Source organism: Lynx rufus, unplaced genomic scaffold, assembly GCF_022079265.1.
Source record: "Lynx rufus isolate CCGP_SWC_20201006 ecotype Redwood Valley unplaced genomic scaffold, mLynRuf1.p SCAF_25, whole genome shotgun sequence".
In the NCBI taxonomy this organism is placed as follows: domain Eukaryota; kingdom Metazoa; phylum Chordata; class Mammalia; order Carnivora; family Felidae; genus Lynx; species Lynx rufus.
The window spans coordinates 17,510,486-17,578,981 of NW_025814840.1; the positions used below are offsets into that span (position 1 = coordinate 17,510,486).

General features: G+C 49.3%; 2 protein-coding genes and 1 pseudogene across 6 annotated transcripts in view; 2 read left to right on the forward strand and 1 right to left on the reverse strand.

The window, feature by feature from the left end:
• AGT (angiotensinogen) overlaps nucleotides 1-3,792 on the forward strand; it is a 7,375-nt gene extending 3,583 nt beyond the window's left edge. The window contains exons 2-4 of the mRNA XM_047088593.1: nucleotides 846-1,113; nucleotides 2,702-2,846; nucleotides 3,601-3,792. Coding sequence (XP_046944549.1) covers nucleotides 846-1,113; nucleotides 2,702-2,846; nucleotides 3,601-3,792 — 605 coding nt within the window. The remainder of the gene's footprint in view (nucleotides 1-845; nucleotides 1,114-2,701; nucleotides 2,847-3,600) is intronic.
• An 8,886-nt stretch (nucleotides 3,793-12,678) lies between these two features.
• COG2 (component of oligomeric golgi complex 2) lies at nucleotides 12,679-59,042 on the reverse strand. Of its 5 annotated transcripts, none has more exons than XM_047088645.1 (18): nucleotides 58,882-59,042; nucleotides 45,977-46,138; nucleotides 44,777-44,842; nucleotides 42,530-42,610; nucleotides 40,742-40,845; nucleotides 38,101-38,209; nucleotides 37,369-37,548; nucleotides 35,579-35,703; nucleotides 30,687-30,813; nucleotides 28,633-28,772; nucleotides 24,161-24,222; nucleotides 22,559-22,710; nucleotides 19,524-19,721; nucleotides 18,635-18,707; nucleotides 18,193-18,332; nucleotides 16,308-16,447; nucleotides 14,845-15,025; nucleotides 12,679-13,390 (listed from the first exon to the last, which is right to left on the reverse strand). In XM_047088645.1, exons 1-18 carry the CDS (start codon nucleotides 58,951-58,953, stop codon nucleotides 13,289-13,291), a joined length of 2,214 nt encoding a protein of 737 aa, XP_046944601.1. In that variant the 5' UTR covers nucleotides 58,954-59,042; the 3' UTR covers nucleotides 12,679-13,288. The 5 variants fall into 5 exon arrangements, with proteins under 5 accessions (XP_046944601.1, XP_046944599.1, XP_046944602.1 ...); XM_047088643.1 differs by having other exon boundaries at nucleotides 18,193-18,335; XM_047088646.1 differs by lacking the exon at nucleotides 42,530-42,610 and having other exon boundaries at nucleotides 18,193-18,335.
• On the forward strand, nucleotides 52,879-53,543 carry LOC124518583 (rRNA-processing protein FCF1 homolog; annotated as a pseudogene).
• Nucleotides 59,043-68,496: the final 9,454 nt, after the last annotated feature.

The window sequence follows — 68,496 nt, forward strand, 5'->3', positions numbered from 1 at the left end:
CCCGAGACGGGTAGCCTTCGTGACAGGAGGTGTGTGCTCAGCTCCGCGTCCTAGGACTTGAGAAAGGGAGTCTCTGTCACCGCCGGCCCTGCTCGCGGGCTGGAGAGCGAGCGTGCACTGGGGGCGTGTCGGGCCGTGACCCTATTCTGGATGACGCGGTGATGGTGGATACAGGTCACTGCACGTCTGTCCAGACCCGGAGAATGTACGGCCCTGCTGTCAACCACGGGTGCTGGGTCATGACGATGTGTCCGTGTCGCTTCATCAGCGTCAATGGATGTCCCGCCCTGGTGGGGGTGTCGGTGGGGCGGGAGGCTGTGCCTGTCGGGGGAGTGGGGGGGGTGAAGAACACGGGAAATCTCTATACCTTCCTCTAGCTTTTGCTGTGAACCCAACAATTGAATTTGTCTTAAAAAAAAAGAAAAAGAAAAAGAAAGTGAGCACGGCAGCCCACAGGCTTTGGGCCAGGGTAGATCTGGGGTGAGTGAGTCACTCAGTCGTGGTGGAAGGTGCCTCCATTCTCCGCCTTCCTTTGTGGGCCTTAAGGCGACAGGTCTAAAGTCCCAGGGTGGCACCTGGCAGGTGCAACGTCTTCACCGCTGGCGGCTGGCGTCACCGCAGTGATCTTGCAGGAGGAGGACTTGAACGGGCCCCTGGGGCCGTGGGGCTGGTGATGCGCTGGGCGGGGAGAATGCCCCCCTGCCCGGGCCGCGCCTTGCCTCCGGGATCTGCCCTCCAGGCCTCGCCCCCCCCCACCCCTGCTCAGCGGCGCCCCGCCCCGAGCCCACCCACCTGCCCCTGCCCCAGCTGACCCTTCCCCTCTTGTCTCCCATCCGGGTCCGCAGGAAAGCTGAAGGGGTTCTCCCTGCTGGAGGGGCTCCAGGAGTTCTGGGTGGACAACACCACGGCAGTGCCCGTCCCCATGCTCTCGGGCACGGGCACCTTCCAGCACTGGAGCGACGCCCAGAACAACATCTCCGTGACCCGCGTGCCCCTGGGCAGGAGCGCCTGCCTGCTGTTGGTGCAGCCGCAATGCATGTCGGGCCTGCAGCAGGTGGAAACCCTCAGCTTCCAGCACAACTTCTTGACGTGGCTGAAGAATCTCTCTCCCCGGTACGGCTCCCGGGAAACCGCCGGCACCTCTGGGGCTGCTCCCCCTGGAAGCGGGGGGGGGGGTGTGGAGGCGGGAGGGGGTGTGGGGTGAGCAGGGGTGGGCCGGGCGGCCCCTGCTGTTGTGGGCTGGAGGGCCTGGGCATCCCCCCATCACCCCTCCAGCCATCCACTGACGTGGCTCTCGGTTTACCGGCTTCTTCCGGGAGCACGAGCGGGGAGCACGCCTTCCTCGGCTTGTGCTCACCCGCTGGTTTTGGATGCCCGCGTTTCAATCTGCCCCTTTTGACGCCACCCCCCGCCAGCCCCGTCCCCCCCCAACACACACAATCTGCTGCAGACCAAGAGCTTTTGGGGGGCCGACTTCCCAGAAGGGTTCGTACCCTTCCGAGAGACCCGGGGGAGGGGCTTTCTCGCGAAGCTGACCTTGACCCCACAGGCCCCCTGGTTTGCTCCACTCCTGCGGTGGGGAAGAAAGCAATTCTCCGCTGGGGGCGCTACACTTGACCTACCACCCAGGCGCAGGGCAGTGGGGTTCGGAAATCTGCCCGGAGACAGGCACTCGGGGAGGGGGGAGGCAGTGGCCTCCTGAGGTCAGCTCTCCTTTCTAGATCATTTTTGGTTGTGGTGGTTGGTAAACGCCTAACATTTACCACGTGACCCATCTTTTAGGTACACGGCTCAGGGGCACGGAGCACATCCACGCTGTTGCGTGGCCCTTACCGCCACCCATCCCCAGGATCTTTCCCTCTTCCCAGACTGGAACTCTGACCCCATTAAACACTAACTCTCCATTCCCCCTCCCCCCGCCCCTGGCCGCCACCTTTCTACTTCCGGTCTCTGAATGTGTCTATCCTAGGACCTCAGAGGAGTGAAGGCATACGGTATTTGTCCTTTTGTGACTGGCTTATTTCCCTTAGCATCTTGTCCCCAGGGTTCACCCACGTTGCGGCCTGCGTCAGAATTTCCTTCCTCCTTGAGGCTAACATTCCATTATACGGATGGACCGTGCTTTGTGTATCTTTTCATCCATCAGTGGACACTTGGGCCGCTTCCACCTTTTGGCTATCGTGAATAATGCTACTAGGGACATGGGTCCACTGTCACCTCTTGTGAGGGTTTGGTACGTCACTGGAAACATCCATGGGCTCTCAGGGATGCCAAAGGAAGGTCAACTGAGCTGATGTTAAGGAACGTGCCCACCACTGAGAGTGACAGGACATCCCTCCTATCTCTCTCTCCCCACCCCCCCCCCCACGGTGGGGGGTTTCTATGTCAAGAACACCACTGAAAGGTAGCTAGTAAGACAGGATGCATCATTTCAGAGAATAGCATTTTAAAGTTCTCCAGGTGATACACCTTCAGTGCAGCCAACCTAAACCCAGAATGGAAGCATAGACTGTCCACAAACACCCAGAGAGCACCGCTGTTAAATGTATGCCCTTCTCACCGTACTCCCAAGGACACGGAAGTTTCTTGTTACGTTTGCTGCTGACAAACTTTCCCCAAGATGGCCTAGCCGGGTGAGGGGGGCCCAGGGCCTCACGGTGGGGGCCACCGGGACCTCCCTAAGTGTGTGTCACCCTCCCAGGGCCATCCGCCTGACCATGCCCCAGCTGACACTGCAAGGCTCCTATGACCTTCAGGACCTGCTGGCCCAGGCCAGGCTGCCCACCCTGCTGGGCGCGGAGGCGAACCTGGGCAAAATCAGCGACGACCAGCTCAGAGTCGGAAAGGTACCGTGCGGGAGGTGTCTGTCTGTGTCGGAGCGGATTCCGTGGGTTCGCAGGGTGGGAGGCGTGGACAGGAGGGACACAGGGGGAGCTCCCGGGAGGCGGGCGGGGTAGGAGAGGAGAGCACGGCCAGGTAAGTGTGCACCCAGGGTGGGAGAGAAGTGACCAGAGCCTTCTAGGGCTTTCTGGGGACAGGTGGAGAGCAGCGAACCCTTCCCCACCCTGTGTTCTATGGCTCTGCCCAGCCTGGCCTAGCCTCAGGGTCCCTCCCAGATCCTACAGCAGGGCCAGGACTTGGGCCACGACAGTGAGTGCCCCTAGGCCCAGTGCCAGCCCTGCCAGAGGGCCGCCTGCTTCAGGGAAACGCTCAGCGGTAGGCAGACTGTGGCTCTGCTGTCTGGAATGACGCACCTCTGCAGCGGGGCCGCCTGGACGCTCTGCTGGGGAGAAGAAGGGCTGCAGTTCTGGCCTTGGAGACCACTGTTTGGGGGGCACGAGCCCCTGTGCTACGTGAGTGGGATGAACCGAGCACAGGGGCCCGCAGCCGAGGGTCCGGGGTTTTGCCCTGGATGGCAACAGCAAGGTGGGAAGTGGAGGGACTCTGGGGAGGAGCTGTCAGGTGGGTTGGGCCGAGTGGGGGTCGTCTACACCGAGGGGCGGGGCGTGCACGGTCTGGAGAAACGCCCTCCAGCGACAGCACTACACAGCTGGGCCCCGAGGGCCTTCGGGAGCCGTCCCAACACCTGCTGCCTTGCAGGTGCTGAACAGCGTTCTTTTCGAACTAAAAGCAGACGAGGGAGAACAGCCCACGGAGTCCGCCCAGCAGCCTGACGGGCCCGAGGCCTTGGAGGTGACCCTCAACAGCCCGTTCCTATTCGCCATTTATGAGCAAGACTCCACCGCCCTCCACTTCCTGGGCCGCGTGGCCAACCCGCTGAGCGCGGCGTGAGGCCTGGGCCGCCACGGAGCCGCGGCTGTCACCGTGAGCAACAGGCACACAGTAACGCCGATTTGTCACCCGTCTTCCACTTTTCCTTCCAGTGAGTCAGTGCGGAACGGGAAGGAAGCTGTTTCTCCCTGGTAAACGTGGCACTGTGTATCATGAGCAGCGGAACCTTTGGGAAGAAGGCCTCCCGGGTTCTTAGGTTTATCTTGGGCCACGTGAAGGGGGGGGGGGCGGTGCCAAGAACCAGAGTTTATTAGCACAGGACGACTGTTCAGGAAAAAGTGCAAACAGACTTAAAACCGGTTCGTGAAACCAAAAACTGCTTTCCTTTTTATCAGAGAACAGAAATCGGGCTTTAAAATTATAGTTTTCACGGCCCTGGGTTTATACTCGGTTACGGAATACGAACGCACGACCTGCATACGGTCTCCACGATGCCTTAGTTTTTTGTTGGTTTCTTGGTTGTCTTCCCCAGGATGCTGTGATCTTGGAAAAACACAAGCGTCTGAATTTGTACTAGAATGTTAATACCACGGCTGGTCATCCCTTGTGTTCTTAATAAACGTCTTGTAACAATACGCAAAAGAGGAAAATTCTTTTCACTCTGCAGCAAAACAAATACATGCCATTTAGCTTAACAGACCGTACAAATGCTAAGTGAGTTCAAGGGCTTTGAGCCATATTTTGGATGGAACTTCCCTGGAAGGTGCGGGCCGGTACTTGGCCGTCATTTGGAGAGGTTTTAGATGATGCTTTATTCTGGACGCTTCCATCCCTAAATGGCAGATGGGCATGGGGGTGGGGGGGGTAGGCCCCATGCCGCGACACGCAGCTGCGAAGGAACGGGGCAGGTGGGCACCTCTTCCCTTCTGGGGACACAGGGTCGGATCGCTGCTCCCATCGCCCAGGGACTGGAAGACAGAGAAACGAATCCTTCCGTCTGCTGAGTGTCTCTGAGCGGGTTAGACGCCCGCGTTCCTAAGCTCGGGCGGGGACTGGGGAGGAGGTGGGCACCCGGAGGCCCACGCTGTTGCTGGTAACAGTGAAGACGCTTCCTGATGTGCACAAAGCCCCGTCTCCTCCTCCCTCCCACAGCTGCTGAAGTAACCAGGCAGGCTCCGTAATACGGTAACCACCGACGACGGCTGCTGGACAGTCACCGGGGGGGGGGGTAAGAGTGGGCATGACGATTTCAAAGGCGACCCAGTTCTTGCCGGTATGCGCGTTCAGAGGCGTAAGCAGAAGCATCCCGTGTTCTGCTTGAGCGGTGACTGCGCTGCCCACTGGTGCCCAGGCCCCGCCCACCCCCCTTCCTGGGCTTCGTAGCCACAGCCCAGGGCACCGTAGCCACAGTCCAGGGCGCTGGGGCCAACTGAGCACGTGCTATGAGAGGCAGGCCTGCTCCTCTGAGGCTCGGACCGCCACAGAACAGGAACGACGCCCTCCACGCCCCAGTGTCCCCCTCACGTTCCCAAGCGCCCTGCCAGACTGGAACGCAGCTCCCTGCTCTGATGTCAAGGTCAAGGGGACAGCTGGTCCCCCCCACCCCCCCTGCCCTTCTGCGGCGGTGGCAGGCACATGAGAGGCAGCATTGGTGGGTGCTCGGGAACGTGGGTGCCAGAGATGGGCGGGCTGAGCAGGAAGCCCAGATCCAACACGTGCTGGGACCCGGAGCAGGGGACATCGCCCCTCTGGGCCGCGCTGCCCTTCTGTGTAAAGTGGGAAATACCCGAACGAATAAAAGAGTAACAGCAACCATGTCAACGGCAGTCAGTCCACAGTGAAGTCAGGACCTCTACCCTGTCTGAAGTCCTGTTCCATAAACGTACAGCAGGCAAAGCGTCCTCCCCTGGAGCCTCCGGAGGGAGCACTGCCTGGCCAACACCTTGATTTTGGCCAGTGACAACCATCGTTGACTTCTGGCCTTAGAGCGGTCAGGGAATAAACTTGTGGCAATGTGCTATGGCGGCCAAAGGCAACACTCAGGCACGTCTCCTATCCGGCACCGCTGGGGGACCCTCAAGGCTCTCTCCCCACATTCCAACCTCTTCAAGAGCTGATGGTCCCCCCATCCATTAAAGAGGATCACTGGCCATACAGGGACCAGCTGGCACCTGGGGGGCGGAGGAGGTGAAATGTCCCAGGGGAAGCTTCTGGGGGGGGCCTCGAGTTCGCAAACCCCTCCCTGCCTTTGAAGCTGCGGGTGAAGATCTCAGTGCCTGGAGACCCGCCTCCCCTTCCCCAGATCAGCCTCTGCTCCCTGACCGCACAGGGACCCCCGCCGCATGGCACACAGCTATGGACGGCTGCTTTGAGGCTCTAATGCGCAGCGAATGAGCCCGGGCAAGAGTTTCCCCGCAAACATCAGTACCTCACCCGGTGTCAGGCTGAGCGACAAGGGCCCCGGCGGGACAGACACAGCAACAGCACCGTGCTTTGTTTGGTCGCTTTGAATAGGCAGCAGTCCAGGAGTCCTGTCGAACTGTGGGTGTCGATGGGGGTCCCCCTGTTCACTGCTGGCAGGGACTCTGTCCCCCCAGCCCCCCGGCCCAGCCCCGCTTTCACCTGGGTTTACCTCCCATCACGCTCTGCCCTCCCTGGGTCTCTCTTCTCAGAGGTCCAGCGGGGGGGGGGGGGGGCAGCAGCTGGCATCCGATTCCTCGCTGGTTTGGGCTTTTGGAAACGGCCACTGGATGCCAGGTCTCTGGGGGGGGAACTGGAAGTTGAGGAAGCAGGAGCGCGTCAGAGAGTCACGACCCAGGGCGCCGGGATGGCTCAGTGGGTTGAGCGTCCCACTCTTGATTTTGACTTGGGCCATGATCCCAGGGTCGTGGGATCGAGCTCCACATTGAGCATGGAGCCTGCTTGGGATTCTCTCCCTCTGCTCCTCTTGCCCACACGCTCTCTCTCTCTCTCTCTAAAGAAGTAATAAGCACAATCAGAGTCTCATGACTCCATGTGGCCCTTGGCGCCACCCAGCCCCATCCAGACCCCATCCTCAGCATCTGCATTGTCACCGGGAGCCCAGGAACGCACACTAGACTTTCGGGTCAGGGTTGAGGCCAGCCCGGAATCTGCGCTCCCAGCCACAGGCTTCGAGAAGAGCCGGGGCCACAACCGGCAGCGCCCCCTCTTGGATTCCCGCTCTCAGGGGGATGCCACGTCATCGATCTGAACCGGAGCCGTGGCGGTTCCTCCCGTGAGTACCTAACAAGACCACAAACGAGAAACGGTCCATCTGTGCGCGCGCTATGGGTTCAGAGCCGTTCCTCCCACCCCATCCCAGCACCTCCCTCTCCGCGCGGACACACACTTGTGAGGTGCCCAGGGCCAGCACGGAGCCCCAGGCGCCACCACCGACGTCCTCCTGATTCGTGCACCGTGGTTTTGAAGTCGTCCCCAGTGACCTGAGACAGCACCGTCCCGCTGCGGCTGGGGGAACAGAACACGGTGCGTCCTAACTTCGTTTCAGAAAGCGACTGGCCGGGGCGAGCGCATTTCTCCCATTTCTCCCACCGAGCCGGCTGCTGGGGCTGGAGCAGTTGCTAGGAGTACCCAGTACCCGGTTGCCAACGACCCCCTGCTGTTCTCTGTCCTCGGCTCTTTTATAAACTGGGAAGTGGGTCAGGATGTTACCAGGATACAAAACGCCACCGTTTGGCAGATTACTTAACACCACTGTGTTAATTCTGGGGGGCGGGGGTCTGTTTCTCCGAAATCTTTCCTCACTAAGTTCCAAGTCGTCCTGGGCTTGCAAAGCGCTTCCCTGGAGGGCCGGGGAATGATTCGGCAGCTCCCGTCCCCTCCGGCCTCAGGTTTCTGCTCAGGACCTAGAGCTTCCCACGGCCCACCCACCCAGGACGCTCACCAGATCCCGAGCCTGTACGGAGTTCAGGACCTGAACACGACTTTTGCCGGATCCGCGCGGCAACCCCCAACCTGAACAGACACGAGGCTGCCGAGGACAATCCTGCTTCAGAAGCTTCGAGTGTGAAGCGTCCTCTCCTTGCTGCAGAGACACCGGCGTGGGTGACCCCCAGGTGCTGTTCCGGAGCCCGCTGGGTCGCCACATGGCACGCAGGATGCAAACCACTTTGCCTTTCTAAAATCTGAAAAATTCTAGGCACCGAAACACGTACTGAAGGTTTGGGACAGGTTTTGGACTTGAGGACCATCCCGTGTGGGTTGGTTTGTCTGTTTGGTTCCTGATAGAATTCGCTTTTTTTAGCGCAGTTTTAGGCTCCCGGCAAAACCGAGCACACAGTAGTTCCCATATGCTAATGATAGGTTAGACGTCCAGTGTCCTAAAAATCCTGTGTGCCCCACCTGTTCATCCCCCACAACTCCTGCCACCACTCGTCTTTCTCGGTCTCCGTAACTTTGCCTCTTCCAGAAGGCCGTAGAGCTAGGATCTACGCGCAGCCTTTTCGGATTGGCCTCTCTCTCTCTTAGCAATATGCGTTTAAGATTCCCCCAGATGTTTTCATTTCTTTTCAGGACGGAACGACATCCCATTGTCCGGATGGACCGTTTATTTATCTGTCCATGAAAGAAAACTTGGTTGTTTCCAATTTGGGGCGGGGGGGTGGGGGGGTGGGCAGTGATCCGTGTGCAGGTTTTTGTGTGGACACAGGCTCGCCATGTGGTTTTTAAAGCTGCAGGACGAGCAGACGTTCTGGGTGCCTCTGAGAGGCTCTCACAAACACCGCGGGTGGTGAATGTCAGTGACTCGCAACACTTGGCGGGGGGGGGGGGGGGGGGCGGGTCCCACAGCCCACCTCCCTACATTCCATGTCACTCTACGCTTCCGTGGAGTTACCTGCAAAGTTACCCTCTGAGGCTCGCTGTGAAGCTTTGTTAAGCGGGTCCAGACCAGCCTTTGGTTTAGGCCAATCTGGTGCCGCTCCTGAGGCCGATCCTTCTGAGGGCGCCACTTGCGGCCACTGTCAGAGCCTTTCCATCCTGCCAGCGGGAACACGCCGGGGTCCCCTGAGCCTGGAGGATGATTCTAGCCGCTCCTTTCTAGGACTGCTTTCCTCACCTTGACAGCCTCCTGCCCCACCAGCGGCTAACCAGCACCCGGCTATACAAAGTGAGCCACCTTCCTCTCCATACTCTGCCCCCCAAGGTCTAGACTCCTTGCCCCACTCTCCCCCCACCCCCCCTCCCACCCCCGCCGCCTCCCCACTCCAGACTCTCTCACATCAGAGTCACCGGCTCCGGGTCCCCCTGTGCCCGGGCCTGGACACTGTCCACACACAGCCCACCTTGTTTCCCTTCTCTCTGGGATCCTACACTGCTCTTGTCCAGCGTCCGCACGGTGCCGTTTCAGACGCTTGCCTTGGTGTTCAGTTGTTTAAGGTGGGACAGAGATTCAGGTCCTCGTTACTGGGTTACTTCACAATCAAAACGCCACCCCAAAGATCAAGAACACATTTCAGTCCAACATTGACGAGAGCGAGGGAAAGAGGAGAATCTGGATTGTTCTGGGACTCCGTGTGACAGGGGCGACGGGGCGAGTGGCGCGTGGAGGCATTTCTCAAAGTCACGGGAAGGTGTGACTTCCCTTGGTCCAGACCGGCCTTTGCCGCCATCCGACAGGACGCCCGACAGCTCTTCAAGAGGGGTGGGCAGTGCCGGGAAGGCTCGCCCGGGCCAAAGACAGCGTCTCCTTCACAGCTGCCTAACCTGAGGTGGTGGGAGGAGGACCAGGAGAGGCCGGCGTCCTCTCAGATGGTGGAGGCTCCATCTGGGATGTCTGGTGGCTGACGAGGAGAGGTCTCTCTCACGGGTGAGGATGCCACGCGCTAATAACGTGAATGGTGCCTTCAGGTAAGAACCCCCAACAGGCCTTGCTTCAGAATCCACCGTTAGCTCGGGGCGCCTGGGTGGCTCCGTCGGTTGAGCGTCCGACTTCCGCTCAGGTCACGATCTCACGGTCTGCGGGCTCGAGCCCCGCGTCGGGCTCTGTGCTGACAGCTCGGAGCCCGGGGCCCGCTTCGGATCCCGTGTCTCCCTCTCTCTCTGTGCCTCCCCTGTTCCTGCTCTGTCTCTCCAAATAAATAAAAACATTAATTTAAAAAAAAAAAAAATAGACTCTACCGTTAGCTCGACATCTGAAGTTCGGCACCATTCTCCGGTTCTGAAACATGAACTTGAGCGGGAAGGTCAATGGGAGGGTCATGTGGACGCCCATTATCACACCGCCAGGGCGGCTGCTGTCCTTAAAGCTCGACGCTGGCCTCCTCCGTGCCGGAGGTCTGGGGCTGCCCTGCCTTAGCCCGCGAGGCATGCAGACCCAGGGGCCCCCTTTTCCACAGGCAGGTTCGTGGCTGAGTGGCTCTCACAGGGCAACTCCACAGAGTAGTTCCAGGGAGCTGCAAAGAAATACTGGCAAAGACCCCCAACAGGACACCGGGGTGTGTAACTGAAGAAGCTCTAAAATCTGCTTTTTTTCTCTTCTTCCTGGACACACAACTAGACCCATTTCCAGCCCCTGGAGCGTGCGGAGCTCTCCCCGGCGGGGCCGCGGCCCCCGGGTGGCCCTCATGTGCTTTTCCTTTCCTGGTTGGCTGCAGCAGAGGCCAAAATGGTGGGCCCCCAAAAAGGTCCGCACACATGCCGGCCCCTGGAATCTGTGCATGTGAGCTTACTGGGCAAAAGGACCTCTGCAAATGCGATTAAGTTGGGGATCTCACGACGAGAGCCTCCCGGATTACGCAGGTGGGTCCTAAATCCAACGGCAGTGCTCCTGTAGGAGACAGAGGAGGAGACACGGAGAAGAGCAGGAGGCCGCGCGAAGGCCGAGGCCGAGGCCGAGTTGTGCCATCATGAGCCGAGGGACACCTCGAGCCACGAGAAGTGGGACGGGCAACGGGGAGAGGAAGTGTGGCCCAGCCGACACCTGATTTGGACTCCGCCTCCAGAACCAGGAGGGAAGAGAATTCTGTCGTTTTCAGCCATCCCGTTTGCAGTAATTTGTTACAACAGCCACAGGGAACTAACAGGAAGTGACCCCCGGGGGGGGGGGGGACACGGAAGCCACAGGATGGAGGTGGCGCCTCGCAGGCAGCCTGGGTCCCTGAGGACTGTGTGGAGCACCCCCACCCACTCATCCCCTGCCTCCCTGGCACCACATGACCAGTTGGCCAGAAAGACTCCTCTGCTTGAGACTTTTAGATTCTGTAGGCTATAAAGTAAAACAATATTACAGTTTTACTGTAAAAATGTATTATTCGTCTTCATAAACTTTGTTCCATTATGACTCTTCAAGGCAAAGCTCAGAAAACACACGTTAAATGAAGGAAACGTTCTGGGGAGCCAGGGATAAGTGTTCTGGAACGTTCTGCTTTTTACTAAAGGTTCTTGTTTCTTCAGCCTGGAAACAGGAGTGGGACACCACGGGCGTCGCCCAGAACAAGCCCAGAAATGTGGGATTACTGAACCCAGGCCGAGCCTGGGGCTTGACAGGTGTCCGGGAAATGGATGCCCTGGGCCCCAACCCTGCCTGATCAGCCCCTCTGTTCCGATGCTCGTATCAAGGAGGGAGCATTACCTGCTGCTGAGCAACCTGGACTCTGGAACCATCTTCCCTGGATTTAAATTCCATTTCTTAACTATTTTAACTCCTGAATTTCCGTTTCCTCGTCTCCATAATGGGGATAAGCCGGCTGGAGTTGGAGGGGCTAATACACTGTATCTTTGTCAACCACGTTTTGAAACAAACGAGGAAGAGCAGTCAAGGAGAAAGGAAACACTGGGGCTACCGTTGACCAGCGTCGGGCTGGAGGGAGGCGCTCAGCCATGTGGCTAAACCGGGGGACCACCGGCAGGTAGTCAGGTCTCGTCACCCTGGCAGGGCTGGGTCTCCACTCCCAGAGCTCCCAGAGCTCCCTGCTGGGCAAGGTGGGAGGTCTGCCTTGCCCACAAGGGCATGTCTGCACTCAGAAGCTCCCGCAGGCCCAGCCACCGAGTGGCTCACACGGCTCCCGGCACGACGCGCCGGCCCTGCTGGACCTCCCTCAAATCCTGGGCCAGGCGCGCGAGCTCAACTTCTGCAGGCCCATCGCCGAACTTGGGGGACGCGGGTGGGGGCGGCAAGAGATAAACGTGGGTGCCAATCTATCCCCGCTGGCTCCAGGTCGGCCTTGCCCTCTCTCACTTCACATCCAGCTTCCTTCCTGACTGCCCCCTGCCCCCTGCCGCCTACGAGCCCAGCACCGCGAGGTCCAAGCCTGATGCCAAATCCCTTCTGCTCTCGCGCCCACGGGCCGGGGTCTGACTGGACTCCCAGTACCGACCCGTCAGTCCCGCTCCAGCCGGGGCAGGGCTCGGTGCTGAGGCTGGGGCACCGGCTCTCCAGGGGAGCACAGGCAGGCCCAGCGTGCAAGCCCCGAACGCTCGCGGGGCCGCACGGCCGCAGGGGCGGGGAGGACACGCGCCCGAAGTCGCTGCTCTCACCGCTTTTACGGGGGTTCCTCTCACGCTCCCTATTTCCCCGCGCTGCCTCATCACTGCGCTCACACACATACAGACAAAATCTCTGCTAGCGCCCGGATCTGCTTTCTTGATTGCCGATCGCTTACCCTTTTCCTTGCTCTCCCTGGAGCTGACCTCCGGGCCAGGAGACGGAGATGCAATGAAACGCAGGCTCGAGGGAGAAGCGCCCCTGCCTCGGCGGCCCGTCTCGGGAGCCTACCTCTTCCCAACCTCCCCGCAGCCTGTCCCTCCCGACACGAGGGCCGCGGCCTTGTCGCTTCCCACACCTGCAGGAGGAGGACCCGCTGAGGAGAGCGAGAGGCAGGTGCCCTCGAGGAAACGTGCCCGACACGCCACCCCCCGGCCAGAGCACTCAACCCGCACCGGATTCACAAACACGAGCCCACGTGCTTCTGGCAGACACTTCTTTTATTCAGGAAATGCATCTTCCTACAGGTTCCAGCTCCTGCCGGGACAGCGTGACCAGGAGGACTCTCGCTGAGCACCCGGGGGAGAACGGAGGGGGCGCCCCTTGCCGCCTCTCTCAGGGCGTCACGAGGCGTCACCGCGCGCACCGGCTTTCCCGGCGGAGGAGGGGGAGCCATCCGACACGGTCGCCCCCCACCCCCGACGGGCGGGCGCTTCCGACAGCGGGGTCGGGGCCCGGGCCCAGCTTTCCAGAGTCCTACGTATATATTCACCTTAGTCGTATTTTAGAAATCAGCTCTTCCGCGCTAAGATTTACAATAAAAATAAAATAATTTGCTCTGTAAACTAGAGTAGAAAGTTTCAAGTGTCTTAAAAACTATCTTCCATACAACGGAAAAAGGCTTCTGTGTTCTGTCCTGGGCGAAAGGAGACCCCAGTGTGCGGAGAGAAGCTGCCCTGGCGTGTTGCTCGAGACGCCGGGCGCCGTGGAAGCACTTCTTGGCCGCGGAGACTGGGCCCGAGGACAGAGCCACTTTCTTCCCCTCGGGCTCCACGTCCAGCTTTCCCCCCGCCGCGGGCTCTTCCAAGATGCTCACGGCTGCTCTGCCGTTGCCTGGTCCTTGGTGGCGGCAACCAGCTCGGCGAGGGCCGGGAAGCTCTTTATGTCCTTTGTCGCCAGGCCCATCTTTTGTATCTGCAAAGGCCACGAGAGCGGATAAAGGCACCGCGGTGTGAGCTGAGCGCGAAAAAAAAAAGAGCCTCATAAAGAACACACGGGATGTCACCCCCATCCTCCCTGGAATCTGAAAAGGGCAGCTCCCCAAAGGCTGGCAGAGCCTTCTCCCTTCACAGGAAGGATCTGCTTATTGCAGAGCTTCGCTTTTGGGGGTTAAACCCTGCGCATTCAAAGACGCCAGTATGTTCATTTATCTCAGTCCATCAGATCAGGCTCTTGCCAGGGGAAGAGCCCCTTTTGTGGCCTGCAAAGGAGGCGCACGAAAAGAAATCACCAAGCGAACTATTTTTTAAGTGGAGAGTTTTCACAAAAGCGCTGGCCTGAGCACTTAATGTCTTCACGGGTCATCGACAGATTTTCTTAGAATCTGATGGACTGTGGTTGCTGTGGCAGAGCAACTACCGTGGATTGCCGTGGTAACTGAGTCGTGACAAACCACGTGCCCGCTTTTGTTAACGGCAACACACACGCGCACACACGCACAGGAAAATCTGGAAAAACCCACACCAAGCATTTAGCATCTGTCGACGTGCTGCCGTTCGTCCTGGGGGCTGGCGACCAAGGAGTGCCGTCTCTTTTCCTGCACCCCCCCCCCCTTTCTCTGGCTTCTTTGTTCTTCATATTTCTTTACCAGATTGTCTGGTTTGTAAAAGGACTGCAAGTTTCTCTTATGAGAGAGAGAAATAGGGCAATGGACTTCCGCCGGGATAGATCTCTAAATTCACATCAAAGCAGCAGAATTTAGATCTCCAGGGAGGACCCTGACGTGCAAGAGTCCTCAGTCAGCTAGAAAAGCAAGCACTTCCGGATGGAAATTCTCCTCCAGCTGCAAGATCTTCCTGGAGGGTGTGTGCTATACGGGGACCCTAAACAGTTTAGAAAGCCAGCTTCTCAAGAACGAGAGAAGTTTCCTGATCCTTGAATGAGTCACCTGTGTGAAGAGAGGCCTGGCACGCAACCCACGTCTGCCTCCTAAGTGACACCATGTCCAGCAATGCTCCTGCGCCTGCTGGGACTCCAAAACCTGTGTTTTATGGGAACAGAGGAGACTCGGCCAGGGAAGCAAAGAGGTCAGGCTTAGACGACCTCTCAGGGGCCACACTGAGAGATCCACGGGCTAATGCTTCTCTACTTATTCTAACCGCCTGACTACGTGTCAGGCACTTCCCCGGCGGTGGACAGAAAGGACGCCGCCTCTGTCTGGGAGCTGCCCCTCGAGTGGGCTCCGTGAGCCAAGTGGATGCCAACTGCACCAAAGACCAGTTGGTCAATTTCCGGTATTCGTTACGCACATCCTTTCCCCTCAAGTATTCTGGGGCCCTGACCCCACCCTCCAGCCCCGGGAGGACACGCCCGCCCTCGGCAGCACGCCCGGGCTCAGGTGAGGCACCTGACGACGGCTCGGCGGTTACCTGCTCTCCCAAGTACTCAACGTCCAAGGCCAGCTGCAGCCTGATTTTGTCGTCGTCACTCATGCCGCCACCGGGACCGACGGGGTTGGCGGGAGTGGTTTTCCTGGCTTGTTTCAGCCGCTTCAGGCTCTCCTCCATTTTCTTCACCGAGTTCAGAACGTCGGACACGGTTTCGTAGTACCTTGGGCACAAGACACGCTTACTGGTGAGACCGAGGGGCTAGCGTGCATCCCCAGACCAACTGGCTTGGTGGGCCAACAGAAGAGATTCGTAAGACCAACACTCATTTCCAATAAAAGAAATCGGCCATGGTGAACTTACCAATGTTTCTTAAGACTGAAAAAAAGGTGCCTTGACACCCTAGCATCACAATCCCTCAGAACTTATGAAATACACACGTGGACTCTGTTTACAATTTTCGTCCCGGACACCAACAAGAGAACATCAAAGGCCAAATGATCTTTCCTACTCGAAGGGGACAACAGCTGGAGCTCATTCCCCAAGTGCAAGTAACAGATTCATTTACGGTCGGTTCTAGGAACAGTTCATCTTAAGAACAGAAAGCTTTCAAATTTTTAAATAACACTAATTACCTTCACGGTGCTCTCAATATAATTTGCAAATTATAAAGGAGTTGTATTTCAAAACTTTGTTTACAAGCTGGCTACTTGGTGCTTGGTATATATTTGCCCACAAAAACAAGACTCTAATTCACTGTTATGTTCTAAATTAACCCACAAATGTTCCTGAACTCAGAAGTAATTGAAATAAATCAAGTACCATCAGAAAATAAACAAAATCCAATAGCAAAATTGAGTAAGATGCTTTTGACATAACTCAATGCCGGCATTTGGGGAAAAGTCTATTGAATGAGAAATGAAGAGACATTCGACCAAAGGGATCCCGAAGACCTCCTGAGATTTTCACGGGTTGCAGGGTTTTAGATACTGAACGCTTATCAGTTACAATCAGGCTTCAGAACGTGTGTTTTCTCTTCCTTGGCTGCAGTGGTCTCGCCAGTCTGCGCTTTCGATTATCTGGCGCGAGCAGAGCCACTGTGGACACAGGAGAGAGCGGATCTTACAGGAAAACATGTGCCTGGCCTTGCAGAAAGAGGGCCGCGTGAAACGCACCCTGCACACCAAAAGCTGGGCGTGCCGGGGGAGTGGGATGTGCCTGCGCCCCCAAGAAGTACTTGACCCAGGAGGTGCGGGGCCAGGGGAACCCCGGGCGGCTGGGGGGCAGGTGGCCCATCGCACTCCGGGTGCAGGGGGGCAGGGGGTGGGTGGGGCCAGAGCAGCTCAGCCACCAACTCAGGTGTGAGTGCCTGCACCCGACTCGTCCAGCGACGCGGCCATCTGACGTCGTCAACAAGCCACGTGCCACCCTCCGATGGCCTCTGCGGTCTCTGACTCGGGGCTTCCCTAAGCAAGTCTGGGATGGCCTACTTCTAAGGTACTTACTTATGAGTGCTCTCAGAGAGGGCGCCTTCTAACCACTGTCGGATTACTGCCTGTCTCAGCTTATCCTTGTGCCCACTCTGAAGCTGGCGAAATGGCTTCAGGGCACTGTCCACGTAAGAGGAGGCTGTGGTTGGCACTTCCTGGAGTAATGACGGTAGGGGTTGAAAAAAAATGTATAGGAAAAAAAAAAAAGAGTTATTCAAAGTTCGGAAGGATGTTACTAATGTGTCAGTTTGGAGACATGAACGAACCCCATCCCTCCCCAATAGTGACACTAAGGTTGTCTCCCGAAAGATATCTGAGAACAGGAGGGGTCAGGAAGAGTACAGCAAGGGAAAATAATGTTTAGAGCCAGAGAGAGAGAGAGGGAGAGAGAGAGAAAAGGACAGAGAGAACAAGTACTGCAGTGCGCAGTTACGGGGGCCGGGAGAGCCGTGTTTGAGGCCGTGCATTTCTAACGGACTCCCACCAGGTCATGCTAACGCTGCTGGTCGACAGAGTGAGACGCAAGGATCTACGGCGAGTAATTTGTTCTGTTTTAGCTTCTTCGTCTGCAAACAAGGACACTGGTGCCTACTCTGGAGAAGAGCAAACGAGAGCATCTGACCGCCAGCGCACCGGATCTGGCCCGCAAGCACTCGGTCAATACCCCAGACGGGAAAGCTGGTAGCTTCCACAAAGAAAATGAATGTATCTAGGAATACAGAGGAGGTCTCTCTCTCCCGCTCTGAAGTGGGAGCTTCAAGGCAGACCAGAAAGGGAAAATCAGGTGGCAAAGTCCTCTTGCTGGAAGCTGTAATCCTACTGCATGCCACAGATTTTGGGAAAAGGAAAAGAAGAGCCACAAGGGAGACTCTGTCCACCTCCGCTGAGAACTCACTGCCTCCAGAGCACCGAGTCACGCAGGCGGGGGGTGGGGGGGTGGGGGCAAGACGCCCGTGTTCGGCACACAGAGACCGCCCGCCCCAAAACAACAGGTCCTGCAAATCACTTTGGTGCTAAACTGCCTGACACCCAATTCTACAACTGGAGAAAAAAGAAAATTCGATGGAAAATTAAGCGAGATGTAGCAAGAAGGAAAGGTGCGTATAAATGCACAGAAAGAAGGGCGCAGGAACGGAAACGACAGCTCTGGTCGAAACGAATTCCCCAAGTCGCCTTTCTGCCAAATGAGACAACGGGGGAATTCGATTTTAAACCCCAGTGTGCCCACACCCTTTTCATCTCAGAGATGCTTTTCATATTCCTGATGCAGCTTTTGGAATCTTTTCGAGTTACAGAACAGCAGAAAGCAGGCACTTGTTAGGACGATATGAAGGAAGCAAGGTCGATTCAATTTTTTCCAAATACAAGAATCAAAGCATAGGAGTTAAAAATATTTTGTTAAGGGGTGCCTGGGTGGCTCAGTCGGTTGAGCGTCCAAGTTCGGCTCAGGTCACGATCTCACGGTTTGTGAGTTTGAGCCCCGCGTCGGGCTCTGTGCTGACAGCTCAGAGCCTGGGGCCTGCTTTGGATTCTGTGTCTCCCTCTCTCTCTCTCTGCCCCTCCCCTGCTCACGCTCTCTCTGTCTCAGAAATAAATAAAAAACATTAAATATATGTATCTGTTAAAACGCGTTCTTTTCAAATTACTACCATCTTTCCTGAAGGCCAAGGGAATCCGGGAAGAGGCCATGCTGTGTGAGTCCAATTACCAAAGCAGCTGACCATCCACCTGCAGAGTCCCCTTCTCACAGATAAGGCTTCTCGGGAGGAGGCTGGGCAGGCCTGCCTTGGGCTACCCCTGTGGACTCATTTCGGGGTCTCGCTCAACAACCCCCTGCCTCTGTGGCCTTCCTGTCATGTATTTCCCCACCTCAAAAGGCGTTCCAGGGAACAGTGCTGACCTTATTGGTTCTTCGGTAGAGCCTGGGGACCTCTAGGGCACTCTTCAGGTAGCCGAAGCAAGACTCACTTAAGTCTTGGATGATCCTGTCACTCAAGGCAGGAGCACAGGCGGACAGAGACGTCTGGGAGTCCTCCAGGGCTGCTGTCCAGACACAGAGACTGAGTTTAGCCACTTACTGAGGCCCGGGTGCGAATTTTATTTTAGACACTGTCACAGTATTTACAGAGTGTACAACAATAAGCCGAATCAAATCAACTTATTAGAATTAAACAAAATATCTCATCTAGAGAAGTTATCATCACAGAACAGAATATAGAAACAACCAAGGATTGACAACTAGAAAAGAAAATGGTAGTTTAAATATATGCTACAGGCTCTAAAGTTTTATTTTAAATTATTTCTTATTCAGAGATGTGCTGAGTCTAAAGATTCATTTTTACCTGAGATAGAAGAAAAATTCTTAAAGCCAATCATTTCAAGTTTTGGCTTGATTGTTTCCAAGAGTTCTGGAAGCTGAAATAAATATATGCACTTTATATATTCAGTTACTTTTTATAAATCAAAGGAAGAGGCAATTGAACTTGCACCTATAAACTCTAAAATACTATTAATGAAAAATGAAACTAAACTCAAGACTTCCTATAGTTTTCATCAGAAGAAAGCAAAATTCTTAACGCTTTCACTAAAACAGAATCCAGCAACACGGGGAACAGCAGTCCCCGGCTATTGACAGGCCCAGGGAAGAAGCAAAACCATTTTCTATTCTGTGGCTTTCCCCGATACCAAACAAAGACCAGCGGAAAACAGACTCACGTATCAGAGCACTCAAACACAAATTCGGCCCACAAAGCCCTGCTAATGATAAAGGCCCCAAACATGGACATCCCCAGAGAAAACAGGGGGAGAAGTTTTCACAGTTCACTTTCAAAGTACACGCGAAGGCTAACTGTTGCCAGGAAATACGTGGTCAAGTGGGGGTACAACCCATTAAAATCCAACCCGCCAGTGATCATGCCAAAACGCAGAGCTAGTGAACAGTGGGGCATGGCTCACTCGTCACTTGTGACGGGAACACTGAAAAGGCAGCAGAGACCCCCCCCCGGTTCACAAAATATGAGACTAGACCGACAAGCAAGCAGGCAGAGAGCCCCCCCGCGGGGGAAAGCTGGAGAGACCGCTCGGAGCGCGGGCGAACCTGTGCTCTCCGGGAGGCCCTGGGCCCCACGATTCCAAGCCCCATGAGGCCATATGGGGTCAGACCCTCGCACATGTCACTTTCTACGAAAACACCGAACCGAGCCCCTGGACTTCTCCGGGACACAGGCCTACCTGCTCCTGAAGCTTGTCCAGGTCGGCGACCACATATATAAGCTGCGTACTGGAAATGGAAGCCACGGGCCTTGTTTCCGCGGGGCCACTTGCTTGGTCTTCACTGTTTCCCTGGGTAACTGAAGGGTCTTTGCCACCAGTTACCAAAGGCTTTTTAATATCCTTGGCACTTTCATTAGAGATGGGCCTGAGTAAAAGCTGAAAAACCGTTTCAACGATTAACTACTTTTCCACCTGCCACATACCTGAGCATTAAGTTTTGTGGCCCACCATCTGCAAAGTATTCAGTAAAAGTTTACCAACGAAAGAACAACAAGGAGAAACAAAGCCAAACTACAACCCCACGGACATTTGTCCTCCTTAAGCTCGTGTCTACTTTCTGGTGATTAAAAGTAACAGGCAGAAAACAAAACAGGTCCCTAAACGAAACGAAAATTAATTTCTGGAATATCACAGTTACAAAAAAATTCATTAGCTCAACTAGGTAAATCATTTACCAGGTTTGCCCGGTAAATTTATGTAATGTTAATTATAATTAATTAATAAGGATAAAAAAAGCACAATCCAAACTTCACCATGTTTCAAATAGTATCAACAAAAGTGTTACTTGCATAATGATTTGTTACAAGGGAAAAATCAAAGAGAAGTACCTCCGGCATAAGGAAAAAACGGAATAATGAACACGTGAGGCAACATAATTTATTAGAGACCTGAGAATTACCGGCTGGTAAGAATGTAGGACCCAGCCTACTCAGGCCTAACTGAAGAATCACATCAACCCCGCTGCCTCCCCGGAATCAACTGCACAAGGGGTCTTCAGAAACCGCTTGGTGGACAGGGTGGTCTGTTAAGAACCCTTCTGCTCTCAAAGTAAATAAACTTGGGGGGGGCGCCTGGGTGGCTCAGTCGGTTGAGCGTCCGACTCTCAGTTTCAGCTCAGGTCATGACCTCACATTTCGTTGAGTTTCAGCCCCACATTGGGCTCTAAGCTGACACCACGGAGCCTGCTTGGGTTTCTCTCTCGCTCTCTCTCTGCCCCGCCTCCTCCCCCACTTGTGCTGTCTCTGTCTCTCTCAAAATAAGTAAATAAACTTAAAAAAATTGAAAAAAAAAAAAAAAAGAACCCTTCTGAGCAGAGGAAGGCAGAAGGGAAAAAGAGAACTAGCTTCCACCGAGCTCCCAGAATCCGCCAGGCACTTCCGTCAACAATCTGCTGGTCAACAGATCCCTTTTTACTGCTCACGTATGGAAACCGTTTTGCCATTTCACAGGTGAAGCATCTGGGACCCCTAGAGCTAAGTCTCCCAAGGCCACAAAATTTCAAAGTGGCAGAACCTGGGGGCGCCTGGGTGGCTCAGGAGGTTAGGCGGCCACCTCGATTTCAGCTCAGGTCCTGATCTCACGGTTCATGAGTTCGCGCCCCGTGTCGGTGCAGAGCCTGCTTGGGATTCTCTCTCTCTCTCTGCCCCTCCCCTACTTGCGTTCTTTCTCAGAATAAACTTGAAAAAAAAAAAAAAAGGGGGCAGAACCTCAGTCTGTCTGCCATGAAAGCCAGTGCTCCTTCCGTTAGAAGACCCTGCAAGACAAACCGGGCTCTCCTCTCCAACTCAAGATTGCATTCCTTCTGATAGCTGAGGCTTTGTCACACCTTCCTTCCTGACAACTTACGCACGCCTAGGCCCATTTTCATACTCATCACGCACAGTGAACAGGCTGCATGTCTGTCTGTCCCCTGCGACTGTCCAGGAGGGGGCAGGGCCTCTCTGAGCACGAGACGCTGGGGCGGGGCCTGCCTGGGTGCTCAGGGCTGACCCGTACGATCACCGCTACGGCTGTGTGCGCGACACCTGATCCATCTTCACAGGCATGCGGATACTTAAGAGAGTCAACTACTCGACAAGGAGAAAAGGAGGGTATTCTGAAATGAAGGGAAGGTTAATTAATTTTATTACCTTTTAGTCCAGATGATCATACGATTTTTTAAAACTTCCAAATATGATTAAAATGCGTATGTTTTTATTTCTACTCATTTTCATTAAAATGAGCATCTCTGTCTTAATTTCGAGGCATCTCGAAGATTCTGGCTTTGAGATGGGAAAATGAGCTTGTCGGGACAGTGCTTTTCCACAAGAGGAAGCACGGACAATGGGATAATAGACACCCACCCATACAGGCAACGGTGGCAAGAAAAAGGAAACAAATACTGGATACAGACTTGAGAAATGAGTCGATTGTTGTCTTCCAAATGACCTCTCATGACAGCCTGGCCTTTAAGAGTCTTCGCGTATTTAGCTTTAAGGTATCTTTAATTTTTTTTTTTTAATAGTTATTTTTGAGAGAAAGTGTGCACATGAGCGAGGGCGGGCAGAGAGAGAGAGGGAGAGAGAATCTCAAGCAGGCTCTGTGCCATCAGAGCAGAGCCTGACTGACGGGGTTTGAACCCACCAACTGTGAGATCATGACCTGAGCCGAAATCAAGGGTCAGATGCTTACCTGAGCCACCCACGTGTCCCTCTTTAATTCTTTTTTAATATTTTTTAACAATGTTTACTTATTTTTTTTTTTTAATTTTTCAACGTTTATTTATTTTTGGGACAGAGAGAGACAGAGCATGAACGGGGGAGGGGCAGAAAGAGAGGGAGACACAGAATCGGAAACAGGCTCCAGGCTCTGAGCCATCAGCCCAGAGCCCGACGCGGGGCTCGAACTCACGGACCGCGAGATCGTGACCTGGCTGAAGTCGGACGCTTAACCGACTGCGCCACCCAGGCGCCCCAACAATGTTTACTTATTTTTAAAAGGGAGACAGAGTGCAAGGGGGGGAGGGGCAGAGAGAGGGAGACACAGAATCCGAAGCAGGTTCCAGGCTCTGAGTTGTCAGCACGGAGCCCGACGCGGGGCTTGGACCCACAAAGCGCGAGATCGTGACCTGAGCCGGAGTCGGACGCTCCACTGAATGAGCCACCGAGATGCCCCCCCCCCCCCTTAATTCCCAATGGTCGTGATTCCGGACGAGCTACGCGGCCAGCCCTCACCTCGCTGACAAACACGGAGTACCGAGCCAAAATCTGCAGCGTGAGCCTCCACAGACGATGCGCCAGCACCGGCAAGAACATCTCATCTGACCAGCACCTCTGAAGGCTGCTCCATGTTCTGTGAGAAGCCAAAAGGCAAAACGAACTGCCAGCTAGAGAAACAGACAGACACGTAAAGAATCTCAGGCAATTCCCAGCTAAATTCTAATAGTTCCGATGCTTAATTCAAGAGTGAAGAACGCGGCCATAATCCATGCTGTTTCATCTTTTGAGGCAGTGCGTTTTTCTAATTTTACACAATTCCCCCTTCCGGATGTTTGAGATTGAACATCAATGGCATTCGGAAATCACTTGTCAACAGGTATTTTGTACCAAATCCACAAACCCAAGCTGGAGTGGTCCCCTGCAAGCATCTCAACTACAATTCTGAGTTTGTCCAGTTTCGTTTGTCTGCTCTTCCGTTCCTCTACCGGAACTCGCTACATACAGGAAGTCGATCACACAGGACCAGGTTTTGCAAAGACAGACGGAAAACCACCTCGGAGCCTAAAACGGTGCAGTCAGGCTGACTTAGCTACACAGAAGGGAGCAGAAACTTAAGTGGGAGTGGCCTAGAGACCCGTGTGGCCATCGAAACAGCCGTGCGTTACGTGAGTGGCCACCGGGAGTGACTACATGACACAAGATCAATGAGGCTGTTAAGGAAACCAAACCTGTCTGCAACCCACGACCCACCGTCACCTGCCCAGTGTCCCAGGACTGGGGCCGAGGGCTCAGGAGGCCTGAGGCAGGAGCCCCAGTTGTAAATCATCCCCCAGGAGGGAAGGGCCATCCTGACGCTTTACCTTAGCCTGGGAGGAAAACGGACGGAATCCAGTTTTCTATAAAAAGCGCTGATCACCAGGGGCTAATCCCCCGTGACAGGTTATATTCAGAAACAAAACTGAGGTCTGCTTCTTACGTTCTTAAAGCATTTATTTTCAATCTTATTTTAATTCCAGTGGAGTCAACATACAGTGTTGTACTAGTCTCAGGTGTACAACATAGTGATTCAACACTTCCATACATCGCTCGGTGCTCGAGATACGTGTGCTCTTTGTCTCCATCCCCTACTTCACCCCTGCTCCGCCCCACCCCCCTCCCCTCCGGTGACCACCAGTTTGTTCTATCTGAGAGTCTTGTGTTTTTTGGTTTGTTTCGTTTTTTTTCTTTGTCCATTTGTCTCGTTTCTAAAATTCCACCCTATGAGTGAAATTACATTGTATTTCTCTTTGTCCAAGTGCCTTATTTCACTTAGGAGTACACTCTCTAGCTCCCTCCGTGTCGTTGCAAACGGCAAGATTTTGTTCTTTTTTTTATGGCTGCGTAATAGTCCGTTCTTTTGATCCTCTCTATAAGGAAAGAAGCTTTATGGACCAAAAAATATACTTTTAGCATTTTAGAAAAAAAAAAAAAAGAGGTTGAGCTGTGTTTTTAAGCTACGTTTTCACCTACTGCGCGACAGAAGGTGAAAGTACCCTCAGAAAACGAAGGCTTAGGTAAGCGCTGAGCTTAACTAACCCCTTGCGTGACATCCGCCATTGATCGCTTTACGGAAATTACCTGGAGCGTCCTCCAACCCAGCTGTAAGTGCTGCTTCTAAGGATCCTGCGATCTCTCTAAATCTGAGAGAAAAACAAGAGCACAGATTGGGGTTTATGCTGCTGCTGCATGCCTTTACCTCCCCGTTCTCACTTCCTCCGCTGGCTTGTCCCGAAGAGCGTCCCAAAGACACCCTTACAGATGCTGGCCGGCCCCAGGAAGCCCATTCTCCCACTGTTTTCAACTGAGCAAGGAATTTCTCCCGATTAAGCCACCGTCAGGCAGGGCTTCTCTGTTATCTGCGGCTGATTGGAATCACAACCAACCCCGTGTTTTTCGAACTAAACAAACCACCCGGTTAGACCGCCATCAAGATGCCCGTGTCAGGCCAGGCCCACGTGGCTGTACTCGGTGTCGTCGCCTCGCGGCCACAAGACCTCGGGATCTCCGATCCACCTCGACTCACGCTGCCGTAGGGAAAAAAGGAAACGTTTCTAAAGTAAGGAATGGGAAGGCTGGACTCCAGATCTGTTTGCAGTTTGAGAAAAGTCACCGCGAGCAGCCGGTGAACATTACAAAAGCCCGCTGCGTGTGCTGTTCACACTGCTGCCCAGCCTCCCGTGCTGTCCGGCCCCCGCCTCCCGGGTCAGTCCTCCTGGGTTGTCAGCTGGCCCACCAGGCAGCGCCTTCTCCCGTCACAGAATTCCGTTTTAGTAACTGCGTGGGCACGTTTTCAGGGCTGTGTGACATGAAAACGCTGTGTTTTGGAAACAAGCTGCGCACGTGGCATCGGGTCCCAACTACGGAACCTCCGCCGTCGGACCTTCCCCAGCACACCCGTCACCTGCTAGTTCCCTTGCTGGCAACACATGCTGACACCCGCTGAAGATTAATTTCCCTGAGCCTTTTGGGTTTTTTATAGTACAAATTTTTTTCAAAGCAGTTCAGAGCCTGAGCTTAAGGAATCTGTCTGGAGGGTGAAAGGAACAGCACGTCAGACCAAGAGCAGCGGCCGTGCCCTCCATGAACGTGCAACACGGCCCAGAGCCCCAGACCCCGGGCCGCCCCGAACTGCGAGAGCTGGTTGCTTTCCCTTGGGGAAGGAAGCCCCCTCCTACTGCCCAGGGGAACCTGCCAGTGAGCGGCACGGGTGCTATGTCGCAGCCTCGACACAGCCATCTGACCGTGCAACCACGCTGGAAGACCCATCAAAGTAAAACTGCCCAGGTCACTTGGCAGAGCTGTGCCTCCCCAGCCGGGAGCCCGGCAGCAGCCCCTCGCGCAGCTCTGCTGGGCAGTTAACTTCCAGGACTAAGGTGAGGTGTTGTCGTTCTTGGAAAACAGCAAAAAGGGAGAGGCCACCTTGGGGACCCTTGAGAAGCCGCGCTGGAGTTCGTAAACACGCGTGTGATGCCCACGGCACTTGCTAGGGTATCTGTAACAGAGGTGACCCCAGACAGGATGTTTCTACACTCTGAAATCTGGGTTTGGGGGAGGCCTCTAGACCTATCCCTCCACGCATGCCACAGGTACGCAATCACCGCAAAGCGCTTCCGTAAAAATAAAAGCGGTGAAGGTAACACTGCCGGGCGTTGCAATCTCTGCCCCGTAGTATCCGAAGCGTCGCGGGGCACACGTCTACTCCACACACACGCGTACTCGGGGCAAAGGGAAAGCACGTCGATGCTGCAGAAAGCCCACATCGCTAGGAGGAGATATATTATGTTCAGCATGTACTGAATGCAATACATCTACAGTGAATGTTCCGGGTGTATACAATATTCTAGAAAGACTTCAATTAAAGATGGCGGAGAACTTAGCCTACGGCATTTCAGGGACTGAGCCCAGTCTCTGCGGAGCCACCGGCTCACTGCACTGGAGACCACTGGGTCATACTTGCATTTACTTTCTTCCTGTGAGAAACTGAATTGTAAACCTTTTTCCTTGTTTTTGAAGTTTGTCCATTCATTCTGAGAGCGAGCGTGAGCAGAGGAGGGGCAGAGAGAGAGGAAGACAGAGAATCCCAAGCAGGCTCCGTGCTGTCATCTCATGAACGGCGAGATCATGACCTGAGCTTAAATCAATAGTGGGACGCTTAACTGACGGAGCCCCCCCCCCCAAGCGCCCCTAAACCTGCTTTCTACTATGCCTACAGGAACAAGTGACATGAAGGCCAGGCAGGGCATCGGGAACAGTGAGGGGTTCAAGTGCACCCCCGGATGGCGCTGGCTGGAAGGGCCACCTCGGTTCCTAGGATGACGGGATACAGGTTTACCGTCAGACCAGTGGCGTAAGCCTGTTCCCAAGAGAGCAATGTTCACGTTCCTCCCTACGAACATGTCAAAGTATGCCACCCCACGGGTTTTGGGCCTCCTTTAAATGGCCCTGAAGTGAATCCCCTCACAGTGTAACTCTGACCCTAGTCATGTTTGTGGAACTTCTGGTCGTCACTCAGAGTAAACAATGTGACGCCTGGTAAAAATCAATAGGGCAGTCCCACAAAGTATTACTTGAACTTATTTTTTTTTTAATGGAAAAACAAACATAAGTGAATACAAGTTCCACACTTCGCAACTCAGACATGATGTTTTACAAATTTCACAAATTTTAAGTAAAATGGTTTACAGAGAAAGGCTCACCGATCCTTTTGATTGCTTACTGTTAAAATCTGGTGGACGTACAAAATCATTCAGGGAACTGGCTGACTTTAAACCCAGCTCGGCTGCCGGCCCTGTGAGAGGCGGCTGAGGGGAGGGTGTGCTGTCGCTGTGGCGTCCGGCCTGGCGAGCCCAGAGCACGCCCCGAAACAGCCACCAGAGCTCCTGGGGGGCAAGTCCGGGGGGGGGGGGAGGGGCGAGGAGGGGGACGACAGTGCAGGATCCCCAAGGGTGGGGTCACGGGATCTGGGGAAATGACTAGGAAGAGGAGTTTGGAGGCAGCAGGCGGGACTACGTGATGTGACAGTATTGGACATCTAAAGCAATCTAACTCCACACCCGGACCACAGAAGAAATGCTAGACATTTCTTCTCCACTGCGGTCATATATATACACACGCATACATATGTACATACATACATACACGTTAGTCCCCAATTTTATTTTTTTTATTTTTATTTTTAGAGAGAAAGGGCACAAGCAGGGGAGAAGGGCAGAGAGGCAGAGAGAGAGAGAGAGAGAGAGAGAGAGAGAGAGAGAGAGAGAATCTTAAGTAGGCTCCATGCTCACCGCTGAGCCTGATGCGGGGCTCGATCCTATGACCCCGGAAACACGACCTAAGCTGGTATTAAAAGTTGGGCCTGAAACGACTAAGCCACGCAGGCGCCCCTCTATTGCAGTCTTATACTATGAAAGAATACTTCACTGTTTTAAATTCCGCTCCTGCATCAAAAGGGCTTCCTGCCCTGGGTTGATCTTCATTACCCTGCAACAACCACTCCCAGTGCAGTCCATGAACACCTTAGAAGAACAAATCCTTCATTTCCTACTGAGAGACAAGCTCCGTGGTGATGTCACGCTGGCAAAATTAAGCATAAAATACAGTGTGGTACGAGCAAGGGCGCCTCACTAACGTTCTGATAGCTGTGATTTCATTATCAGAAGATGATTACATACATTCTCAATCACGGCAAGCAATTATAATCAAGGGACCTAATCCTTAACATATTTCCCCCTCTGTAATTTCCCCCCAGAACTCTAGGGAAAAGGACTGCATCGTAATGAATGAAAGCACTCAGCGATTTCAACAAAAAGCCTGCAACTCTTTCCAGACCTTCCTAACTAAAACGCTCTAGTTAATGTCATTCGATGAAGGAACTTACCATGACCTCGTTCAAGACACTCTGCAAAAATGGCTGTTTTCGTCTGTTTTTCTAACAGAACATATGTTGCTAAGAGTTTATCCTAAATGTCCCCAGTTTATGAAAGCACTTATTTACGTACGCGGTATCGTCACGACATCTGTTAGAAGTGTCACCATTTTCCAGAACAGAGAGAACAAATGTCACAGATGTCAAAGACATCTAAAAGATGTCAGAGACGGCCAAAATAATAACTAGGATTCTCATAAACCGACTGACGGAACCGGCTGCGAAGAATACGCTTCTCCCCACTCTCAGGGAAAAACCAGCACAGAGAAGCCAACAACAGACCCACGTGGGCCGGGCCTGCTGCCTGACGAAGGCGGGTGGGGAGAAGGGCAAAACGGACAGGCTGCCGCGGACGGAGCGCAGGAGGACGGAGCTGGGCGCGGGGCCCACCTCGGTCCGAGGCCGGGGTCCTCAGCCCTTTAATTACCAAATGGTTTTTCTGTCATGCCAACCAGAACGCCGGCAATGACGACACTTCTTGCACGTTCCCACTTTTGATCTTGCTTCCCAAGGAACAGCACGATCATCTCCGAGGACTGTTTCCTGGAGGCAACACCCTGACCTGGTATTCTAGTCCCATTTCAGAAGGCTGGGGGGGGGGGGGGGGGAGGAATAAATCACTGACCTTATTTGAAAATAAACAGGCAAGTTCCACTTATTACTGAAGCTGTGATAGGCGGGATGTGCTCTTAATCTCCTCACGCTGGCCTGTGTTCCACACTGCTGTTCAAATGCTCTTACAAAATCCATGCTTACGGTGTATTTCTAAAATAAGAACAGGCGGAATTTTCACTGTGAGGAAACTAACCAGGAACGAGCACATACAGGGAAAACTGTAATCAAGATAAAGAAGGAGAAGCTCTGACTCGTAGCTTCCGGAACTGACAGAGACCTGAAAGGGGTCGCCCGTCCGAGGTCCTGACTTGAAAATTCGGTACTGCCCAAAGCGGGTCGGTGACACGCTCGAGGTTTTACGCGGCAAGCCTCCCTGGAAACCCAGTGCTCTGCAAACGACAGCTCTCGTATTCTCGGCACCCCTAACCTCGTCCACTGGAACTGGAAGAGCCAGTAAATTAAGTGGTATAATTGTCACTGCCACTCCAGAGGAAGGAGTAGAACATTTTTAAAAGGAAAGAACATTAAAAGTAGAACATTTTTAAAAGGCAGGTGAGCCATCACATGATCTCCATAGACCAGACAGCACAAAAACGGACGGGAAGCTACCGACACCATGAAGAGCCGTGGCTGAAACTTACTTAACATTCATCACCCGCGCGCTGTGCCTAAAACTGTATTCTTTAACGTGACCCACAAAAGTACCCTCCCAGGTTAACTACTGTTATTATCATTTGGAGGATGACGCTTCCTCTTCTATTCAGGCTCACAGGGAATTTACCCAAAGACAAAGCTGAGAAATAGAGCAAACAGCACCCTGGTTGGTCAGCAGAGCAGAACCGCAGCTGTCGGAAATGCGCATTCCTCCGTGGGTCCTCTGGTCCCCCCGCCCCCCCCCCCCCCAGGGCCCAGGCTCTACAGGGAACATGTGTGGACACTCCATATCCTTCTGGGTCACCCAACCATTCACCGAAACTTCCTCACGTCTGCGCTTGGGCAGGAATTTTAGTTCACTCAACACTACAGGCTTTTCATTTCTTTCAACTGGTTGGGCGAGGTGTTGAGGAGTTGAGACCAAGGTATTATTCATCCTTTGGGGATAAAAGTAGACAGACCTCTGCACACGACGAGACGCTAAAGGAACACGAGATATTTCTCTCCTCACGAGAAGCACGTCACAGCAAGACTGAAAGCTGAAAGCATTTTGTGAAAGGAACTGACCGACGCTGTGCTCACTGGAAACAGACCCAGCCACGTTAAGGACTGGCTTAGAATTCTGAAGTCAAAGTTCTGCGAGAAAGTTTCCTTTCTGAGCTGAAACATCTCCTGAGCATAACGTGACCAGCACAACTCCAGAGGACAGCAAAACGTAAAGGGTCTTAAATGGTGAATGCTTAAGACCACTGTATCATTCTGCTTCTGGGGTCTATTTTTAAAAGCCCTACTGTTTTCAAATAATAAAAATCACTGTCACACGACTCACTGAAAACGATAGCACGTGATCACACGATTCAGCATACTGTCACGTCGCACAGTTAGTCGGAACAGGGAAGTGGTATTTCTGTGACACTATGGCTCCAAATGTGTCTTCTCGTCTGTTTTGAAGGCCAGCAGGCCCCAGGCTCACCACACCTTACCGTCTGCCTCTATACACTACAAATTAATGAGGATTTTAAAATCCAATCAATACCCTGTTTTCCTTTAAAATTATACCGTACACATTTGCAAACCTAATTTTCCATAGAAAACCACTGCAAAGGGACTGGCTTTTAATGGTCTCGAGGATCTTTTTGAAAAAGCGAGAAAATGATGTGCATACACATCTTGTCACATTGGTACCTAGGCTGAATCTTACCCTGCATTTTAAAATTATAGTATATAGTCCCAACAGTATCAGAGACTACTACTTGGATGAAACATTTTGTGTATTTTAAGGAAATGTTCACTCACAAACTCAGATTTTTATTTTTAACAAAGCACAGAACGAAGTCTGTGCAGAAAGCATGATTTTTCTCAAGCCTCTGGTTAATATCTTCGAGAATCAGGATGATGGAGGAAAAGTACCTCGTGAAATGCATCGGGATTTCCAGGATTAAAAAGCGAAGGCAGTTTTTCTTCTAATCCTCGTACTATTTCTGGCCAGACAGAATTCACCAAAAAATCATATCCAGGAACACTGTTGCCTTTTTCACTGTAAGAAACAGCAACACTTCAGTCAGATACATGGCACCCTCCTATTTACAAAGGGCAAAATTCTACAGTGGTATTTTAACTCAAAGTTCCTCAGCCTAAAACTTACTTCCACCTTTTTAAAAAACTGTACGTCAGTTAGCTTGTTTATAGCCTTCAACTTCTATTTTACTCCTTGATCCCAGTCTCACCTTGAACCTGAACGCCCTCTGTATTCTGACTCCTGTATTTATCACATAGGAGAGCAAGCTAGTGTCAAGGATAAGGCAAAACTACTACATCGAATTGCCTTGGCAGGATTTCTCCCTGGAAGCAGGCTATCATATTTACACTCTATCTTGGAAAAGAAGTAGTCTAATAACACAAGAAAAGCGATCTTCGCGTGCAGTCTTTTTTTAATGTTTCCTCATCTTTTTTTTTTTTTTGAGAGAAACAGAGACAGAACATGAGTGGGGGGGTGCAGAGAGAGAGAGAGAGAGAGGGAGACACGGAATCCAAAGCAGGCTCCAGGCTCTGAGCTGTCAGCACAGAGCCTGACATGGGCTTGGACCCACAAAGTACGAGATCATGACCTGTGCTGAAGTCAGACACTTAACTGAGCCACCCAGGCGCCCCTCTTTGCATTGAATCTTAATACCACTAAGCTCTGGGGCGCCTGGGTGGCGCAGTCGGTTAAGCGTCCGACATCAGCCAGGTCACGATCTCGCGGTCCGTGAGTTCGAGCCCCGCGTCGGGCTCTGGGCTGATGGCTCGGAGCCTGGAGCCTGTTTCCGATTCTGTGTCTCCCTCTCTCTCTGCCCCTCCCCCGTTCATGCTCTGTCTCTCTCTGTCCCAAAAATAAAATAAAAAACGTTGAAAAAAAAAAATTAAAAAAAAAATACCACTAAGCTCTAAAGCCCTGTAAATCATGCTAATTTGCCAGTTACTAACAGCTTCGTGAAGATTAAGCTATCTCTAAGATTACCTTCAGTTCTCAAATTCTATGACTATTCCATGTAAAATCTTGATTCCAAACCCTGATGCAAAAAAACTTGTCACAGTCGTGTTTTCTTGTGTATCCATGCTTTATTTTGCCTTTTTTTTTTTTTAAGCAAAAGTCTAGACTCTGGATTTCTAATTCACAGACTCAGATGAGAGGCAACACTGAGATGAAAGCATTCACTCAGGAGCCAGAGTACCTGGGTTCAAATGGTGGGCCTTTTACCCTCTGTTTTGTTTTCTTCACCTTTAAATTGAGATGACAGGATGGAGATCAGAGCATCTTCAAATGGGTTAATATTTGTAAAGCATTTAGGCTTGTGCCTAGCATACAGGAAGTGCTGTGATAGTAGGGCTTAAATATATAAGTAAATAAATAAGGCAGATTGCTCAAGTTTTCTCTTGCACTTAAAGACACAAAAATAACTCCTAGGTAAATACTATCTCACTGAATGCTCAGTTTTAAGATAACTTTCTTTAACAATGGCCAGCAATTCAATATATGGTCTTTTTTTAAGTCTTTATTCAGGTAATCTTCACAACCAACGAGGGGCTCAAACTCATGACCCCGAGACCAAGAGTCACACGCTCCTCCGAGTGAGCCAGCCAGGTGCCCCAATATACGATCTTATTTCGGCAAAACTGGGAGTTTTGTAGCTACATTGCGATATGAAATTGGGTATTGAAAATAAAGAAAAAAGGGGCGCCCGGGCGGCTCCGTCGCTTAAGCGTCCGATTTCGGCTCAGGTCATGATCTTGCGGTTTGTGAGTTCGAGCCCTGCGTCGGGCGCTGTACTGACAGCTCAGAGCCTGGAGCCTGCTTCGGATTCTGTGCCTCCCACTCTCTCAAAAATAAACAAACACTTAAAAAATTAAAAAAAAAAAAAAATGAAAACAGAGATAAAAGCTTTCCTAATTTTCCTCCTTAGCAAAAATTGCCAGGAAAGATAGATTATCCAGGAAGCCAGGCCTTACTGGCCAGCAAGGGCTACCAAACAATCTTACTATAGTTAAGTACTGGTAAGAAATCACTGGCCGGTTGGAGGAGGGCTGGGGAGGGCCAACAACATGTCTATTTCCCACATACCCAATTCCACACCTCGCAGTCTATACTTTCAGCCATGCTAAGAACGAGCTCTATTAAGGTACCTGGAGAAGAGAAGAATAAAACTGGGAATTTTAAAACTACAGATGCACAGAATATAAGCAATATCAAATGACAAGATCCCCTCATCCCCAAAGCAAATATCTACTTAAAGCCCCAAAGAGAAAACTTACATCTACAAGATTAACAGCTGAAACAGATGACTAATGAGAAAAGCGAATCCACATTCTCTGGAAGACAGATCCTGCATGCTGCTGCCGCTACAGATATAAAAGGCATATACAGAGGGCGACACGAGGGAAAAAGAACAGAACGTGCGAGGGAAGCACCGAGAGTGGGGAATCCTGGAGGCCGGAGCCGAGCGAGGGCAGGTCAGGGCCAGCAGGACAAAGGTGCCTGAAGCAAATGACGACCTACCAACGCACGGATTAGATTCCCCAACCCTCCGAGGCTTCGACGTGAATTCTGCCATGCTGAAAACTATGGAAAGGCCTTCGCAAAGCTTTGAAACTCGGCATTTTCAGGACCAAGACTGGCCTTGTCGAATCTAATGACTGTTTTGTTTCGGAATTGCGGCTTCCTTAGTTTTACATCACGACTTCTACTGATTTCTTACCCCAAATCCAAATTCAACTAAATCTTCATGATGACTAAACACAAGCGGCAAACCAGGCCGAAATCACGTGGTGGGAATAGAGAGGGTACTTCAAAGGTCAGGTGGCATATAGTTTTTCTTTTTCTTGTCTTTCCAAAGAACAAAAGTTCCCTTTCCAAAGAACAAAAATTCAAGACCAAATGCACTGATTGCCTACTTCGTAAAGATCTGAGACCTCCTCTGCCTTTCTGACGATGAAAATGGACCAAGTCTTTCATTCTGCAAACACGGGGAAGTCGCTATCTTCAAGACACGGTGACAGGTGAGGAAGGTGTGGGCAGCGCGGAAGGAGAGCACATCCTCAGCCTCCGGGAATGACCCCTCCACAGAGGTTAAGAGCCAACATGTACTGGAACCGAGGACATGGTGAATGCTGAACATCAGGGGAAAGCGGTCTCTTGAAGGAAGTGGTATCTGAGCGGGAGCTCAGATGGAGTTGACAGGTTAACCAAAAGCCACAGGCAACGGGAAGCGCAGGAGGCAACGAGGAAAACCACAGAAGCCCCCAGTACAGATCTTCCTTGACTTACGATGGAGTTACATCCCGATAAACCCCTCGTAAGTATATCATGAGCTGAAAATGAAAACACACCCAACCTACTGAACATCAGAGCTCGGCACACCCTACCTAAAATGTGCTCAGAACGTTCACAGCAGCTTGCAGGCGGGCAACATCACCTAACACAAAGCGTATTTTACAACACAGTGTTGGCCACCTCATGCAACTTGCTGAAGCCTATACTCAAAGTGAGAATCCGGAGGGTTTCAGTGTGTCAGTTGTGGACCCTCGTGATGGCGTGGGTGCCTGGGAGCTGTGCTCACTGCCACTGCGCGGCATCACAAGAGGGGATCCTACTGCGTATTGCTAGCCCGGGAAAAGATCCAGATTCGAAGTCTGCGATATGGTTTCCGCTGAATGCGTATCGGTTTTGCACCATCGTAAAGCCAAAAAGTCCTAAGTTGAACCGCTGTGAAGTCAGAGATCTTCTGTACAAGTTGTGTTAGGGAAGGTCAAGTGCTACAGTTTGGCCAGGGACCATAGTGGTACGGGGTGGGGTTGCGGGGGCGGGGGTGGGGGGTGGAGTTCCACAGTAGAAAGGTCTACAGTGGAGAACCACCAGGACCAGAGCCTCAAGGACCTCACGGGCTGTGCCAAGAAGACTGGATGTTCCTCTATAAGCAACGAGAAGCCATTAAAGACTTACGAAGGTGGCAGAGCTGTGGGCAGATATGACAGCCAAGGGCTGCAATGAAGAGGGACAGGTGGAGCCAGGGAGGCCAGGAGGGGAGAACCTGTTATTCCAGAGAAAACATGACAAAGGCCTGGACCAGGGCGATGGTGAAATGGAATGGGACATTTATGAAGCAGAACTGGAAAGTCATGGAAATTAAGTAAAAGAATGTGGGGAAACTGAAGATAACCTTAATCACTATTAGCATAAAACTTATTGAATCAAGCTGAGGGGCGCCTGGGTGGCTCAGTCAGTTAAGCGTTAAGACTCTCGGTTTCAGCTCAGGTCATGATCTCGCAATTCCTGAGTTCAAGCCCCGCATGGGGCTTGCTCTGACAGAGCACAGAGCGGAGCCTGCTTGGGATTCTCTCTCTCTCTGCCTCTGCTCATGCTGGCTCGCTCGCTCGTTCTCCCCCTCTCTCCCTCCCTTAAAATAAACTTAAAAAAAAAAAAAAAACCCAACTTGTTGATTTAAAGCTGAATTGATATTTATAGACATCAGAATAATGGAAGGAAACCAATTTTGATTTCGAACCCGATTAAGGAAGAAGTATAGAGAAGGTAAAAGGGGTTTTGGATTCAGAGAAATGCAACCTTCAAGATTAGCTCCTACTATTAGTTCCATTACCTAGAAACCGAGGCTAACAACACCCGCCTCATAGCATTGGTAACAATTAAATAGGAAAGCGCACTCGTTCCCAGTTCAGACAAGACAGCCAGTAAGCAGTACGCACTGGGAGCCACCAAGTGCAATCGCCGAGCTGAGCTGACCGGGAAGCTCAGCGGTTTCAGTTACCTGGAGATGGCCCCTCCTGTGACTTCTCGAAGAAGGCGGCAATGGTGAGGAACAAACTCCAGGAGCTTATCATACATGATCTGAAGGCCGTTCGGATCAGACTCAACAATCTGCTCTACAATCACCTATCAAAAGGAGCATCATTTGTTTTAAAGCACCTAAAAGAGAAGTATGAACTATATACTACAGAGGAAAGAACAGAGAAAACCTTAAAAACACAATTCCTCTCTGCCCACCCTCCTCCCCAGCTGACATGCCTTCGAAACAGAAGGTAAAGCACACCTTCACTCAACATCGGCTCCTAGGGTTAGGGGACACAGCTCTGACCCGGGGGAGACACAGGCTGGGTGACAGAGACTGGCCTAGAGCCGAAACACCACACACACTCATCTGCTTCCCGTCTTGAGCTTGAAAGCAAAATACTGTGTGTCCCGACAACAGCTCTGTACTGTCTTGACCTTGGCCTAGCCGACCACCACCAGATTAGGGAAAGGGTTGGGACAGAGAACGATGGAAGAAAACACATTTTATTTTACTTTATTATTTTATTTTTTGTGGGAAGGTTGAGAGTCAAGAGGTAAAGAAAGGACAAGCACACAAACTTAAAATACAAACGTGGCCATCGTCCCTTTAATATGCCACTGAAACTTAAAATATTTTCTTAATTTGGCACATTAGATGAGGCTCAATGAAAAAAGCATACATTAGGAACTACCCTACTTCCACTTACGGATAAAGCATAACGTAGTTAATCGGTCTTTTTCATCCCCACAGAAATAGCCATGAAATAGAACAGGATACACACAGGGAACTGGCAGATCATTTATTTTTAGTGATCCTAATGAAGTTGAGAGGCTTACTGAAATTAAGCCTTAAATTTCACTTTTACCAACAGGATTCACTGTCCCATTTTAAAAATGGAAGGCTTTCATCCTGAAGTCACAGGGCTTGGAAGCTTTGTACTGACTGGGACAGGAAGAACATTCACACTGACAGGTGACTGCAAGAGGGTCTTCAAACACTGAGGACTGGCTTTATGGCTTCTATCGGTTTGAACCAGACGGAACTGCCATTTTCTAAGCCGGAAATTGTTGAGTGTTGGCAACCTTGTATGATACGACCTATATTCTGGCTCCTCAAAGGCAGGATATACTCCCTGCCTGTAACTTAACTATACCCTGATAGGTGAAGGGTCCTGGACAACCAAGTTCGGGTTTAAGGTACTAATCTGCCCAGAAAAGCCCTTCATCTTTGAACATTCCCTCCTTCCCACTTCCTGGCCTGGCAGACGCCCCCATGGTTTTCAACACTTAGGCCCAATCTATTCTGGGAAGACACCTCCCTCGCGGACTTTCCAAGCTCACGGGGCTGTCCGCACACTCCGCCACCAGGCACGTGCTGCGGAGCGGTCATCGGCCTAACTGTTCTACTCCTCTACCCTGGCAGTGCAAAAATGCTTTTTCACAACCTCACTGACGTAGAATTGACACAACTTAAAACTGACCTGCAAATGTTCGGATCCGGACCTTCTCCCTAGGCAAGACCCTCGTCCCTATGGTATTAGGATGATCCCTGGGTTATGACATCACTAGAGAATACTGGAGAGCATGCTCGGTTCCTGGCACTCTGACTGTAACCAACGGGGGGACCGAGCTTTTCCTACAACTGAGAGTGCGGTAACTATGAGTCTGTACAGAAAGATCTCTGATCTATCCCCCCACAGCCAGTGAAGAAGCCAAGTCCGAGCAGATGCTCTAGGAGCGTCTGAACAAAGAAACGAGTGCACACACCTCATCCACGTAGGGTTTCACTAGAACTTGACCGACTAAGGCCTCGGCATCCCGTGTCTTGTCAATTGTGGCGTAGGTCCGTAGGCAGTGCCGTATTATATCAACGTTGGAAGTCCGGAGACCTTCTAAGAGCAGGCCTTCCAGTGACTGCTGTAACATGGCTGTAATGCCGGCTATCCGCTGCAAGCAAAAACAGCTGTAAGGAAAGTTCCAGGTAGACCAATTGCTAAAAATTCAAATATGTATCTAACAGACCTCCTATTCTACTAGAATATACGTAAGATTAAAAGATTAACATTTTCTGGAGAGTTAACAGTGATATCTCTTCTCCCCACGATTTCTTTACAAGTAAATCTTTGCTTCATCTAAGAAATGACAAAAAAAGTTATTTTCTTCTTAAGCTACAGAGTAAATCCGACAAATGTGTTCAAACCCAGCCAAGGGCTTTGGGTAAATTAATTCTGACTACCTCGTACAATGTGTCGAGTTACATGAAATTCAGAATTCATTTTACTCGTGTAATTTGGAGAATATGCTTGTGACCTTACGCAAAATCTCTCTAACATGACATGAGAGAAGCAGGGTCCCCAGAAACAAAAACTGAAAGAAAAAATTCAACGTTGGTTTCAAAGTCCTCTACGGCAACAATTATCAGGGGCAATACGAGATTTAACTAAAATCATTCAGCAAATTCCCAAACAGCAAACTGTGAAAATCTAAACCAACACTTACCGGTCTTACTTTGTCCAAAAGAGGCATGCCTTTGCTTTGAACAGCATGAAACTGTAACTGGTTAAATTCTGTGGCAATTCTCTCCAAAATCTGTCCAGTCAAAAGTGGGCTAGTAGAGACAGTTACAGAAATTTAGTTCCCAGAGTTATTTAACTTCCAACAGACGATATCACCCAATTAGCAACAGGGAGGCTTTAGCACCCACGGTGTCGTAACTTTTCTTCAGGGTGTTTTCTCCCACGGACCCCTTGTCACAAGGTGAAAGCTAACGTACCTTCCGTGCTGTGGATTTTCGCTACAAGCCGTAAGCATAGCATGTTGTAGGCGCGGTGGGGAGGTCGTCACGTATAAGCAAGCCATTGACACTGCCTGGCCCCAGCCACAGGGCCCACACGAGCAGCAGGAGCCGGACCGGGGGAGTGTGGGTGCAACTGCGTGTTTCCACCACATTCCTCAGGCTCTCCCATTCATGAGGTCTTCATCTCTAACCCCCTCCTCTCTCTTGCCCTTTCCCATCATTCATAGCTGAATCCTCCTCTTCTCCACCTGCCTCATTCTCCCTCCTTCCAAAAGACCTCTAATACGTCTCAGGCACCAAATCCTGTTGTCCCTTCAATAAAATAAAACTGGCCCTCCAGCAGCAATAAATGAAACACCTCAAAGTAGCTTACTTTAAATTTGCGTGTACCAAAGAGCAGAAAGAGCAATCCACATGCTCCGGGTCCTACCGAGAAAACACGCGTTTGTATCGGCTACCACGTGTAATAAATGTACTCCCCCTCCCTCCAAACACATTATAAAGCATCAACATCACTTAAGAGGAAGCTGAATAGTGAAAGATGAAAACCATAAAGGCACTGAAAGTACCCGCTGGGCTTTTCTAAGGCATCCCACATCTGACGAGGCACAAGCAGGCAGTGAGGGGAAAACCCACACCATCAGGAAATACAAAACGCTATATGCAGACCAGCGGTGATCCACCCGGCCCTGTTTCCGCAGCATCCAAACGAGCGTAGAGGGAAAGTGCCCAGTGTGACCAACCCCGAAGCTTAACCTCTAACTTGAATAACCTAGCGTGGACGTGTTGTTTACCAATTATCTCAACGTCTCCTGGCCTAGGAAGCATGATCTGTTTACTATTCACCAACATGGCTCTGGTTTTCCTTTGTCTACAGCTGAAAGCTGCTGTTCAAAAGGAAAGAAAAAAGCCTCAAAGGTGATTCTGAGCAAGAAAGAGCATAATATCTATTACATTAAAGGCAGAGTTGCCAAAGGAACAGTATTACAGAAACAGAAACCACTGAGGGATTTCTATCGAAGGAACACAGCAGGAACGGGCAAAAACAAAGAAAACTGGAAGGCGCGCATCGGAGCAACAGAGAGGCCGAATGAGGATGCGGCTAGAGGGACCGTCAGCAGAGCAGAGCAGCTGAAGACGAGCCGGTTCCACTAGACGGACGGGAACGGACGTTCCCGGGGTGTCTGATAAGGGACGAAGGGGTCAGGGGCACAAGAGCAGTGGGCCGAAGAAACACACCCGGCAGGCAGCGAGTCCCCATTTTCACGTCTGGATTATGAAAGGAGGCAGAGACGGAGGACCCGAGAACCCCCTTCCTTTGGGATGTCTCCTTTCTTTACTCCATAACGAGAGATGTGGAGCGTGGGGTCTCTGGGGACCCTTCCGAATCTAAAACATTAGTTCCTAAAGCTAAGAAATCCCCCATGCCTTTTTGGTGGGACCAAACCTTTGAACTCTAGGTATATTCAGTTTGGCTGTGGGTGGTGCTGCCTCAATGATCCAGTATTCCTCGTGGAAAAACGCTATAGCTATCAGGGTGATTTCAACAAGACAGCTCACGTTAAACCCAGATTTCCTAAGGGGGAGGGCCTGTGTATGCCAGGTATGGCCCACAGTCCCTCACTGGCTGAGACAACCTTGCACGTGGGGTTGCTGTCAGCCTTACACTCCAGGGGACACAGGGCACCGAAGGACCTGGACTCGGGCTCCCCAAGCCTGCGTTCTTCCCACTGTTCCACAGCGCGTCCCGCTGGTGCCGCCGTGCTCTGACAACTCATTTTCCGAGTCCCTCATCTACCCGGCTGATTGAAAATTCACACTAAGAAGGCGGTTAAGTCGCAGCGTAACACAGAGAGCGGTCATCTTTTTCTGATTTCAGAAGCTTTTCCTTCCTCATTTGTATATTTCACCTAGACGTGCCCTATACTGTTTCTGTTAACGATACAATGCTGGTGCAAAACACATCAATGGTTAATACTCTGGGCAGGTCTAGAGAAAATCTGAGAAAGATGAAGGCTATACCTTGAAGATCAACAAGGATTTTGCTAGCTCTTTAGGGAAGGGGATTCCAAATGTAAAAACTTTCCACGGGAGGCACACTGCCTCTGACCCCCAGTGTTGGAACTATATGGCCTAGGACCACAAAGGGTTTAAAATGACGTATAATAAACTTTACCATTTCATGCACTCTACTCTCCCGGAGCTTTGTTCGAAAACGCTAAGCTACAGACGTGGATTTTCTCCTTATTCAGAAATGAATTCTAACTAAAACGAAACAAAACAATATTTAAACTGGATGTGAAGTATTAATTTACGTGCTATTTAGTAAAAAAAAATACTTACCTGCTTGCTTCTAGTACAGACGTTTCTTTAGAGCTTTGAGAATTTAAGATTTTTTCAATTTTTTCAACTGATCGAATAACTTGTATAAGCCTCAACACGCACATCTATAAAGATAAAAATTAAGCAAACAAAAAAAGTTATTATAATGTTTAACCTTAATCATCTTGTTTTCCATGCTAAGTGCCAGAAAATATAAAACCAAAAGTCAAGTTTGAATATATAGAGCATCCTACATTTTGAATATTTCTATAAAACACTGAATTGCCAAGAACGGAAATCTTAATTTTGGCTTTCTGGAACAAGCATATTTCAATATTCTACTGCAAATTAGTAGTAAAACACACACACACACACACACACACACAAACGAAAAACCCCTAGACTTTTGCTTTCTCACGCTCTGTACTCTTATTTCTTCTTTTTCCCACCCTGAATCTCTCTATGGGCAGTCCATTTATTTTCTTATGGCCCTTTCTTCACCTTTTCAGTTTCTGATCGTACTTATCCTCTCGGTTTACATGCGCATGATACACCTATATGCCCTAGTGTCAATTCATTGAAGGCATTTTATGCTACAAATATTGCCAAGAGGTTGAGGGATGTTATAAGAACTCTTATCCTTAAAAGAACGAAAAATACAAAGTCACCCGTTAAACAAAGAGTACCTGAGAACCCCTCCTGGGAGCTAGACATTCTTCCAGACAGTGGGGACAGCAGTGAATAAAACTAGAAAAATGTCTGCTTTCATGAAGCTTACAGTCTTGTCTAGAAACACACCACATGAATTCTTTGGACAAAAGCTGGGAGAAGATGTAAAGGAGAAATAGACAGTCTCTAAAATAAGCTTCTTTCTCCCCCGTGAGATTTAAGAAAATATGCTAATAAAGGGGCACCTGGGTGGCTCAGTCAGTTAAGCATCTCACGGTTCCTGAGTTTGAGCCCCACATCGGGTGAGCACGAGCCCCACTTTGGGTAAACTCGAGACCCACTTCGGGTAAGCCCCACTTCTCTCTCTCCCCCTCACTTGCTCCCTCTCTCTCTCAAAAAATACTGAAAATAATAATAATAAAATATGCTAATAAATACATGTACAAAACACTGGATAGAGTCAGAAGTCTGGAATCCCAATTCCAACTCTGCCCTGACATCCTTATGATCATGAATAAAACCAGGGCTGTGAAGAACAGGTGTCGAGGATGAAGGCGTGCCCTTGCTGTGATGAGCACCGGCTGACGTACGAAAGTGCTGAATGACTACATTGTACACCTGAAACTAATATAACCCTGTATGTTGATAACTGGGATTCAAAAACCAATAATAAGAGCTAAAACCAGAGCATAAAGAAAAAAATCAGAAAATAAAATTAAAATCCAGGGCCACTAAACAGTAAAGGCAGTGCACGCAGACGTGTATTTAAAGAAGGGAAACGAAAAAAGAAACAAACGTGGCCGAGCATGAGACAGCAATACTCCGCCTTTTCTAGAACAACTAACCTGCAGTAGAATACAGGGGTGGAGAACATTTACGTGGCTGTTAAACCACCAAGTGCTCCACTGACATCAGTTATTATTATTTCTTGTTCTGGAAAAAGTGAGGGACCTTGAGACCATGTGGGTACCTCTAAAATTCCGTCTTACTATTTCAAGTAGATAACGTGACATTATAATGCGAAATATGCACATGCAAAAGAGCTTTGAAAACAAAGCTGCATAGTACTGACAAGCATGAAGGGACACAAGGAGGGGACACGTAACCGGCACGTAACGTGGGAAATCTACTAAGGGATACCTTTTTCTTCCTGATGTCCTCTTGCTTACACATCCGTTCATCCACTGCCCGAATGCCTTCACTGACAGATGACCTGAGGCTCTTTAAAAGCATAAACAAAGTATACTGCAGAAACTGTTCTGTAACATGATCAGGTTTATACATTTAATTCAACCTCACAGAACTTAATACCTGCAGACCAGTATTATGCAGACACTGACAATAACACGAAATATCAGACACAAATGTTGTTGAGGGTACTCATGATTTAGGGGCAAAATGACATAAAGCCAGGGTTGCACTGTATTAACGGCCTGAAGAATAATAATACATATACAGTGAATGTCATGGGTGGTCAGAGTGGAGAATAGGTAGTCTGAAGCAAAGTACAGAAGAGTCTGGAAAAGGGGTGGGACTCAAACCCGGCTCTGAAGCCGTGCATGGGCGGAGAGAGGATCTTCAGAAGACAAGAGGTAAGAAGGTGTAGACGCGTCCACACTCAGGGTCGCAGCCATGCACCCGGGTGCGCTGTTGGCTTCGTTTTGGAGAGAAGTAGAAATAAGGGAGGGGTCAACTCAGGAGGACTTCACTCAGATGAGGGCTTTAGACGGGATTCCACACATTCTGGAGAACTAGAGACTGTTGAAGCGCTGACCTATCGTAGGAAATGTTTTGGAAATATTAGGAATCAAGGAGTAAGAACAGAATGGCCAGGAAAAGGGAGAGCTCACAGGTGGGGAAAGAGGGCCGGAAGCTGAGGAATGAAACCAAGATAAACTGGACACATCACAAAAATTCTACAGAAAGGTGAATTATTTCACTCAGAAAACATCATGAAATACCTACTAGATGTCAGCTGTCGTGACAGCACATGAGGATGCAACAACGAAGACAGAAACAGTCTTATCCGTTAAAGATCTTAGAATCTCTCAGAATCTTAGATCTGGTCTCTGAGTTGGGACCAGAAAGGAAGGTCAGGTCTGTGGCTCATTAGGACAAAAGCAGCTATAAAGACGGCTGTGGAAAAGGAAGGGGATACGGTGCTCGCAGGGACGAGGCAGGACAGGAACCTGTGTGCGAGGCGAGAGCAGTAGTCGGCAGAGCAAATCTACCTCTGGGGAGAGGGGTTTCAGAGAGGAGCGGAAGGCCAGATGAAGGCTGGGCTCGGGGGACACCACGGCTATGGGGCTGGGGAGGAAGGGGCACACCAAGGAGGAGGCAGGAGAGACACGCGGCAGCAGGCGTGGAATCCAATAGTGGACCACAAAAATCGCTCTTCCCTTCCGGGGGAAAGCATCTCAATAAGATTTTGTAACATTCAAATGAGACATAAACAAGGAAGAGTATTAGCTAGCTCGAGGCACGGCTCCAAATTTCCCTCTTCTATGAATTCTTTCCTGCCTACCCCTCCTCTGGGCTTCTCAGCACTGACATTGCTGGGACTCCACGTTTTTTCCAGCTTTATCCATGCACCGGGCCTTCCCTTAGATCATCTTCCACTTCTAGTATCTCCTCAGGTTCCAGGCGCTGTCTTATGGGCTGATGCACGAGGCCACTCAAGCTAGGGGTGACATACCCAGGACAGGACGGTGCAGAGCACCAAGTTCACAACAGTGCATCCAAACAGAGGGGTCGGGGGGGGGTGGGGTGGGGGGCGAGTCAGGGCATCGACACAGACTGGGGGGTGGGGGAGGACAGGACGGCACAGTTTTCTGTTGGAAGTGATGCCCTAAGTTCCCCTCCGCTGTTCACCAGGCGGAGTTCCCATTCCCAACGTCTGGGAGTGGGGAGTTCTATTCCCACAGCAGGGATTTTCTCAGAGAAACATTATTAGATATTACATCTATATCATCCTTCGGTTACATGAAGGATTTCATAGCTGTACATTACTGTCTGGGCGGGGAGGGGATACTTACAAATTAGGAACTGTTCAAATGAGCCATTCAGAAGCTGGAAACCACTTACATGGGAGTCGGGTGGCATTAATAAGTTGAATTTGGAAATATTCTTCCTCTCCCCTGACATTTTAAGGCTGTCTACTCTGAGAATCTGTCTTCTTCAGATCGAACATGTTTTTTAGGTCATAATACCACATGCAAAAATAGAAAATCATTTACAACTTTTCTGAAGGCAAATACAATAATCATGAAACCATGAGAAAACAACCACTGCACCACGAGCTGACAGATGAAAGGAATTCTTCTTGGAGAAGGCAAACGAGGACCACATGCTTTCCAGCAGCTTGTTTTATACTATGTAGGGACTTACCAGAACTTCTTCTCGTAACTGTCCCAAAGGCACAGAAAGCTGATTGAGGGCCTTGTCCATGCCAACCTAAAGGCAAAATCACGTTGGCACACACACATCACAATCAGGAATAACAGTGAAGTATCTTTTAATGATCAAAGCAGTACTAGACTTAAGTTATTTTTTTGGTATGACTGTATTTTGCTGAGTAACTAGTTAAATAACGGAAATGTTACTGAGCCATCAATGTTGTTCATAGAATACGAAAAAAATCTGTTGGTATACATGAAACTATACAAACAAGGGAAGTCCTAATAAATGAAACCTTCAAACAATTTGCCTTTAGATGCCATTTTAAATGAATGTGAAAAATTGTAATGGAAGGGGCACAGCTATCTGTCCGTAATTTATGATACCCAGCCAGTTGATGTGAAAGGCCAATGGGCTATGTCTCTCCTAAGCATCATTATAACCCTTGAGAAAAATCCAAATTAAATAGAACAGAAATCAAATCTTCTGGGTTTCTAATCCCACTGGAACATTTATATTAGGGGTATATTTCCCAAAAGCAAATATGCCTCATTATTTTAACGCTTCTTGAAATCCCCACGGAGCTGCCGACTTTCGGCAGATTTTAAACAAAATGAAGTAAGAACAAGGAGACTTTTCTGCAAATATTATAACCCAAGCATTTCTAAACAGCTTTCACAAACACTTGACATGCTCACTACAAACCCTTCTTATGTTTTTATAAAACCACGCCTTCTAAATATCAATACTGGCCCACGTCCCCTCAACCTAGCTCTGGCTAACGCATCCACCTGAAAGTAAATTCAACACTTCCTTCAGAATGGTTCGTATCTGCTCTTGCAAATTAGCCTCAACCAAGTAAGACTTCAGGGTAATCACTTAGCAACTACCAAAAACAACGACTCCGATATTCTTATCCTCTGCTGTTGACTTCTTTACTAACGATTTCAAAAAAATAATCAAGCTAGAGCGGCCTGAAATGAATTTAAACACTAGAACCAAACAAATGCACACCAAACAGTTTAGTTATTTTACTCGTGAGCTTAGTAATCTCTTTAGGTTTTTTTTTTTTTTTTGGTGGGGGGGGGTGGCGCAGGGGGAATCGACTTTCTGAAAGCTTTCTTTTAGAAATCTACACTCCACTCTGAAGAATAAATATGGATGAGAGGGCCTTGCGGATTTCAGGCTCACCAAGTTTGTGGACAGGTTGACAAAATCCGCGTAGTCTTTGTTGATGAGCTCCACCATGGCTGTTTTGAGGAGTCGGTAATAGAGTTCCAGGTCACCTCTCAGTTCCTCCAGCTGCACGCGCTTCCGGCAGTCGGACACGAAGTGATCCACATCGAAATCTTCCTGAAAAATCAAACCACAAAGAAAAATGATCGCCAATGACATCACATTTTACGTATAAAAATCAAATCAGAGGGGCGCCTGGGTGGCGCAGTCGGTTAAGCGTCCGACTTCAGCCAGGTCACGGTCTCGCGGTCCGTGAGTTCGAGCCCTGCGTCGGGCTCTGGGCTGATGGCTCAGAGCCTGGAGCCTGTTTCCGATTCTGTGTCTCCCTCTCTCTCTGCCCCTCCCCCGTTCATGCTCTGTCTCTCTCTGTCCCAAAAATAAATAAACGTTGAAAAAAAAAATTAAAAAAAAAAATCAAATCAGAGACAGAGAGAGAAACGCCATTCTATTCATTTAGAAGGGGCTCTGCGGCTGCGCGGGGTGGGGGGGGGAGTGTCTAGGGACACACAGTGACACCAGGGCGCCTGCTCACGTCACAGAGGTGCGGGAAAGGGGGCCTCACCAAGAGCATTCTCTCCTGCTGCCTAAGTTCCACAAGGGATTTTTTTTTATTATACATTTCAGAGGCTCGTCTCAAAACAGAAACAGCCTTTGCTTCTTTATTTTAAATGTAACAAATGCTCAATGGCAAACTTTCAACCAATAAGGAAATAATTACATTAAAGAGTGTAAAAAATCATCTGCTCTCTGAAGCTCTACGGATAAGCACTGTTCACGTCGCCCCCCCGCCCACCTACTATTTAACATTGTGATTCACATCCTCCCAGACTTGTTGTATTTTGGTCTTTTCTCTTTAAAATGTTAAGTTACTTTTTCAAAAATGGAGATACAACGGACACATAATCTTTCAGGTGTACAAGATAATGATTTCATGGTTTCATCTATTGTGAAATGATCACCCCAAGACTAGTTAACATCCATCACCACACACACATTTTTTCTTGTGATAAGAACATTTCGGAGTTACTCTTAGCAATCTTCAAATGTACCATATGGTATTTCCTAGAAGTACATGCTGTATATCACATCCCCAAAACTTATCTTACTAACTGGAAGTTTGTACCATTTGACCCCTTCATCCATTCCCTCCCCACACCCCTCCCCACCACCTCTGGCAACCACCAATCTGTTCTCTATGACTTCATTTTTTGTTTTTGTTTACAGATTCCACATATAAGGGAGATGATACGACATGTGTCTTTCTCTGACTTATTTCACTTAGCATAATATCCTCAAGGTCCATCCATGTTGTGGCAAATGGCAAGACTTCCTTCTTTTTATGGCTGAACACTATTCCACTGTATATACACACATTTTCTTTTTCCATTCACTCGCTGATGGACACTTAAGTTGTTTCCAAGTCTTGGCTGTTGTAAATACTGCAATAAACATGAGGGGCCTGTGAGCGTAAGCCTTGCTGGTCACTGGAGCCACATGACCTAGAGGAATCCCTTAGGTGGCGACTGCAAAACGTGGACACCAGATGAGCATTCAAGCTTCTTTTCCGGAGATACCAGTGAGCAGGGGGAGGCAGAGAGACGGCACAAAGGTAACACCTGCCAGTTCCGTCTTTGCAGACTAGAGTGGGCCCCAGATGAGTGTTAAATTAGATGCCAGCCCGTCAGTGCTCTATGATAAGCAAATGGGCCTCTTTTACAGAAAATTTGAACCTTTTCCAATCGGCTACTTCTGTGCTGAGTCCTGGAGTTGGGGGACTCTACTCACGTGACTGCTTTAAGAACTGTTTCTCTGTTCCCCACAGCCTTGTGGGTCTCACGGATGCAAGCCTTGTTGGCTTTCAAAGCTAGATGTTCTGGGGGCTTGTGTCTGAAGTGCAGGTCTTAAAAGTTGGGGTGCTGGATGTGGGGTTCAAACCATTGCTCCTAGGGGCAAAGTCTGGATTGTGAGCTCCCTCCAATTGTGGGTCACTGTGCCAGGGGTGGGATTTATGGCAAGACTGCATCTCACTTCAGCGTAGGTTGTTTCTTTATTCACCTAATGTGTAGGAGTCACTCAGCTAGTTTTGGGTACTTTTCAGAGGAAACTATTCCATATGTAGCTGTAGGTTCAGGGTATCCGTGGGAGGAGAGGAGTTCAAGATCCTCCTACACCGCCATCTTGAACTGAAACCCAGACCTTCTTTATGTGTCTACACACACACACACACACACACACACACAGCAGCTTAATATTCATGTTCTTCTCAACTGTTATTTCCCATTTAAAAATGTAACTTCAATGTCTTTTCATAAAATGTATACATTTGTATTAATATTTTACATGGATGTTAAGTGTTCCATTGAACAGATGTTCAGAACCTTTCATAATCAATTTCCAAGTACAGGTCTCACAGATTAGTTACACTCTTGTTTCCCCTTTATTACATTTTGGTGCCCCTGGCATAAATGTTAACATAAATGCTAAGAACCATATGCACCATTCCTTAAGAGTTACTTGTTTCAACTGACTTTCTTAATCAGCCAAACACCTACCCTGATAGTGTCAGAGAAGAGCAATTCATACCAAACCATAATTTCACAGCCATCTACTGAAAAACCACCTGTTTCTTAAACTGGGGCCAGAATTAGCCTGGACTTTTGCCTCTTGAGACCACCTCAGACAACACCTTACGTTCATGGCTATGAAGTACATCAGAGAAGGAATGCAGAGGCAGAACTCAGCTCAGAATCCTGGCCGTGCTACTAACCAGCTGTATGCCTTTAGGTAGATCATTTTTCCTGCCTCATTAGGTATTCTCTGAAGTTCTGAACTTGACGATGGCATTCTAAATCATGTAACTCAGACCCTTGAACAAATGCTACTAGGTAGCATCAGTTCTCAACCTGCCATTTATGTATTTGTTCTCAGATAAACAAATGTTGCTCAACACAAGACTAAATCTCTTCCCAGTAATCTGTGAATACTGAATTAGGCAGCTTTTGCTGTGACAACAAGCCCAAACTCACAGCGGCATCGAGCAACAGACACATTTCACTTACCAGGAATGGTTTTACTCTATAGTGTAAATCTGCTAAACATTTAAAAGGAAGACTTTGCAACCCATAGACTTATGGTCAATTGATTTTTCAAAAGATGCCAAGACCAATGGCTGGGGGAAGAAACAGTCGTTTCAAGTGCCCACTGCAGGGACAATATCTACACACAAAAGAATGAATTTGGAACACCAACCTCACACATGCACAAAAAAGTAACTCAAAGTGGATCAAAAGCTTAAATAAAAGAGCAAAGACTGTAACACTCTTAGAGAAAACAGAGGTGAAAATCTGTGTGACTCTGAATTACATAATGCTTTCTTAGACATGACACAAAAAGCATAAAAAATAATCGGTAAACTGAACTTGATCAAAATAAAAACTTTTGTGTGTCAAAGGATACTACTGAGAGAGTAAAAAAGACGACCCACAGAATGGGAGAAAATATCTGCAAATCGTTTATCTGACAAGGATCTAATGACCTGAATATGCAAAAGCCCTTATAGCTCAACAATAAAAAGAGAAATAATCTAATTTAAAAACAAGCAACAGACTTCAAACTGATATTTTCCCAAAGAAGACGCACAGATGGCCAATAGCACATGTAAAGATGTTCAACATCATTAGTCTTTAGGGAAAATGCAAATCAAAACCACACTGACCTACCACTTCCCACCCACCAGGATCCAATAAAATAAGAAAAAAAAAAAAAACAACAAAAAAACCCAGAAGACAAGTGTTGGCAAGAAGGCAAAGGAACTGGAACCTCCTGTATTGCTGGCGAGAATGGAAAATGGTGCAGCTAATGTGGAAAACAGCTCAGCAATTCCTCAAAAAGTGAAACATACAACTACCCGGTGATTCTACATCTAGGCATATACCTGATAGAACTGACGACAGATGCTCACACACAAAAAACACTCACAGCATCATTCATAACAGCCAAAAAGTATCAACAACCCAATGTCCGTCCATTGATGAGGATACTTTAAAGGTGGCGAAGCCTATCACGCAGCCAAAAAAAAAAAAAAGGGGGAATAAAGTACTGTTACGTGCTGCAACATCGATGAACCCTGAAAACATTCTACTCTAAGGTTAAAGGAAGCCAGATACAAAAGGTTGCATATCATATGATTCCATTTATAGGAGATGTTCTAGAACAGGCAAATCCATAAAAACAGAAAGTAGATTAGTGGTTGCCAAGGAACGGGGGGAGGGGAGAATCAGAGCTGATAGGTTTCTTTTTGGGGGGAAGGACATGTTTTAGAATTAGACAGTGGTGACAGATGCACCGTGGAGTAATGTACTAAAAACCAGTGAAGAATACAGTTTAAAACGGTAAATTTTGTATCACGTGAATTACAGCTCAAGGAAAAATGAAACAACTTAAGCATCAACAAGTCAAATGTGCAGATACTTTAAAAAATCTAAAGTAACACTAATTTAGAGGCGCCTGGGTGGCTCAGTCGGTTGAGCATCTGACTTCGACTCAGGTCATGATCTCATGATTCATGAGTTCAAGCCCCACATCAGGCACTGTGCCAACAGCTCAGAGCCTGGAGCCTGCTTCAGATTCTGTGTCTCCCTCTCTCTTTGTGCCTCCCCAGCTTATGCTCTCGCTCGCACTCTCTCTCTTTCTCTCAAAAGTAAATAAACATTAAAACCTCCCATGTCTGAAAAGCTGGAGGGAGTTAAGACTAGCGGTCTGTAAGCCCTGAAATAAGAAGAAAAATAGTTTCTCTTTATCCTCAGCGGTATTTCCTGCTTGAACCCAGGTAAAGTACAAATGCCCCAAAAGGCCAGAAGTTGTGAAATCACAAGAGGTGCTAGAACACAGGATATTAAATCAGCAAAACAGACCAGTTGCAGACAATTAAGAACCATTAACCACTAGAGTAGCGGTGACATCACTCAAATTTAAAACCAAACAGAGTTTAAAAGTTGAGCTACTTTAATGCCTTTGCATTCCGGGACGGCAAACAAAGACGAATACAAAATAACCAGGGAATTAAGCATTTAAAACTTACCAAAGACCCAAATATCAGTATCCTTAACACGGTGATAACTGTGCAAGACTGTGGAAAGATCAAAATGCTCTAAGCTGCCAAGCAGAACATTCCCCCAAATACATGGAAATGTAAAGTCACTACCTACCACATCCACAACAGAACCCCCCGCCCCCCCCCGCCCCCCCCCTCGCCCCAGGCACTACCATTCTGCATCTACAAATTATGGGAGGTACGAAGAAGGCACACAAAATTTATGATCTCTGCCCTGAAACAGATTCCATTTCATTGAAACACAAATACAAAATAAATGCTAACCCACACATTACATAAAATACAGCTCAAAAGACCTAAGAAATTAGTGTGAGCCCATGTGTGTTTCCAACCTTCTTGAAGACCAGAGGACAACAGAGACGAATAAAAGTCCTTGTATATCCCCAAAATATTACTTAAATATTGACCACGCAACTCGAGCTCTGCTCTAAAACCTGGGGACACAGCCATGAGAAGGTCTCCGCTCTTAAGGAACATATATTCTAATGCAGAAATGAGAAAACAAACATGTAAACAAATAAATGTGATACTAATGAATAGTGATCAAAGTTACAAAGAAAATGGGACACTGTGAAGGTGAGTGATGAGACAGGGAGGTACCTGAACTTGCATGACCAGGAAAGACACAGAACAAAGACATCTGAGTTGAGATCCAAATGACACGACGGAGCTGGCCTGGGGAAAGTGTGGGAACAGTGTTCCTGCCCGAGGGAACAGCATGTATGTAAGAAGGTCCCTGGAGCTCTTCCCTCGCATCCCTGTCCTCTAATCTCTCACTGTGGCAGGGTGACGGGCACATGACATAGCCTAGGACGTGTGCCTCCCAAACACAACTTTATTTGGTTACTAAGCTATTCAAGCTTGAGAAGTTTAAAAACATACGCTAATGAGTGCTTTCCACCATCTATAGACAGATCATCTTAAAAGTATCATGAAATAGTAACACTTAAATTCTAAGCAACATCTGTTCTAACATTTTGTTGCTGTTGTTCCAACATTATTTTAATCAATTTTATATCGAACTCCTTCGTTCCATATATATATACATGTATATACCCGTTTGACATACTTATGAGAAGGCAAAGGAAACCTATATTCTGTAAATTTATTCACCCATCTAACAAGTATTTGAGCACCTAATTATGCTCTGTTCCAGCTGATTTCCTCTCTTTCTCTCTCCTTTTCCCCTCAATTTAACACTAATCATAATCTATGTTGGGTTTTAGTTTACTTTTTCAACTTAATTTCTTGAGCTATTTAGTGGAACTATCTAGTTCCAACGTTCTCAACATCGGTCGTACGTTAGAATTGCTTGAGGAACTTAAAAAAAAAAAAAAAAAAAAAAAAAAAAGCCCAAGCCCAAGGAGCACCTGGCTGGCTCAGTCGGCGCAGCGTATGACTCTTGGTCTCAGGGGCGTGGTTCGAGTCCCATGTTGGGTGTAGAGACTACTTAAAAACAAAATCTTAAAAAAAAAAGAAAAAAAAGAGCCCACGTCCCAGTTTGTGATTAATCTGTTTAAATGTTTTAAGAAATTCGATGCTAAATGCTATCAAACTAGTTAAATAACAAAAAGATCTTCTTGCTCTCAAATTTTGAATATTACTAATAATCAATAACTCGGTAGGCTAGAAGTGCAACATTTTATTCAAATGAGAAATTTTATAACAGGATTACAAAGAGTGGATTCGAAAACCAAAAGCAAGGAAAACAAGACTGCAGCGTGAACACGGGGAAGCAAAAGCAAGAAAGTACGTGACCATGAAGCGAATGCTCAGTCTCTGAGATCAGAGGCTTGAAGAGAAGGATTAAAACCTAAAAAGAAAGAAAAGATCTCAGTGCACTCAAGGAGAAGTCCCCCAACACCCTTCCTGCTTATTCTTGTGATGCAACCACATCCTGGCTGATGCCAACTTTACCAACTCTTCAACGAAAGCCAAACTTGGCTTAGTACAATCAGTGATGGACTGCGTGTATACCAAGTGTATCCCCTGTAGAACGGACTGTGTAATGGCTGAAACTGAGGAATTCGGGCAGAACGAGTGGCTCTAAGGACTGCCAAGGATCCAAGATGTGAACGACGACCACGCACACACAAAGGGACCCATGCAGAGGACTGCTTCGTCGAGGGAGTAATTCAGTACAAGTTTGACACTGTGGCCTCAGTGGACCCAGACCTTAAAGGAAGGATCTGGAAGATCCCTGGAGTTCCCATCACGTACATTTCTAACCACAGGTACAGTGTTGAGCGGATGCCCGATGATTATGGAGCCCCTCAGTTCTATTTCTTAAAAGAGAGGGTTCTTGAGCCTTCCTTTACCAACTTTTTGCTTCCATTTTGTACAGCAATATGCCACAGCATGAATTATCCTACTTACCCATTTGCTCTGTTACGAGCGGAGTACAGTTAAATACTCACTTTCTGATGTTGTTTTGAAACTGACGTTTTGTATCATTTTAAATTTTGTTGGATCTTTTTATAAATCAGAGGACTGCTCACATAAAAAAAAAAAGATGAAAATCAAAAGCAAGGACAACCAAAAAACCACTTCTTTTTGCAAGAACCTCATCTTGCAAAAGTGCCAATCAAATAAACTTTGTCCAACGTCACTTACCTATCGTCCAAAGTAGTTCACATCAGTAAACTTTTCTATGAAAATGAAATGTAACCTAAGTTCTAGATGTGGCTAATCCCAATTTTTTTGTGGCAGTCAGTCTCAAAAATATTACGATGTCTCAAACTGATGCGGAAGAGAAAGGAATCTTTTCATCGAGACGTGGCATCAAACTAAGAAGCTACAAGGTAGAGCTCTCAGCTCCTGTGAGATGAAGGCACTCCCCGGGGTGGAGGTCACTGGGCATCGGCTGCGGACCCGCTTTCAGACTGTCTGCGTTTCACCACTTTCCCCTTTTCCTTCTCTGTCAGTCGCTCTGTCAGTTTCTAGGTGCCGTCAACGAAGTCCACCTCGAACAGGCCACCTTTTCCCTCTCGTCTCATCTACTGTACCTAAGCTATAGGCCAAGAGTCCAGATCACCAGCCTTGTCAGAATTTCTTCTAAAATAGGAGGCAGCCCTCGATCTCTTCCGTACTGGTGGAATGCAGGCATTCAGACTCTGTGCCATCTTCTGGGCTGTTCTCAATATTCCGATTATCCCACTTCCCAAAGTTCCCACCTGTGGCCTCTGGAAAGGAACACGTTATACAGTATTATTTCCCAAGACTGAAGCATGGGGGTCAGGAGATAAGGCCCGTGATGTGCCCCCAAATAACTATGTGACTTTAGGGGAAGTCATGACACCCCAGGCCTCAGTTTCCTTGTCTTCGAACCGGAAAAAGTGACTACCGTCCTTCTTTCACAGAAGCATGAAATGTCAAGGGCCGGAAGAGGCTGCAGAGATTATGCAGATACTGGGGAAACCGAAGCCCAGAGGCAAGTGATCGGTCCCAAGTCACAGGCCAATGGACAGCAGGGCTGAAAGTGGGACCCACTGTCTCCAGGTCACAGCCACTCAACCAGCAAAATACAAGATCTGAGCAGCTGGTCATTTTTCCCTTTTCTATTTCCCCATTAGAATACACGCTCCTTGAGAACAGGAACGCCCTTGACACACTTCCTGCTTCAATATCCCCAATTCACCCAATTACAATAAGGGAGGAGCCTCAGTGACTCACCCCCTAGATCTGTATTCTCTTGTAGATGCTTACAGTCACCATAAAGAGGGTTCCTGATGGCGCTTCTCATTAAAAAGGTATTGTGCGCCTACCCAGGGTGCCAACAAAGCCACCATGCGCTGGGGGTGCAGGAAAGGAACTGATACAGTTCAGAAGAAGCAGACTGGCTCAGCATAGAAACGCACTACACTGCCTGCCAATCAAAACTATCCCGCAGGGGAATGAGCCTCTTTGAAATAGGTTCAAATGTTTCGGAAATGTTTCCTCATGAGCCTGGGGACTAACCAGCCACCTGTTACACGAGACCAGATACGTGTTTCGAAAAGAGCGCTCTGCCTGTAGTGTAGACGAGGGACTAGAAACAGGCGAGGACGGGTGCAAGGAGACCGGGTAAGAGGCCTTGATGGTGTGATGGCCAGACAGCACCGTGAAGGTACGCGAAAAGATGGAGAGTAGATGGATTCAAGAGGTATTCAGGAAGCGAAATCCACGGGACTTGGTAACAGACTGGATTTTGGAAAGGCGACAGAGGGAGGAGGGGACTTCCGGTTTGCTGACTTACAACTCGATGCATGGTGGAGCATGTTCTGAGACGGGCAATAGGACAAGAAAGCTGGCTTTCAGGGGAGGAGGTGCTCACCAATTCAGTTTCGAACATGGTAAGTTTGAGGGACCACAGAGACATCCAAGAAGAGACAACAAATGCAGTACATAGGTTTGGAGCTCAGGGGACATCTGGGCCAGAAAGAGGCATCTGCCTCCCCTGCCTACAGCTGGTCACTGAAGCTGCATGAAGGGCCACCTGGGGCAAGGAGAGGACACGTGACTGAGCCCATAACCAGCCATTCATCAGCTACAGGAGACAGGAGACGGACCAGAGAGAGAGGAAGAAAGCCAGAAAGCAATGCAGAACATTTGGTCTGCCGGGAGGGCAAGTAAGGAGACAGAAAAAAGGCCAGCGGGATTGACTTACATCCGGTTAACTTCGTTAAGAACTCTTTAATGGGATGAGGGTGCCTTAAGAGCGACAAGTGAGAAAGTAAAGATGACCCCTGAGCACCGGCTGTGATGTGCTCCAGTGTCAGGGCGACCCCTCGAGGCGGGAGGGCCAAGTGGAAGAGGCTAAAAGAGGAGCAGGGGTGCAAACCAACAGGAAGGAGTGCAGAAGAGGATGCGAACAGGGTGCTGAGGAAGCAAGAGGGCACGGGCTCCAGGCGTGGGTGAAAAGCTACCTGGAGGAGGGAGGAGAGCCCCTCCACAGACCAGGGAAGGAGGGGAAGGGAACAAACACAAGGATGGGCTTGTTATCAGCAAGACGGAGGAGTTCCCATTTGATGGCCGCTATTTTTTCTGTCAAACTGGAGATGAAGTCATACATCGGGATGGAAGGGGAGGGCCATGACGTCAACAGCACAGCCACGCCAACGGGTCTAACTTACCTTGGTCGGCATTGCCACTTTCTCTCCCTACTGCCAACACCTTACGTCCTATTCGTCTGTGAGTTGGCTGTCAGGCCTAAGGATCCTGGTATTTTTAAGGTCACAAAGAATGATGTTGCCACCCCCTCGGCCCCAAGTGGCCCTTCCGGATCTGCCGCTCCTGTGTGTTGATCACCTACGTCTTTCACAAACCTTTCCCCTTCTCTGTGTTTCTCGTTAGGTCTCATAAAAACCACTGAAATAACTTTGTAAGCAGTCTCCTGCCGCCACTCAGCTCCAATGCAACAGACGGGACCACGTAACTTCCCGCTTTAAACCTGACTGTAACTCCACGATGAGTACTGTCTCCACTTAGACCCCTGGCTGCAGCCTTCAAGGTACAACTTGCAGGCCCACCCCATGCACCTGGCCTCCTTGCCGGCCTCTCTGGACTAAGGGTGGATTCTGGGCACACACGTTCGTCCTACCACCACGCTCAAGAGCCAATGCCAATGTGTGTTCCCTGGCTTTGTACCACCACGTCCAAATTGCTGGCTGGCACCCAGCAGGTGATCAGTGAGTGTCTGCTGACCGATGAGCAACTGCTACCACTGCCCAAGGAGGTCCACCTCGCGTGTGACCGACTGAGGGCCCATTTCTAGTCAACTGACCGGATTGCAAGTTACCTCCGCTCTCCCAGTGAAAATACGATTTTCTCTCCCTCTCCCTCGGGCACAAAACCTCTCCAGTTACAAAACGTGTAGAAACAAAACGCCGACGGGAAGCTCTCCACCCATCCTTTCTGCCACGGAACTGTAACTTCTAAAACGTCCCTCTGAAGGAAACCCACGCTGCAGGTAACCTTTATCTCCAGGTCCCACCCAGAAAATCAATAGCAAAATACACAGAACAGCTGTTCCGTGTATTTTCCTTCTACCAACGAAGTGGTCACGTTAATTAGCCCTACAGATTGTGTGGCATGTTCGGAAGTTTTAGAGCCGTGAGAGAACACGGAGCCGCTGGGATTCCAGCCACTTGGCCAGTGTGCTCTCTCCCTACCTCGAAGCGCTACTTTAGGACTTCTATTCTGAGAGTTCTATTTTCTGAACCTGCTTTGACCAAAAGCATTTTGTCAGCTCACAGTGAGAAACATGGCGGGGCTAGGGAAGTCTGAGAAAATGCTCCTGTGATGTCTCGTCATCATGTATCCTTAGTTAGCAAAGGGCTTCCGGATCAGTGAATTCACTTTGTACTCTCTTTTAGACGTTCCATTCGAGGGGCACCTGGGTGGCTCAGTCGGTTAAGCGTCCGACTTTGGCTCAGGTCATGATCTCACGGTTCGTGGGTTCAAGCCCCGCATCAGGCTCTGTGCTGACAGTTCAGGGTCCGGAGCCTGCTTCAGATTCTGTGTCTCCCTCTCTCTCTGTCCCTCCTCTGTTCATGCTCTATCTCCTTCTCTCTCTCTCTTAAAAATAGATAAACATCAAAAAAAAGTTTAGACATTCCATTCGAGTTACACCTTTTATTACAGTGGTTTAGAAACACCACTGTACAAGAACAAGAGTACCTTCTTCCTCGGTCTAGACAGCCCTATGTATTAAAAACAACAATGGCCACAATACAGAGGATCCAGATAGAAATGCCTTTCAAGGCCAGAGTTTGGGAGATATGATCTGAATGCAAATACCAAAAGCCGGTTAACCTTGAAAAGGAAAAAAAAAAAAAAACCATATTGGGACTTGAAGCCACCAAAAAATAAGACGCTTAAACTCACTCTTTCAAAATTTTAGGTGCCTACAGAACCAAAACTTTTAACTTTTTAACACCGAAGCCAGCTACTAAGTGGTGTCAAAAATCCCAATCCTTAAAAAGTACACATATTTTTTTTTTTGATAGTTTAAGTACAGACCCAGAGGGATACACAAACTGGGTATGCAAAGTTCCTCCTGGCTCTGATTCAAATCTTGGACATTTTCAAGGCTGTGCTTTGATGAACCTTTATCGTCAGTAAAACGTTCTCAGTTTAGATCTCTAATCGGTACGTTTATGTCCTACAATTATCCGCAGACAAGTTTCAAGTTCACCTTAGGAAGAGAAATGGGGCAACTTTAGAAAAGGACAATGGTCCGCTCTGTAGCCCTGAAACAGAAGTAAGGACAGTACAGTCTTTATATCTCTCATTCCAGGAGCTGTAGACGAATGTCAGGCAAAAACTTTAGATTAAGGGCCTTTTTTACCCGACCCGATCCCTGGGTGAGCACGTACGTTTAGAGACGTTTTCAAGACACGCTCACCGAGCTTCTAGGGGCAAGGCACTGGCAACAAGCTGCTGTCAGGCAAGGGGGCCGGCAATCTGACCGCACCCCGCGCGGTAACAGAGTCGGATCCTAACAGGGGCGTTTACGTTTAGCTCAAAACTTTCAGGCCTTTTCACTCCGTATGCGCGATTTCACAGAAGTGCTGTCTCCAGGCTGCACCTACCAAACCCGAGGCCAAGAGACTCACTGCGAAGCGCAGCGAGGTCCCAGCCGAGGGCCCGTCCGCGGCGGGCGCGGCCCGGGAAGCGCGCAGGAGAGGCCCGAGGAGAGGCCCCGGAGGGCAAAGGAGGGCAGACCACCCACGGCCCGGCTCCAGGGAGCGGAGCCCCCGGCGCGCACCTTCATAAACTCGTCCTTGTCGAAGCAAAGCGTGTCCGGCCCCTTGGGCAGGTTCATCCTACTTTTCTCCATCCCGCCGGCCGCCGCCTCTCGGCGCCGAGACTCGAGCGAGGAGAAGCAGGAGGCTGCGCGCTCGGACGCTGCGGCCGCAGCCACGGCCAGTTTCCACGGCACAGAGGCACCGCTTCCGCCAACATGGCAGCGCCCGCGCCGTGGCCAATGAGCGAGGACGCCGCGGGTCCGCCTCCGCCTGCGGCCGCCAAGAGCGGCGCGCGGACCGCCGCCGCTGCTTCGGCGGGTGGTGCTGCCCCCTTGCGTCGGAGGGCGGCACTGCGGCCCCGCGCACGCTTCCTCCGGGTAGCCCAGCTCCGGGCCAGGCGGGGTGAGCCCGGGAGGGGACCGGCGGGAAGGGTCAGGGGCGCTCCCTCCCCACCCCACCCTTTTCACTGGAAAATCGGCTCGCAGCCCGTGTCTTCTCCCTGAGATTGTTCCGCGGAGAGCATAGTCGTGGGCGGATGCTGGCCCCTTGGTTCTGAGGCCGGTCTCCCAGAGTTGGGCACATCGCCATGTCACTCCTCCGGTCCCCGTGCGCCGCCGCCGCTGCCGCCTGGGCGCTGAGGCCTCGGTGGGAGACTGGGCCACCGCCCTTAGCCCCGGCACCCGCAGGCGAGCGTAGCTTCTCCTCCCGTGGGCTCCGATCCTGGGAACTGCCGGGAGGAAGGTGGGCAGCTGGGCACACAGCCTTAGGTCCTCTGGGCAGCAACCTGCTCCACTTCGGGCTCAGGTCCAGGGTGGGCAGCTTCGGAGAACAACTTTGGGTCCTCAGGGTTCTTAAAACCTCGAGATTTTGTCGCTACCTGCTGACAAAACACAGCCGACAAGTAGTGCATGCGTATTTTTTTCTAATCTAAGCCAGGAATTGGCAAATGTGTGTGTTTGTGGCCAGTATTGGTGCAATCGCCGCACCTCCCCGCAGTTTCTGAGACTTTCTCTCTCCTCCTCGCCGCCACCCATCCCCAACATTTATTTGAGGTTTTCTTTCTTCTTCCTTTGTTCTTTCTCCCACTGCTGCCCCCCCCCCCCGCCCTTTCGTGTGAATGCCATGGTCAAATGACGATTCATTTTTCTTTTTTTTCCTCCTCGAATGTGTGACAACTCAAACCACAAATCAGGCTTCACACTCTTCGCCCTGCAAGTCTTTGTTTGCTTCCTGCAGCCTTGCTTTAAGAAACCAGGCCTCGGCTGCTGTTGGAGATGCTGCTGTTGGAGATGCCATTAACCCTTAATAGTCCTAAAAAGGGGGTGGACCAGTGGAAGACAATGCCTTACAAAGACAGTCTTGTGTTCAAGTCACTCCAGACAGGAAACCGGCCACGGTTTAAACATGTGGGTATAGAATCTGCAACAACCTATTCCCTACCATCGGGCCTGGCAAGGCTTCGCGAAGGACATATTTCCAGCCAATACTCAGAGAATGTGACAGAGCGTGAGAGCTGGAGTCAGTCCAGAAAATCAGAATAAAGTGCCAGAGGAGCAATTATGAGGAGCGCACTCTGTGGCCCTATTATGTTTCTGCGGCTATAGGGAATGAAAACCTCAGCATTTGGTTTTCGTTCGTTGACTCTTATTATGAAATTTTGCAAACGTGCAAAAAAAAAAAAAGGGTGGAGAGCACAAGCCTTCCCGAGCCTGTCCAAGAACAAGGGGGGGGGGAGTGTCTAAAATACATATTTTAAGTTTATTTACTTATTTTGAGAGAGAGAGCAAGCAGGGGAGGGGCAGAGAGAGAGGGAGACAGAATCTCAAGTAGATTCGGCACGGTCAGTGCAGAGCCCCATGTGGGGCTTGAACTCACGAACCGCGAGATCGTGAGGTGAGCTGAGATCAGGAGTCGGACGCTTAACCGACTGAGCCACCCAGGCGTTCCTGGAATATATTTTAAAGCAAATCCCAGGCACCACATCATTCCTGGCTCCCAAATACCTTGGTTTATAGTTCAGAGAAAGCTGAGGAACTCTAGCTGAGCCAGGAGTTGAACCGCTCCTTACCTCCATTATAATTCCCTTCCGCAAGTATTGCCAGGCCTTTGGTAAAGAAATGAACCTGAACGTGTGCCGCCTGGGGTGCTAATGTCGGGGATGCTGAAGGGGTTAGGTGGCAAAGAAGGATAAAGACCCCGCTACCTGCTCTCCTCCCAAGAGTCAATAGGGAACAGCCAAGACCCCACAGAGTGGGCTTGGAATCATAGGCTGTGGTAATGATGCATCCTATCAAAGCCAGGAGCTGCAGGAAAGACCCCAGATGCTGATGGAGAGCATCTCACTTCGGCTCAGGTCATGAGCTCACAGCTCGTGAGTTCGAGCCCTGTATTGGGCTCTGTGCTGACAGCTCAGAGCCTGGGGCCTGCTTCCGATTCTGTGTCTCCCTCTCTCTCTGCCCCTTCCCCCACTTACAGTCTGTCTCTCTCTCTCAAAAATAAATAAACATTAAAAAAAAAAGTAGGTACGTAGCCTAATCAGTAAAGACATGATCGGCAGTCAGTCTATCCTAGTTTCTCCTCTCTTCTCCGATCTGTACTTTCCTCACGAGAGAGGCTTGAAATTGACATTTTTTTTTTATCTATTCCCTAATTTGTCTTTCTTGCCTTAATCTCATTCTAAAGCTTGTGCCTGCGAGTTCATTTCTAGGTAACTGTTAACCCCCTGTGACTTTGCATCTCTGGAAAATTCTCAGTTCCCTATTTTCTCTGCCAATGTGACAGGTCCCCATTTCTCCTTCCCACTCTTCTCTATTTATACTTTTCATATTTTTGGCAGCTTTGCTGCGGAACACTCAAAAATCGCAAAGAGAAATATTGTGCTCCGGGAACTCACACGAGCGTTTTCTCCAATACCATCCATCTGCCCCTTCTGATCCTTTCCTGAACTGTTGGACTGAAGCAGCCAAATCCTCCAACGGCAACCAGAGTTGTCTTTGTTCACTACTGCAGGAGAGGAGGGTTTCCATTTTTTTTTAAAAAATGTTAATGTTTTTTTTTTATTTTTGACAGAGAGAGAGAGAGAGAGAGAGAATGGGTTGGAGCAGAGAGAGGGAGACACAGAATCCGAAGCAGGCTCCAGGCTCCGAGCCGTCAGCCTAGAGCCCGACGCCGGACTCGAACTCACCAACCGTGAGATTGTGACCTGAGCTGAAGTCGGATGCTTAACCGACTGAGCCACCCAGGCGCCCGGAGGAGGGTTTCCATTTTGAACTGGAACTGAATGTATAGTCTGCCAGCCCCAAATTCCCAGGAAAGCAAGCGTGAGGCGGGGTGTGGAGGACAGACATCATGGCAGAGGGCTCCATTCAACTTGAAAATCTCACAATAAGCCAAGAAGACCATTTCAACATCTTCTGTAATTGAATTATACCCTCTTTCGTTCCAGAGTGGATTTGAGGTCATTTGGTTTGATTCTTAAATATTTCCCATTCCAACTAGAAAACAGATTAATCCTAAGGGATCCCAAATTCTGCCTCTTCCCCCCAATCAGTGAGTACCCAAATGGGGTATGACAGTACCGGAATATTCTCCCATGTGTATTTTATAACAGACTAACATTTTATCGGTCTTCTTCAAAGAAGAGAAATGATAGGGATAACTTTTTAAAAGCATTATGGGGAAAATCATGAAAGAGTATGAAATGAACCTGAAAGATTGTAGTGTTTTCAGAGGGACGTTAGGTGTTGTCTCACGTACCCTTCTGGGCTATCTGATTCTGTGGGATATTCTGTGCCTTTCTTGTGTTTGAGCTATTTTGCAACTCTGTAAAGCGTACGTAATTGTGGTGGTAACATCTTAGTGGTCCCCTTGTTAATTAACGAATTAAGTAAAATCCTTACAAGGGTTCATCTTATGTTTGCATAAAGGTCATTATTTTATCTTTTTGAGAAAATTATTGGGGCATCTGGGTGGCTCAGTCGGCTAAGTGTCTGACTTCGGCTCAGGTCATGATCTCACGGTTCATGGGTTCAAGCCCTACGTCGGGCTCTTTGTTGACAGCTGGAGCGTGGAGCCTGCTTCGGATTCTGTGTCTCCCTCTCTCTCTGCCCCTCCCCTGCTTGTGTTCTGTCTCTCTGTCTCTCAAAAATAAGTAAACATTAAAAAAATTTAAAAAAAGAAATATGTATTAAAAAAAGGAAATTATATACAAGCAGCATTTCAATTAATAAACTATGGTAGGATTCTAGTAAATGAAAGTGCAGAGAAATCAAATCAGAGTGAATTTTAGAATCACCTTCTATGCCGCAGTCCTATGCCTGAGGGAAAGAATGGATGAAGTTCAAGACCAGGCAGTGGCCCTGAGGCGTTCGAAGAATCTGTGTAGACACTGGCATGCATGACAAATGTATAGGACTCTTTCCCATCAGTGTTCCTCAGGGTTCGGTTAACCTTTCTCTTCCCAGCTCCCCTCTCCTGTAGTGAGATCAACTGTACCCTTGGTTTCAGCTCCCATTCATGAGCTAATACCTCTCTAATTGCTTAACCACCAACCATCGGCTTCTCTCCTCCCCACCAGACCCATGTAACTGACCACCTCCTTATACTGTTTCACTTTCATATCCCACCGGTGCCTCAAAACTCGGCATGTTGCAAAGATTATCCAAACGATGATACATCATCTTTTCGGAAAGGCTTGCTTCTCCTTCATTTTGTTTCTTTACAAATGGCCTCCGCCAATGCCAACTGCATGTACCAGAAAGCCAGGAATCAATCATACAACCGAGCCAACCTGTTGTACTTTGAAACACTTGACCACAAACCTGCGATGGGTATTCAACACTGACTACAAACTCCCTTGTCTCTCCAGGGGGTTTGCTACCCCTCTAATGGATGACCATCTTCAAGACTTGCCTCAACAACCCCCCCCCACCTCTTCTGAACAATGTCTCCTCCCTCTAAGCTCATGCCTACTGTCACACTTAAAGGAAATAAAAACGAATTATGGAGGAATTCCTCTTGTCACCATCAAATCAAACCTATACCTGCATTTGTATCCATTTTTGTTCATTTCTAAGCATTTATTCCACAAATATTTAGTAAGTACCTGCTATGCGCTCCACACTGCCCTGAGTGTTTGCAAATCTGTGGGGAACGCTACAGAAAAGTCCCTGTCACTATGGAATTTACATTGCAATTGGAGAAATGTACAAGAAACAAAGACAATGTTAGCTGAAGATAGCTCGGGGTTATTGAGAAGAGCAGTGAGAGACTATTAAAGGGGAGGACGTGCCCCAGCTCTAACCTACCCAGCTGGGTGCCCTTTCTTCTGCTTGGGATTCTTTCTCGGCATTGCCAGGGACATCAAGGTCTCCTTTCCAATGGATTGTTGCCGTCAGCATACAATTGACCTTCTGTCTTAAAAACAAAACAAAACAAAACAGACTTCCTTTGACCTTACATCTTCCTACAGCAACCTCTTTATTTCTTTCCCCACTTCAATCACAGTATAACTTGTAAAATATTTGTCTATACCTGTGGGTGCCTAATTAGGGTACCGTGTCCCCAAAGATACTTGAAAACTCTCTAAAGAATCCTTGAAAAGGGGCACCTGGGTGGCTCAGTCAGTTAAGCGTCCAACTCTTGGTTTCAGCTCAGGTTGTGATCTCATGGTTAATGAATTCAAGCCCCAAGCGTGGAACTTGCTTGGGACTCTCTCTCTCTCTGCCCCTCCCCTGCGCATGCGTGCGTGCGCTCTCTCTTTCAAAATAAATAAACTTAAAAAAAATGCTTTGTGCCCAGATCATTTTAAGGGAGTCCATTTCCAGATCCATACTCCATATATCCTCTGTAATATAATTCTATGTCCGAGAATGGGTCTGATATCATGATACTCCCCTCACACCCTGGGACAGCAACATACACCTCCCAAATCTTATTAGAGTATATGACTTGGGCTGATACCAAAGTTGAAACACCGCCTTTGTTTTAAGTAATGCCCTTCAGTGAGTAATCTTGGGGCTCCGCATTTAGTGCTTCCTCTCCTTATTAAGGTTGGAAGTTAGCATTGGAGAGAAGGTGTTTGGGCTGATGTTGACATGCTGCGAAATCAGAAGGACAATCAGTTCGGGTTCGTGACACGGATGCCTTTATATTTAAATTAAACTATATATATATATATATATATATATATATATATATATATATATATCCTTTAGGGACACAATAGGAAAAAAAAAACACAAGTAAGCATTGTAATGATTTCTTTCCGTTCCAGTGTGGTTCGGTAAATAAAATAATAGAAAACTAGCTTGTTCTTCTTTTCAAAAAATGACATGGTATCAGGAAAATGTTATTCCAGTGAAGTCAATCCTTTCCTATGTTATTTTTTTAAATATTGTCGATGTCTAGTTAATAAACTATACACGAGCTCGTGATGCAAAGTCTCTAATTACAAATTTCAGACGCCAGCTTAAAAATGTTCGAGGCGTGGGGCGCCTGGGTGTTTCAGTTGGTTAAGCATCTGACTCCGGCTCAGGTCATGAACTCACGACTCGTGAGTTCGAGCCCCGCTGCATCAGGCTCTGGGCTGACAGCTCGAAGCCTGGAGCCTGCTTCAGATTCTGTGCCTCCCTTGCTCTCTGCCCCTTCCCGCACCTGTGCTCTCTCTCTCTCTCTCATAAATAAATAAATAGATAGATAAATAAATAAAACATTAAAAACAATGTTCAAAACACCAAAAGTGTCCCCAGCTATTGTTCAATCTGCCCTGGGAGCAAAACCCCCGGCCTCCCAACCCCCGTTTGAGAATCACTGCTCTAGATGATTCCATCTGGCATTATTGATTTCAGTACTTTGTACAGACTGAGGCTCTGAAGTTAGTGTCTCCAATCCTGACCTGCCCTTGGAGCCCAGACTCACATGTCCAACTGCCTACAGCATTTTTCTCCATATGAATATGTAACAGAAGTCGTATTGTTTTAAGTTTATTTATTTATTTTGAGAGACAGAAGGAAAGAGAGCAAGCATGCGCGGGGGGGAGGGGCAGAGGGACAGAGGGAGAGAGAGAATCCCAAGCAGGCTCCATGCTAACAACACAAAGCCTGACTCAGTGTTCGATCCCGCAATCCACAGGATCATGACCTGAGCCAAACTGAGGAGTCAGATACTCAACCTACTGAGCCACCTAGGTGCCCCACGAGAGTCATATTTTCAACACGATTTCTTTTTTTTAATTTTTTAACATTTTTATTTATTTTTGAGAGACAGAGACAGAGAGAGCATGAACGGGGATGGGTCAGAGAGAGAGGGAGACACAGAATCCGAAGCAGGCTCCGGGCTCCGAGCTGTCAGCACAGAGCCCAATGCGGGGCTCAAATTCACGGACCGCGAGATCATGACCTGAGCCAAAGTCGGAAGCTTAACCGACTGAGCCACCCAGGCGTCCCTCAACATGATTTCTAACCTGCTTCCTCCTCAACCAGCTCGTCTCTCAGTCTCCTCATATAAGTAAATGGCATCCCCATCTACCTAGTGGCTAAAGCCTCAACCCCTGAGATGACTCCTTCCTTTCCCTAATCTCGTATCTAATCCATCAACAAAACCTGCTGATTTTACCCCCAAAAGCGATGTCAGACTTGATCACTGCTCTTCATATCCACAGCTCCCATTTGAATCCAAAACCTGAAATTTTTTTTGCACTTCAGATACTGCAGACAGGCTCTGATCCCTCGACTGCACCCGTACAGGTGCATCACAAGACTGTTAGGAACTACCACCTTGCCGAATCCAATGATTAATTCCCAGATCTCAAATGACTCAACCCGTCCGTCCTAAATGACACAGAAGTCCTTTCACTTTGCTTGGAATGTTACACTTTATTCATCTAGGTTCTGACTCTTCCTTCGTTTTCCACCCTTGTCACTGATGGCTGCTTTCGGTCGACTTGGCTGGGTTCTCCTGAACTTCCTGACCTTTAAACGTCAGTGGGCTCCAGGACCCAGACCTTCGGTCTGAGTTTCCTGTTGCGTTAAAAACCAAAATTCAGGGGCGCCTGGGTGGCGCAGTCGGTTAAGCGTCCGACTTCAGCCAGGTCACGATCTCGCGGTCCGTGAGTTCGAGCCCCGCGTCAGGCTCTGGGCTGATGGCTCGGAGCCTGGAGCCTGTTTCCGATTCTGTGTCTCCCTCTCTCTCTGCCCCTCCCCCGTTCATACTCTGTCTCTCTCTGTCCCAAAAATAAATAAAAAACGTTGAAAAAAAAATTAAAAAAAAAAAATAAAAAAAAAACCAAAATTCAATTGAGTAAATTTTAGAGAACTTACTGGCTTTCTTTAATGATTCATGAAATGGGAAGCATCCCATCTAACAGATCGAAAGGAGCTCTGAGGAGCTGTATAAAATGAAAGGCTTGTTCGGCACAGGGCAGGAAGAGCATAGAAGCGACACCAGGCAAAAACAAAAACAAAAACAGGTTGGTTACGGCCAGGTGACTTTCCTTCAGGGGATGGCAGGGGTCCATCATGCAGATGATCCGGTGGCTCCCGATTGACTCGTTTGAGAGGGGGGAGCCCATGCTGTAATTAAGTCTCAGTCTGGTGACATGCGCTTAGCATAAGCGACGCCATTTTGGGCCTGTTGCCTTGTTTTTAATGGTTGCTTCATAGCGAATAACAGCAAGTTGAGTAGCTTTAAACAACCCAGTTTATTATCTCATCATTTGTCACCAGGAGTCCGGGCACAGCCTTACGGGGTCCTCCACTCAAGCTCTCACTCAAAGCAGAAGTGAGGGTGTCAGCCAGGCTGCTCTCACCGACGGGCTCACCTGGGGAAGAATCCGCTTCCAAACTCACTCAGGCTGTTGGCAGAACTCACGTCCTCGCATCTGTACGGTTTGGTGGGAGGTCGGGGGGAGATTCCGACCTATCAGACACTATCCTCAGCTCCCAGGGGCCACCTGCAGTTCCCTGTCATAGGTGGCTTGAAACGTAGCTCTTTGCTCCTTCACGGCCAGCAGGAGATCCTCCTACTATCGTGCGAAACCAGAGTCTGATTTAATGTGATGTAATCATAAGAGTGATAACCTCTTACTCTGCCAAGTTCTACTAGGTTAAGAGCACGTCCTAGGTCCCGTCCACACTCAAAGGACATAACACAAGGGGACAGACACCACGGGGCTGTTGAACACACCTCTGTCCGTACTCACTGTGTAGATAAGCCCACTCCTTCTCACGTCCTGAAATATCACCTCTATCCTAATGACGCTCGGATTTGTGTCTCCAGCCTGGACCTCATCCCTGGTCTCCGAACGCGTGTACTCGGCTGCCTGCTTGGCATTCCTGTTTGGGTTCAACCGCCATCTCAAAAGTAATATTTCCAAAGCCAACCACCCCTGTTTCCCATCAAACCTGCCTCCCCTGTAGTCTTTCCCATCTTAGCAAATGGCACCTTCGCTGTTCCAGTGCCTCGGGCCAAAGAATCGTAGAATCATCCCAATTCTTACCTTCTCCATACACTCTGCACCTAATTTATCTACAGATCCTGCGAGTTTGCCCTTCAAAATTCACCCAGAATCTCACCACTTCTCCCCATTCTCACATCTACCACTCCGGTCCCTCCACCACTCTACTCACCCTAGATCG

What these genes read in the sequence shown, in the direction of transcription:
- COG2 (XM_047088643.1), bottom strand. Translation starts at nt 58,953, where the DNA reads ATGGAGAAAAGTAGGATGAACCTGCCCAAGGGGCCGGACACGCTTTGC. An exon ending in TCTACCGAAGAACCAATAAG is followed by an intron (nt 16,448 to 18,192) that starts GTCAGCACTGTT and finishes TCATTACTCCAG; the next exon opens with GAAGTGCCAACCACAGCCTC. An exon ending in CTCTCTGAGAGCACTCATAA is followed by an intron (nt 15,026 to 16,307) that starts GTAAGTACCTTA and finishes CTTGTGCCCAAG; the next exon opens with GTACTACGAAACCGTGTCCG.